Source organism: Schistocerca americana, chromosome 5, assembly GCF_021461395.2.
Source record: "Schistocerca americana isolate TAMUIC-IGC-003095 chromosome 5, iqSchAmer2.1, whole genome shotgun sequence".
Classification (NCBI taxonomy): domain Eukaryota; kingdom Metazoa; phylum Arthropoda; class Insecta; order Orthoptera; family Acrididae; genus Schistocerca; species Schistocerca americana.
Genome location: NC_060123.1, coordinates 631,771,052 through 631,843,140, shown reverse-complemented (window position 1 = coordinate 631,843,140; position 72,089 = coordinate 631,771,052). Strand labels below are relative to the sequence as shown.

The window sequence follows — 72,089 nt, the reverse complement described above, 5'->3', positions numbered from 1 at the left end:
TTCATTGCATTACATTTCTAGAAAGCAAACCAATCGCCACAAAGAATGCTTTTCGCAATAGGAATGAACCGAAGAATCTGCGGACTAAAAATATTACATTAGTTTAATTATTGAATTTATGAAGACGTACGCACCGAAAAAAGTGCAAAATATGCAATACGAGAGCCTGAAGTCTGCTGCTGGTCGCATATGTCAACCATAACAGTAAACAATGACAAATAAGAAGGCAAATGTACACTCTGAATAGACCCATCTGCCCATGCGTGCGTTACTGCCGTCTAGTGAGCATGCCCTCATTCATAGCATTTTCTAACAGCTGTCAGTTTCCGTGCACCGATAATGTCAGCTAATTCTCTTAGTTCCACCCGTCCTACCGCAGGTGACAGCCGCGCTAGATGTTTCGTTTGTGGTCGAAAGCCGGCCGGTGTGGCCGTGCGGTTCTAAGCGCGTCAGTTTGGAACTGCGTGACCGCTACGGTCGCAGGTTCGAATCCTGCCTCGGGCATCGATGTGTGTAATGTCCTTAGGTTAGTTAGGTTTAAGTAGTTCTAAGTTCTAGGGGACTGATGACCTCAGCAGTTAAGTCCCATAGTGCTCAGAGCCATTTGAACCATTTTTTGTGGTCGAAAGTCGAAATGCTGTTATTCTATTTTTCTTAAATAAATATAAAATGTGACTTCCTTTTTGCTACGCCTATTATCCATGTTAGTTTCTTTCGTCATGACTTTTAAGTATTAATTCCTGATGCAACACGTGGACAATGATGATGAAATGGAAAAAAAAAATGTGAAGACCGCTTGGTTCATTGTAAGTAGGGGTAATATAGGCTTGATACTGCCAGGCTAAACAAGTAAAATAATTCATTGACTCTAGTTTCAGAGTGAAATGGCGAAATTTTGATTAAGGATGCTGTTTCGCATCAAAACACAATTTCGAAATGTGAAATTGACATGTATATATAAACATGTGGTCTCCTCTTAAGCTCATAAAAGAGACAACATGCACGCCGTGTTTATCGCAATTAATTACAAATTATAGCTTGTTTGAAGAACCGTGTACACAAAATACGACCTATTTGATACAAAATGGAGAACATTGCTCACCGTTTCTAGATTTTAGGGTATTTACCCATCGTTACAAATTAATGTTGGTCTAATGATTTTATACGCGTAATTAACTCTCTAAAGCAAGGCAGCGAGTTTTCGTGTCAGACAGGGTACGATACGAACCTGGAATTCTCACAAAAAAAAAAGCTAGCTCATAGATATCTTCCATTTTCGTAGTGGAGTATTCACTCGATCTTGTAGCGGTGCCAGTTTATAGTAACAAGGCCATCCACAGAAACAATCACCGTAAAGAATATGCCCTCTCTACACAAAGCCTGAATCGGATTTAGGAAGGCTGTTAACATTTGCTCGTAGATAGTTGCAGTACGATCTGTTTGGTAAAGCAACGTTTCTGGCTGTTTCTTGTGCATTTCCGTCGCCTTGACCAACATATTTTTGTCAATATTATGTGCAGACTTCAGGTGCCCGTTATAAACCATATTGGTGTCATTGATTATAAAGTCAATATATTGTGTTATCTCTAGTATCTGTATCCATACTGATAACAAATCTTTAAAACCGTCGTGTCTGTCGGTCGTTGAACACGCTTTAGCTCATCAGAATCGGATCACGAAAAACAAAAAAAGATAATGCAGTTTCAAATTTTAGTAAAACTTTCATGTCTGTCTGAACACGCTACTCTCCAAAATTAATTGACAGATCTTTATGGGATTCTCCCTGGTAACTTCGTGGTAACGAGGGGCATCGTATAGGTTACATGTCATCAAAATCGCATCACCAAAGAAGTATATACATACGTACTATAAAAATGGATGCATGTATGTACGTGTGTACGTATCACATTTCTTCTGAAACCACTGGACCGATTTCTAATAAAGTTTGTACATGCATCACTTATTGCCTGGAAAGAATCGAAGTGGGGTTAAGAATCACCTAGTTATTAAATGGGGAATGATAGGGGTGAAAAAGATGTGTAGGCCACGACGCGCGAGTATCCGGAATATATTCATCCAATATTTGGGAACGGGAGCACTTACTGACTTGTAACAAACGTTACACGTAATTCCAAACCTTTACGAAAATTTTCTCGTTAACTGACCCCACAGGATGATGAGAGCAAAAACGTTTACTACGGTGTTTTCGCTGTTCGTGCAGTAAATGGTTCAAATGGCTCTGAGCACTATGGGACTCAACTGCTGAGGTCATTAGTCCCCTAGAACTTAGAACTAGTTAAACCTAACTAACCTAAGGACAACACAAACATCCATGCCCGAGGCAGGATTCGAACCTGCGACCGTAGCGGCCTTGCGGTTCCAGACTGCAGCGCCTTTAACCGCACGGCCACTTCGGCCGGCTTCGTGCAGTAAAACTGTCGCATAAGGAATGATATTTTACCTTATCACTTCTCTACTAGTAACTATATTAACGAAAAACTTTGCAGATAGGCTTCACAGATAGCGCTGAATTTCCGTGCAAAATTGTATCATCGTACAGGTCATAGTTCACGAGGTATGTCTTCATAAACATTGAGATGCGTGAAAATCTGTCGCATTGTCCACGGCGTTTGAATTTATTACTACTTTGCTACTGATTCTATTCGCAACACATTTAGCAGACTGTGCCAATATATGCCACTGAATGTGCATACAAAATTTTTTCGTTGCACGGCACCTGACGATGTGTGGCAGAGGGTACCCTGAGGACCTCTATCGGTACTTCCTTCTATTCCAGTCTCGTATTGTTCGTGGAAAGAAAGATGGTCGGTAGTCTCTGTGTGGGCTCTAATCTCTCTGATTTTATCCTCATGGTTTCTTCGCGAGATATACGTAGGAGGGAGCAATATACTGCTTGACTCCTCGGTGAATGTATGTTCTCGAAACTTTAACAAAAGCCAGTACCGAGCTACTGAGCGTCTCTCTTGCAGAGTCTGCGTAACGCTTTCTCGTTTACTAAATGATCCTGTAACGAAGCGCGCGGCTCTCAGTTGGATCTTCTCCATCTCTTCTATCAACCGTACCTTGTACGGATCCTACACAGGTGAGCAGTATTCATGCAGTGGGCGAACATGTGTACTGTAACCTACTTCCTGTGTTTTGGGACTGCAATTCCTCAGAATTCTTCCAATGAATCTGTCTGGCATCTGCTTTACCAATGACTAATTTTATATGGTCATTCCATTTTAAATGACTCCTAATGCCTTCTCCCAGATAATTGATGGAATTAACTGCTTCCAGTTGCTGACCTGCTATATTGTAGCTAAATGAAAAAGGATCTTTCTTTCTATGTATTCGCAGCCCATTACACTTCTCTACAATGAGATTCAGTTGCCATTCGTTGCAGTTCCTCCTGCATTTATATAAAATTTATATATATATATATATATATATATATATATATATATATATATATATATATATATAATTCGTCTGATGGTCCATAAGCTCTTATTTTGTTCATTAAACGACTGTGGGGAACTGTATCAAACGCCTTCTGGAAGGCAAACATGGCATCTACCGGGGAACCCGTGTCTATGGCCCTCTGAGTCTCGTGGACGAATAGCGCGAGCTGGGTTTCACACGATAGTGTTTTTCGAAACCCATGCTTATTCTGCAGAGTAGATTTCTAGTCGCCAGAAAAGTCATTGTACTCGAACATAATACGTGTTCCAAAATTCTACAACTAATCCCGGTTAGGGATATAGGTCTATAGTTCTGCACATCTGTTCGACGTCCTTTCTTGAAAACAGCGATGACCCGTGCCCTTTTCCAATCTTTTGGAACGCTACGTTCTTCTAGAGACCTACGGTACACCGCTGCAAGAAGGGGGCAAGTTCCTTCGCCTTCGCTGTGTAATATCGAACGTGTCCCATCAGGTCCAGCGGCCGTTCCTCTTTTGAGCGATTTTGTTTTTCTGTCCCTCTGTCATCTATTTCGATATCTACTATTTTGTCATCTGTGCGACAATCTAGAGAAGGAACTACAGTGCAGCCTTCCTCTGTGAAACAGCTTTGGAAAAAGACATTTAGTACGGTGATGTCACTTGAAACTCGTTTGTGCTTGTAAGCTACTGTCCGCAGCTCGTGGTCGTGCGGTAGCGTTCTCGCTTCCCACGCCCGGGTTCCCGGGTTCGATTCCCGGCGGGGTCAGGGATTTTCTCTGCCTCGTGATAACTGGGTGTTGTGTGATGTCCTTAGGTTAGTTAGGTTTAAGTAGTTCAAAGTTCTAGGGGACTGATGGCAGTAGATGTTAAGTCACATAATGCTCAGAGCCATTTGAACCACTTGTAAGCTACTGATTCTGCTGTCTACTTATTTAAGCTCCTCAGTGAATTTAATACGTCATTCAAATAAAGTAGTATATCCCAGGACTTCCCAGGCAATACTCAATCTTTCTACGAACTGTCGTTTTGAATGTCGCAGGAGGAATTTTCACCGAATCAGTAGTTCGAAATTCGGGACAATTGAACAAGATGAGTGTACGGGACTGGTCTCAGTGTAGGCCAGCCGGCTGTGTATGGCGGGACGCGGGCTGCCTTCCGTGGCCCGCCGTGGCTCCTTTCACACGCGGCCTCGCCTAGTCGGCACCGCCTGCCCTGCGCTCCACGCCATTTAATTCCGTCAATCCACTTTGGCTCCGCGCGGCGCGGCGCAGCGCCGGCAACTTGCGCCTACTCCGCGGCGGTAGTGTTCGTAAACAGAAATTCGTCGCCGGTCTCAACTTTTAATCAAATTGCGAGCGCCGCTCTCCTTCGCTTGCTCAGTACCCACCCTCTGGGCCCACGTTTTCAGCCGCAGAATGTCCTCCGGGGCAGAAGTAAACTGTTCTTGCTCCGGCGCCTTTGTTTGCATACATTTAATCGGGTGTGTGTCTGCGTCCACCAACTGACGCACCCAGAGACAGAGGTAACGCTTCTGTGACGTGACTGTTACCCTGCAGTCGGGCACCGCTCTCTGTCACATGAATGCTGAAGTAACTTGGTGTGTCTCCCAGGGCACTGTGTTGGAACTCTTCTTGTTCTATGTTACAGCTTTGGAAGGCCATTTTAATAGAATCTCAGACATTCCACCGGTGACGCAATTGTCCAAGAGAAGTATTATGCGAAAAAACATTCAATTACAACTTGATAAAAGATCAACGTGATGAAGAGATCGGCAACTTGTTTTAGATGTATAGAAATGTCGGCTACAATTACGCACTTCGCAAACGCAAAAACTTTAACACCCTGTGACTAAAATACTCTGAAGCGCCAAATAAACTGGTATAAGCATACGTATTCAGATTCAGAGATATGGCCGGCCGGTGTGGCCGTGCGGTTCTAGGCGCTTCAGTCTGGAACCGCGTGACTGCTACGGTCGCAGGCTCGAATCCTGCCTCGGGCATGGATGTGTGTGCTGTCCTTAGGTTAGTTAGGTTTAAGTAGTTCTAAGTTCTAGGGGACTGGTGACCACAGATGTTACGTCCGATAGTGCTCAGAGCCATTTGAACCATTTGAATCAGAGATATGCGAAGAAGCGGAATACGGAGATCCGTTCGGCAACGCCTATATAAGACAAGTGTCTGACGCGGTACTTAGATCAATTTTTGCTGCTACAATGGCAGGTTATCAAGATTTAAGTGAGTTTGAACGTGGTGTTATAGTCGGCGAGCGATCGATGGGTCACAGGACCTCCGAGGTAGCGATGAAGTGGCAATTTTCCCGTACGACAATTTCACGAGTGTATCGTGGATTTTAAGAATCCGGTAAAACATAAAATGTCAGACATCGCTGCGGCCGGAAAAAGATCCTACGAGAACGGGACCAAAGACGATTGAAGAGAATCGTTCAAAGTGACAGTAGTGCAACCCTCCCGCAAATTGCTGCAGATTTCAATGTTGGGCCATTAACAAGAAGTCAATGTGCAAACCTTTCTACGAAACATCATCGATATGGGCTCTCGGAGCCGAAGTGCGGCCGGTCGGAGTGGCCGCCGCTTGTGAAATAGCCGCAAAGCCTGCAGTCTCCCTGCTCGCTGCTATCGATACGCCTTTGTCCATCGATGCTAAAGATACGAGAAAACTCAGTGTCCTCAATTATTTCTTGAATGTGTTCTAATACCTGTCTTACTTTGTAGTATTTGCCAACGGCCTTGCCGCAGTGGTAAAACCGGCTCCCGTGCGATCAGCGAAGTTACGCGCTGTCGGGCTTAGTACTTGGTTGGGTGACCGTCCGCGTTTGTTAGAGCTATTGGGAAGCGATGTGCACTCAGCACTTGCGAGGGCAGTTGAGGAGTTACTTGAGTGAGAAGTAGCGGCTCCGGTCACGAAAACTGACAACGCCCGAGGAGCGCTGTGCTGGCCAGTTGCCCCGCCATGTTCGCATCCAGTGACGCCTGTTGGTTAAGGATGACACGGTGGTCGGTCGGTGCCTTTATGCCTTCCGAGGCCAGTTCTGACGTAGTTTTATGCAGTAAAATCCGTCTACAGCTTCTTGCACTAACATGAAAGCTATTTCCTACTGTTCCATAAAATTTCGGGAGAACTGCCGGATGTCTGTAATGTAACTTCCTAGCAGGAAATTACACCAGTCTCCCTCCCTCTTCTGTAACGTCCTTAGCCGATTCTGTGCAAAGCCACGCCTTTTCTCAAGTTTTGTCATGTTACGGTCAGGACAGCGACATAGCCTCGCAGATGATCAGCTTTCGTGTCCTGCTTTCGGCATAATCGTTGATTTCAAATGTGCTGGTATTTGCGAATGCTCGATGTTGAAGAAATCCAAAATGTAAATACTTACACTTATGTGTCTTACATCTTACTGTACTTTGATTGTAGAAATGAGATTTTTTTCGCGATTATATGGAGGGACAGAACGCAAGGAAAAATGCGGATAGCGCAAAAGTAAACCGACTACCTTGTAGTTCCATCAGAGACGGTGTACGACTTGGAATAGCAGTTTCGCGTAATGGATAATGTCCAGAAAATGTTATAAGAGGAATATCCAACAAACTAAAACAAGGATAATGGAATGCAGTCGATTTAAATCAGGCGATACCAAGGGAAATAAATTACGGAATCAGACACCAAAAGTAAAATAGTTCTGCTACTCACGCAGTGAAGTAACTGATGGTGGAGAAGCAGAGAGGATATAAAAATGTAGACTGTCTGCAGCAAGAAAAGAATTTGTGGAAAATAGCTAGTGTTAACATGTAGTAAAATTGTCTTAGGAAGTCTTATCTGAAGATAATTTGTGTGACGTATAGCCTTGTACTGAAGTGAAACTTGGACGATATGTAATTCATACAAGAAGAGAACAGAAGCTTTCGGTACGCGATGCTACAAAAGTATGATGAAGATTGGATGGATATATTTAGCACGTAATGTGGAAATACTGAATCGAATTGGGATGAGAAGACATTTATGATACAATTTGAATAAAAAAAGGGACAGTAGACAAAAACGCCCTGATTCGGTAATGTAGGAAAGCGTGCCGTGTAAGAACTGTAGTAGTAGACTAAAGCATGAGTACAGTAAGCATATTCAAATAGATGTAGGTTACAGTAGTTATTCGGAAATGAAGAGGTTTGCACAGAATAGAATAGCGTAGAGAGCTGCATCAAACTAGCCTTCGTACGGAAGACCACAACAACGAAAACAGCAGCAGCCTAAAATTAGTACACAAGCCATGCTCATAAAATGTTACAGAGCAGGAGGAGAGCCTTTGCAAGCGGGAATTTTAAGTGCGGCGTGTGTTGACGTGGAGAGCCGTGTTCGGTCGCCGCTGGCCTAATTAACGAGTGAGACGCAGCTCGCCTCGCCTCTCCGTTACGTTAATTAGGCCAGGCTCTGCCGGCTGAGGCGCCGGCCGCAGCAAAAAGGCGGCCGGCCCGCAGCCCTGTGATCCCCCCTGTCCTCCCGTGTCCTGTCCCGTCCCCTAGAACGCACTTCTTTCATCGCACCTTCACGCCTTGCTCTCCTTGTTCGCGGTTCAGACAAAAAACGGACAGGAGAAACGATGGCGCTTAGCATCGCAGCACAACTGCTGTGTTATAGCTCTGTTATAATGACAAGGAGGGGTCCTCAGGGGTAGCATCCACTTTGTGAAAACATTTGTACAACCGTGTAGCTTAGGGTTCGAGGTACGACACCCTATAGGCAGTCACCCAGTTTGGCTCTCGTCTGTGACTAACCAACAAAAAATAATACAGAAATTTCTGTCGCTCTCTAGCGCCTTTCAAGGCAGCTCTGGTGCCAAAAACGATTCGTAAATTTAAAAATAAAGGTTAAGTTACTGGTATGTTGACTTTTGTGGGTTCTAATTCTACATTTTTCCCCACCTTCACCGAAACGACCACGATAATATATATATGACCCGCCATGGTAGCCGAGTGCGCTAACGCGCTACTTCCTGGAGTTGGGTAGGCGCGCCGGCCCCGGATCGAATTCGCCAGGCGGATTAACGACGAGGGCCGGTGTGCCAGCCAGCCTGGATGCCGTTTTTAGGCGGTTTTCCACATCCCGCTAGGTGAGTACCGGGCTGGTCCCCATGTTCCTCCTCAGTTACACGCGTCGCAGACATTTGAAACACCTCCGCGCTCTTTCACGATTTACACTAGACTCAGTGGGAGTACACTGATTCCGTCCTTGGGGGAGGGGGGGGGGGTGGCAGGAAGGGCATCCGGCCATCCCTAACACTAACACTGCCACATCCGTTGTTGTAGCCACGCCGACCCTGCGATCGCTGAAGGACCGTGGCGCAAGCGAAAGAATATATAGGTTCGAATCCTGCCTCGGGCATGGATGTGCGTTATGTTCTTAGGTTCGTTAGGTTTAAGTAGTTCTAAGTTCTAGGGGACTGATGACCTCAGAAGTTGATTCCCATAGTGCTCAGAGCCATTTGAATAGCAATCGATTGGCATTTTGAGTAGCGCACCTTGTGAAAGGTCATTGATCTCAGCGGCACAGTTAGTTGCACTCCTTCAGTTGGCGAAACTATGACACAGGAAGTGGATACTAGATGACTGGGTGAGCATAATTTGACGTGAGTAATCGCCATTTTCTCTGTTCGGAAATCATGTAATATATCGAATCCAGCAACGCCCCAATGAGGCGTTTAGTCCGAATTGTGTGTTAAATGGCTTCTAATATTTTGCCTGGTGACCACCTCTTTCAGTTGCAAGTATGATTGACGCATGCACTGATTCGGTTTGGAAGGGTGTTATAATGTTGTTGTACCATCTTCTGAGGCAGGCTGCCCCACAGTTGTAAGTGGTCCTTCAGTATCGTGGATCGTGACATAGGGAAGAAGTTGATACCCGAGTCGGTGCCACAAATGTTCTACCGGAGACAGATCGGTGGAGCTTGCTGCCTATGGGAATACCTCAACATCACGCAGACATTTCATAGAAAGACGCCCCATGTGAGGACGAGCACTGTCTTGTTGGAAAAGGCTCATAGATTGTTACATGAGAGGTAACACAAGAGGGTGCAGGATGTCCATGACGTGCCTTTGTGATGTCGTTTCTCCCCCAAGCGTGACCTCATGCCATACCCGATGACGAGTTTGCTAGTCCTCACATTCCCATGAAGTCCAACAGCGGGTTACTGTCCCATCTGAGAGTCTCGAAAGTCTGGATGCTGCACGATTCGACGAGCCGGACAATGGGATGTACACGAAAAGAGCCGTTTCAAGCTCAGTTAGCTGCTGAGAGCGCTGTCGCACACGAGTGCATGGCATCTCCCAGCTCTTCGCATAGGTCAGTTAGCATCTACACCTCAAATACTTGCGCGCCAGTGGTGTGTAACGTACGATGTTACACTCACATCGGATCCTGTCTTTTGGATGCTTCATTTTGTTTTGTCTGGCAGCGCAATTTTAAGTCCATGCTACTCCTTTTAAATCATAATTCATTAATGTCGCATCATCATGGGACATTAGAAGCAAAATTTTGTTAATGCAGCCATCCTTCTCTGTACCTCGCCTTCTTTTGTGGTGTGCTGAGGCACACAAGACGAGTTTGCGACAGTTGGTACCAGAAGTACCGTGGAGGTCCGTCCGCAGCAGGAATATCGCTGCGCGCGTACCAATCACTCTGCCCGAGAGAATCACGCCCCCCTGAAGCGGCAGCCCCACCTGGTAGACACACGCGCGCTTTCGTGCATGAACAGAAGTTGCAGGTGCAAGTTGTACGACAGTCATTCTTGCTAAGTAGTTCCTGCAGAACTTTCGCTATGTCTTCGAGTCGTCGAGTGAGACAAACAGTGGCCGATAGGCAAACAATAGATTTCAGCAGAGACAGAGCACTGAATAGAATATTCGTATATGAACAGAGACCGCCTGCCTAGAGATTTAACATAGTACTGTTATTTTGGAACTGTTTTCCGAACAGTATATAAAGACAGGAAATTAGTTTTCTTCCGACTTTAGTTGAAACACACAGTAAACGTACATAAACACAAACCATTTCAAACGAAAAAAGCTCGAGGTTCTACCAAGACCTTCTCACCTGAAATAGGTAGAAACAGGCTATTATCAACCAACAAGCTACTTACACTGTATTACACATCAAAATACAATATATCGCTTCCCTCTACACACTGCAACTTCTCTTCACCACACTTACTGTATTACTTTATCTTTTCTTTGACATTTGTATTTTATAAATTATATTATCCTCAACTCGGCAGAAAGATATTGTATAGAAGCACTTTAACATTTGTCAACATTCAGTTCTCTGTAACTCTGGAGAAATTTTTGTATATTATATTCTTTACATTATTTAAAAAACATTAACAACTATGTACCAATAAAATTGTGAGAATAAGAAGTCCTTGCTGTTTGATTTAGAAGCATCCGACCCACTTAACATTTCAGGGTGGTGGACTACGCAGTACTGTTAATGAAATAAATAAATAAATAGTGAAATTCAGCTGACAGAACATTATTCAGTTTGTGCTCGTGGAACTGTAGTCAACGCAGGACAGATGGGCTAAGCCTGTGTTCTCCGATTGCTGTAACCAGCGTTACCAAAGTTGAGTAATATAAAATACTATTGACACGTCAGTAATATAAATTACTATTGACGCATTTGTGTTACCTTCATTGTGTGTGTAGTGCCCTAGAACCCACGCATCCGTCCTATCAGGAAACCTTTCATAGTTTTTTTCAGTGGCAGCGAGACTTTCATAAAAGTGGACGCCTTCAGTCCACATCTTTGCCTTTTGACGGTAGTTCCTTCGATTCATTCCGCTGTTGCCACTTCGTAGTATGGTTGTTCTCGAACTATCACTTGAATTTTTCATGAAGCTATTGTGTCCCATTAAAACCGAGCGAGGTGGCGCGGTGGTTAGACACTGGACTCGCATTCGGGAGGCCGACGGTTCAATCCCGCGACCGGCCATCCTGATTTAGGTTTTCCGTGATTTCCCTAAATCCCTCCAGGCAAATGCCGGGATGGTTCCTTTCAAAGGGCACGGCCGACATCCTTCACCGTCCTTCCCTAAACCGATGAGACCGATGACCTCGCTGTCTGGTCTCCTTCCCCAAAACAACCCTGAACCCTGTCCCATTGATTTAATTTTCTGCACTTCCCCTCTCGTTTAATTTTTTTTTTTACTATTTGTTTAATAGATCTTCTTTCAGTCCAGGGTGTTGTCGTGGTTGTTCTTCATATCCACATCTGTACCGTTTCAAATTTCTCTCTTTTTTTGTTCCCACAGAGTTCACTCTCCACAGCCACAGCTTATGCTCAAAATAGAAGTCTCGATGAATTTATTTGTTGTTTCTCTATTAATTTGATTGCTTGATAGTAAATTACTCTCATTCCTGAATTACTGTCGGCAAATAGTTAAAGGTAATGACAGGAAGAACAAACGTTACTATACTCATATTCCGCTCCTGATGTTGCTGTGCACGAAGGCGGACAGAACTATCTTACGCGCTGCAAGAGAAATGTGAGACGTTTGTTCCCATCCTGCGTCCCCGGCCTCGCTCCCTATCGTGCACACAGAGAGACGGACGGGAGTAAGCCGTGTAAAAAGCGCAGACGCCGGTCCGCAGCAGGTGGTCCACGGTGCGTCGGCGGCCGCGCGCTGTTTGCCGGGCGTATTTACCTGTCGGCAGCCCCCACCTGCGCCTCTGGCAGCGGCCGTGTTTACGACCGCGGCGCCGCCTCCCTGGAGAAAATAATCCCGCTGAGAGGGCGCACAGCCAGAGGCTGCGGCGAGATTCCGCCAGCAACTCAGCCCCTGTGTAGTAGGCCGCACGCACGGCGCCTCACACAGTAATCTGGCCACTCCAGCCAACAGCTCGTTCACAAATTAATCCGGCCCTCTGCCGCCGGCGCCAGACTTGTCTCGGCGCCTTACGCTGCTCGGTGGTCTTTGGGGTCATGCCGCCTTCCTCTGTTACGAGAGAGAACCTCCCGCTTACTTTCACGTGAATAACACTACACACACACACACACTGCTGGGTACTCACATTCCTTTCGAAAGTGTGAGGGGGTGGTGACAGGAAGTGCATCTGGCCACGCCTTAGACTGGCCATGTCAAAGCCGTTCATGGCCATGCAGACCCTGCGCCGATGCGGGCTGAAGGCAGAGGAAGAAGAACGCGATGTTTCCCGGTGACAAGATTCTTCACTTCTTAGTATGGCGCAAGTGACAACGGTTGATGTACACTATTGGATCAAAAATATCCAGACAACGTTAGTGGACATTAATATGGGGTGACTTCACCCTTCGACTTTGGGCTGCTTGAAATCTGTTACGAACACATTAATGAGGTCTCTGAATGTCTGGCCAGGAAAGGTAGCTCATTTTTTTTTCGTTTTTTTTTTCAAGAGTCAAAAACAGGAAAGGTGATTGTGTGCACTAGGGCGTTCTACGGATCGGAGCGTGGAATGTCAGATCCCTTAATCGAGCAGGTAGGTTAGAAAATTTAAAAAGGGAAATGGATAGGTTGAAGTTAGATATAGTGGGAATTAGTGAAGTTCGGTGGCAGGAGGAACAAGACTTCTGGTCAAGTGACTACAAGGTTATAAACACACAATCAAACTAGGGTAATGCAGGAGTAGGTTTAATAATGAATAGGAAAATAGGTATGCGGGTAAGCTACTACAAACAGCGTAGTGAACGCATTATTGTGGCCAAGATAGATACGAAGCCCACGCCTACTACAGTAGTACAAGTTTATATGCCAACTAGCTCTGCAGATGACGAAGAAATTGAAGAAATGTATGATGAAATAAAAGAAATTATTCAGATAGTGAAGGGTGGCGAAAATTTAATAGTCATGGGTGACTGTATTCCGGTAGTAGGATAAGGGAGAGAAGGAAACGTAGTAGGTGAATACGGATTGGGGCTAAGAAATGAAAGAGGAAGCCGCCTGGTAGAATTTTGCACAGAGCACAACTTAACCATAGCTAACACTTGGTTCAAGAATCATAAAAGGAGGCTGTATACATGGAGGAAGCCTGGAGATACTGACAGGTTTCAGACAGATTATGTAATGATAAGACAGTGATTTAGGAACCAGGTTTTAAATTGTAAGACATTTCCAGGGGCAAAAAAATGGTTCAAATGGCTCTGAGCACTATGGAACTTAACTACTGAGGTCATCAGTCCCCTAGAACTTAGAACTACTTAAACCTAATTAACCTAAGGACATCACACACATCTATGCCCGAGGCAGGATTCGAATCTGCGACCGTAGCGGTCGCACGGTTCCAGACTGTAGCGCCTAGAACCGCTCGGCCACTCTGGCCGGCTTTCCAGGGGCAGATGTGGAATCTGACCACAATCTATTGGTTATGAACTGTAGATCAAAACTGAAGAAACTGCAAAAAGGTGAGAATTTAAGGAGATGGGACCTGGATAAACTGAAAGAACCAGAGGTTGTACAGAGTTTCAGGCAGAGCAGAAGGGAACAATTGACAGGAATGGAGGAAAGAGATACAGTAGAAGAAGAATGGGTAGCCTTGTGGGATGAAGTAGTGAAGGCAGCAGAGGACCAAGTAGGTAAAAAGACGAGGGCTAGTAGAAATCCTTGGGTAACAGAAGAAATATTGAATTTAATTGATGAAAGGAGAAAATATAAAAATGCAGTAAATGAAGCAGGCAAAAAGGAATACAAATGTCTCAAAAGTGAGATCGACAGGAAGTGCAAAATGGCTAAGCAGGGATGGCTAGAGGACAAATGTAAGGATGTAGAGGCTTATCTCACTAGGGGTAAGATAGATACTGCCTAGAGGAAAATTAAAGAGACCTTTGGAGATAAGAGAACCACTTGTATGAACATCAAGAGCTCAGATGGAAACCCAGTTCTAAGCAAAGAGGGGAAAGTAGAAAGGTGGAAGGAGTATACAGAGGGTCTATACAAGGGCGATGTACTTGAGGACAATATTATGGAAATGGAAGAGGACGTAGATGAAGATGAAATGGGAGATACGATACTGCGTGAAGAGTTTGACAGAGCACTGAAAGACCTGAGTCGAAACAAGGCCCCCGGAGTAGACAACATTCCATTGGAGCTACTGACGACCTTCGGAGAGCCAGTCCTGACAAAACTCTACCATCTGGTGAGCAAGATGTATGAAACAGGCGAAATATCCTCAGACTTCAAGAAGAATATAATAATTCCAATCCCAAAGAAAGCAGATGTTGACAGATGTGAAAATTACCGAACTATCAGTTTAATAAGTCACAGCTGCAAAATACTAACGCGAATTCTTTACAGACGAATGGAAAAACTAGTAGAAGCTGACCTCGGGGAAGATCAGTTTGGATTCCGTAGAAATGTTGCAACACGTGAGGCAATACTGACCCAACGACTCATCTTAGAAGCTAGATTAAGGAAGGGCAAACCTACGTTTCTGGCATTTGTAGACTTAGAGAAAGATTTTGACAATGTTGACTGGAATACCCTCTTTCAAATTCTGAAGGTGGCGGGGGTAAAATACAGGGACCGAAAGGCTATTTACAATTTGTACAGAAACCAGTTGGCAGTTATAAGAGTCGAGGGACATGAAAGGGAAGCAGTGGTTGGGAAGGGAGTGAGACAGGGTTGTAGTCTCTCCCCGATGTTATTCAATCTGTATATTGAGCAAGCAGTGAAGGAAACAAAAGAAAAATTCGGAGTAGGTATTAAAATCCATGGAGAAGAAATAAAAACTTTGAGGTTCGCCGATGACATTGTAATTCTGTCAGAGACAGCAAAGGACTTGGAAGAGCAGTTGAACGGAATGGACAGTGTCTTGAAAGGAGGATATAACATGAACATCAACAAAAGCAAAACGAAGATAATGGAATGTAGTCGAATTAAGTCGGGTGATGCTGAGGGAATTAGATTAGGAAATGAGACACTTAAAGTAGTAAAGGAGTTTTGCTATTTGGGGAGCAAAATAACTGATGATGGTCGAAGTAGACAGGATATAAAATGTAGACTGGCAATGGCAAGGAAAGCATTTCTGAAGAAGAGAAATTTGTTAACATCGAGTATAGGAAGTGAAACATGGACGATAAATAGTTTGGACAAGAAGAGAATAGATGCTTTCGAAATGTGGTGCTACAGAAGAATGCTAAAGATTAGATGGGTAGATCACATAACTAATGAGGAAGTATCGAATAGGATTGGGGTGAAGAGAAGTTTGTGGCACAACTTGACCAGAAGAAGGGATCGGTTGGTAGGACATGTTCTGAGGCATCAAGGGACCACCAATTTAGTGTTGGAGGGCAGCGTGGAGGGTAAAAATCGTAGAGGGAGACCGAGAGATGAATACACTAAGCAGATTCAGAAGGATGTAGGTTGCAGTAGGTACTGGGAGATGAAGAAGCTTGCACAGATAGAGTAGCATGGAGAGCTGCATCAAACAAGTCTCGGGACTGAAGACCATAACAACAACAACAACAGGGTGTGGAACGAAGCCGACATTCTAACTCTTCCGAAATACATTCCACTGGGCTTAGGCCGGGGCTCTGGGCAGGTTAGTCCATTTATTGTCCAAAAGCCATGGTCGTGTCCCGTGAGCGAGGTAGGACACCTTACAGATGACAGAGGGTCATACCTTAGTCGACACAATAGACAAGAGACAGCCGGCCTTTGTAACCGAGCGGTTCTAGGCGCTTCTGTCCGGAACCACGCTGCTGCTGCGGTCGCAGGCTCGAATCCTGCCTCGGGCAAGCATGTGTGTGATGTCCTTAGGTAAGTTAGGTTTAAGTAGTTCCAAGTCTGGGGAATGATGACCTCAGATGTTGAGTCCCAGGTCAGAGCCATTTTTGAAGACAAGAGGAACTAGCATGGGTTGCTTGCTGTACTCGGGCATCAGCTTGGCTACAAGCTGAAAGTTATTCAAACTACGAAACTCGGTGTAAATCTCAAGGAACGGCATAGAAATCAAACACAGAATGGATTCATGATGATGGAACTGTATTCCAGGCACTACTCTAAGACCTAAATTAATTCTGTGTCTGAACTCGCGCCGATATAAGTTGGCTGAATATTCCTCAGAATCTATCTCGTTAGCAGCGGTAGCATGTGGAGACTAACTACTACTGTCAGAAACCGGGCGACGAGCAGCGCTGGGGTAGTGTCTCCTTACTACTGCAGACCTGTTATCCTACGGGTCGCGGATGGACGCATATTTATAGTGTTCACAAAGGTCGCTATCTTGGACCATACCACATTAGGAAGTAATCTAAAACAACTCCTCTGACGTCTCTGCCTGGCACTGCTGTAGTCACGTATGTAGTGAGGCCTCCTTTCATTAGTGTACAAGCTGTTTGTCGTTCGTCCCCGGGATGTCGGCAGCCTGGACACCCTTCTTCACACGATGTCGCAACGCTTCAGCTGCTTCTAGGTGTCATCTCCTAGCTCCGGTTTCGGTTCTGATTTTGATTTTTTTTCTCCTATGTGAGTAGGGTTTGCGACGCCATTGCCTCACAAATGCTCCACAGATAGTGCTTTGTCTTGCTGATATAATCAATCATCGTATCTGAACTGTCCCTCTACTGCACACGATGCTGCTAATTGTTTTCATATCCTTGCGCATTTAGAGTTTTTTATTTTTTATTTTACCCACAATATACTCCCATACTGCAACACTACTTCCGCGCTTCACTGTTGGCACTACGCGTGACAGCAGGTAACATTCTCCAGGCCTTCATCAAACCCAAACCCCTCCGTGCCACAAGGTACAGCGTGCTTCATCACTCCAAATCCCTCCTTCCCCGTCATTTACTGTCCAGTGGAGTCTCTCTTCACACCACCTCAATCGCCGCTTACGGTTGTCTACAGAAATGTGTGCCTTATGAGCAGCTGTCAGACCATTACCCCTATTCTTTATACTCCCTATCCGCATGCGTTGTGCTATCTGGACTACTAGTAACACTTTGAAATCGTATAAAATTCGCCAAAGGAATCACTCGTCAGTTACATACAATCACCCTCTGCAACTCTTGACAGTCCCTGTTCGTTAGGACATGAGGTTCGCCTGGTCTTGGTTAAGTTGTGGTTACCCCTCCGCGTTTTCACTGCACAGTCCTGTCACCAACAGTCAATTTGGCAGTCATAGTAGGGTATTTCTTACTCTGACTTCCAATGACTATTCCACGTCCGAGGTCCGAAGGCACTAAGCTCTCACGACCGACCAATTCTGCTATTAGTGCATCTCTATTGACGAAGTAATACACGACCTACTTAGGTAGAGGTCAATTCCGCGTTACATAGGCGTGTCTAGATACTTTTCATCAGAATATGTACATGGGTCGTAACTGAACACATACTGTATAACATGTGCCATGATGTAAATTTGCTTGTATAAAGATATTACGTAGCTATTCTTAGTTGTACGAATTATCACAGCAGTTGAAGCATGTAGGAGTTGAACAATCTTTGGCATATAAACAACTGAGCGAGAAACTGTTGTATAACACAGCAAACAGAATAGTGCGCTTTGACGTAAATTACTCGATAGGGTGTAGAAAAATTTCCGCTACCTGTCACAATAAAAGGTTATTTATTTGTCACACGACCAATTTCGGGCTTCTGCCCATCCTCAGGTGTTTATACATTCGTGAGCATGTTTATATTGTTGGAGATCACGGTATAAATACAAAAAAATTATAAATACAAAAAAATTATTTGTTGGTGACTAAACATATACAAGTGGGACAAATGTAAGTGGCAAGGCAGCATGTGTCGAAAATATTTGTACTTACATAAAGATGAACCATCATTATTATAATTACTCTGTGGTGACAGTTTTCCAGTTCTTTGCACACTTGTAATCTATTTCACGTCCATATTTCAGTTTCATGAAGTTTAGCTGCATGTTTCACCATTACGACGTGCAATCGTGAAATACACTGTGTTTACATACAAACATGTGGGTTATGGTATAAGAGCTTAGACGTAGTAGGTGTAAAGTTGTTGCTCAGACAGAAACATGTAGGCTACGATCAAAGAACTTAGCCATAGGGAGTGCAAGGATGTTGCACATATAGAAACTTAAAACGTTATTATAGACTGTGAAGCTTTTTGATGCACATTACGAAATTTTTTGATCCACATTTTTGTCGGAGAACTTAGATCTAGGAAGTACAATAATGTTACACACAGAAGTTTGAAAGCTATTATTTATTATGAAAATGAAAGTTACGGCTTGTGTTTACAATTGAATTTTACAAATTACAATAATAACACTTGAACTGTTCTATGACTGCTACATCGATTTTCCATAGCATATTAATTTGTTACTATATTAGAGGAAAATGAATGTATAAACACCTGAGAATGGGCACAAGCCCGAAACCTATAAAGGAACAGTCACGGAGCTCAAAAGCATCCACTATGGATAAAATTCAGTAAATTACTCAGGTTAGACAAGGGTAACAATCTTTCGTAACATACATATTCCTAACGTTGTCAGTCTGGGGGCGATCTGCAATGTACGACAGTTGAAGAAAACTTCACAAGCCAAGAATTTTTTCGATGACTGTTTCTGACAGTGCTATGCTGTTCGGAACATCCAGTACGACAAAGCTTTCCTCACTTCACAGAAATGTTTTTATATAACAGTTGATGTATAAGTAACAGTTAGGCACCTGATGATGACAGTATCCTGCCGAAACCCGACTTGACAATAAATATTAGATAGTAAAAGTGCCCGAAAATGAGGAAATGTCTGTTTCTGACTTTGAGAGCAGTCATAGATCTCCATGAAGTCCGTGTGAAATGGACAAACTTAGGAGATGGTGTCCACAATTATTATTATTTAATATTTCTTCGTAAGTGGAAATGTTACTTGTGAACGCACTGAGGAGTTACCCTCCATTCTCACAACGGGAGTTAAGGTTAAAGGTTCCTCAAAGCTGTGACGAGACTTCAATAATCTGCAAATGGTGCAACTTCGTGTAGTAGAACAGCCACGACATGGAAGCAACCCCCATTCAGAATTGAGAATTTTATTACGAAGCCCACATTGTGATGCGTCACAGGAAAGCTCCCTGCTTTTCTATATTATTTTACTTTACAGAAATCCACCCTCTTGTAGTTTATTTGCAGATCTATGGTATATTAGGCCACTGAGTAGGCTGGAACCTGATCAGACCCACGCATTTTAACTGCAAAACTTTGCATACAGCAGAGAAATAATCGGAATAAATATCTCAAAAGGGGGGGGGGGAAATCGGACATTTAATTGAGAAGTAATTAACGAATGGACACTAATTATGTCAGATGGTGTGTGTCCGAAGAATCCGATGCCAACAGCGCCTACATCATGCTGTATAGTGTTGAAATCACAATATAATGGCTTAAATCAATGACGGAGCCGACACAACAGATAAATTTAAGTAACCTTTATCTTTCAAATGTAGTTAAAACTCTGAAACTTAGATCTGCTCAGCCTGAGCTCCAAACGACAAAAGGCGATAAGACAGGAAGCAGATAAAAGAGCAGCGCTACTTCACTTATTCCCAGTGTCTTAGCATGTACCACTTTTACAACTTCTGGAAGTTGTGCTATGTTAAATGCATCTTTCAACATATAGCTAATACGTTTCTCACAAACGTGTGTGTCTCTTTACAAATGATATACAGTTTTGCTACTACAAAAATAAAGCAAAAAAAATAGAGCAAAAAAAGGAAAAAAACATAACACGAAACACTTTAATATTACTGTGCAGGCAATGCACTTGCAATATCTGATGAACTGATCGGAACAGTGATCTACTGCTGAAATTGCTGGTTGATCCACTGCTTGATCAATTGTTTCTCTTCAGTACAGCTAGCGTAAATGAAATTCTCCATATGTATCGTACCTTACTTGCGTAAGAGAAAAGCCTCTGCGTTTGGGAATATGGTATTCTTCTAGACAATGGTTCACAGGCACTTCGGCAGCCAATATTAATCATAAGGCAGGATTATTCTTACATGTACCTTGAATGTCTAGAGGCTATTCTCTAGTTTCAACTAAGCCGCAGACTTCATCCCCTTTCGTGCAATCTGATTATTAATGAGTGAGAATGGCCTACACACCATACTTATCTTAGGCACATTAAACAGCTTTCACGGTGTAACAGAGACGTGACAGGTAGCGCTGGTCGGCCGCGTGACGTACGCTGTGACGCAGGAAGCCGATCTTGCTTTCGCGGCCACTGCCATCTCTGCTCCCGTGGGATTCTCAGCCGCTAATGAGCAGTAATTGAGTTTCTTCGGTTGTAATTAAACGAATACAAAGGAAGATGCCGCCGCAAGCGAAATATGTATCCAATTTCTGAGGCACTAATTACATTTGACGGCTTTCGTTCAAAGGACCATGCAGTCCTGTTTCCTCTTCGCGTGTACTTCCCATCTTTCGCGTTTCTCTGGAAACTTCGAATGAATGACAAGGGAGACGCGGAAATGTATCGGCTTACGCCTTTCCGCGATTTCCGAATTGTTTCATATGAACGTATTACAGGAATTGCATATATATCATCAAAAGCCAGAATTCTGGATACTTCCTGATTACGAACAACGTCCTGCCAGGCCAACTGCAAAACAGTGGAGCTAAAGTTATTGGGTTCCTGCAAAATGATTTTATGCGACGATATTCATTTTTCAGTACCTTTATTTTTGTTGCGTGGTAATCATTTCTTCTTCATAGTGATACTTTCGCTCTAGGCACCTGGATAGCCGTGACTGTTAAAAGTGCCTCTTCCAGGGCGGGTAGATGTGTTGGACCCGGATCGAAACCGCTACGGTCGCAGGTTCGAATCCTGCCTCGGGCATGGATGTGTGTGATGTTCTTAGGTTAGTTAGGTTTAATTAGTTCTAAGTTCTAGGCGACTGATGACTTCAGAAGTTAACTCGCATAGTGCTCAGAGCCATTTGAACCATTTGAACCGGATCGAAACCGACTAGCTGACTGACAACGAGCGTCGGTGTGCCGGCTATCCTAGATGTGTTTTAGGTGGTTTCCCGCATCGCACTACGCGAATATTGGTCTGACACCCAAATACAGCCTCAGTTACGCGATTTCCAAATATTTAAAAAACTTTCGCTATCTTCACATATGGATACGCACACACTTAGGGTACACTTACTAGTTCCCGCGGTAGGGTTCACTTACTTGTTCCCGCGGTCCTGGCTTCGACGAGAGAGAGCCAGCCAGAACGTAGACTCACCTACACGCTTAGCTGCAGGTGCTTCGGACACTGGACACGCATACCCCTTCATGGCAGTGTTTTCTACGAAGTCTACGCGACACCAGGAACTCTGAGGCTAAACACACCGAGCAGATGTTAGTCGGCAGCGGCAAAGTGTTACTGTTCTGTTACGGGTAACAGTTGTGGTTCCCAGACGATAGCTATACCGAGAAACTGTTCCGGAATGACAAAGCAAGGCAGTGGGCAGAAGGGAGCCAAGTGACCAATGTGAGCACACTCAGTGGATATTTATAAGACAACAAATAAAAAAGTAAGGAGACCAAGAATGTGTATCAGAGCTTGAAAAGAGCAGAGTTTGTCAGTATTGTAACGTCCCCTTAGAAAAATTAGTGAACTACTGTGCTGATAAACCTCTTACATTATTTGCTTTTCAAACAGCTGAGCAAAACTGAACGTACTCAGACATTACTCTCTTTACTTATTCTGATCAACACTAAACTGACACACAATTTTTTAGTGCAAGGCAATCTGACTTTTAATAATCCCTACAAAAGAATGGCCCTGACTAACAGTATCCTATACCTTTCATGAAGCACTTACCTCACAAAAATCTTCGTTACTCAAAGTACTGCAATACAGCGACCGCCAATACTGCCAGCTAGATAAAAGAGTCTAACTACTGAAGTGACTAACTACTGATCGGCATATTTAGAAAATGAAAGATTTTGATAAAGAACAAACAATGTATTTACCTTAATAGTGTTCAAAAGTCATAATATACGAGGGCAGTTCAATAAGTAATGCAACACATTTTTTTTCTGAAACAGGGGTTGTTTTATTCAGCATTGAAATACACCAGGTTATTCCCTAATCTTTTAGCTACACAACACTATTTTTCAATGTAATCTCCATTCAATGCTACGGCCTTACGCCAACTTGAAATGAGGGCCTGTATGCCTGCACGGTACCATTCCACTGGTCGATGTCGGGGCCAACGTCGTACTGCATCAATAACTTCTTCATCATCCGCGTAGTGCCTCCCACGGATTGCGTCCTTCATTGGGCCAAACATATGGAAATCCGACGGTGCGAGATCGGGCCTGTAGGGTGCATGAGGAAGAACAGTCCACTGAAGTTTTGTGAGCTCCTCTCGGGTGCGAAGACTTGTGTGAGGTCTTGCGTTGTCATGAAGAAGGAGAAGTTCGTTCAGATTTTTGTGCCTATGAACACGCTGAAGTCGTTTCTTCAATTTCTGAAGAGTAGCACAATACACTTCAGAGTTGATCGTTTGACCATGGAGAAGGACATCGAACAGAATAACCCCTTCAGCGTCCCTGAAGACTGTAACCATGACTTTACCGGCTGAGGGTATGGCTTTAAACTTTTTCTTGGTAGGGGAGTGGGTGTGGCGCCACTCCATTGATTGCCGTTTTGTTTCAGGTTCGAAGTGATGAACCCATGTTTCATCGCCTGTAACAATCTTTGACAAGAAATTGTCACCCTCAGCCACATGACGAGCAAGTAATTCCGCACGGAAGGTTCTCCTTTGCTCTTTATGGTGTTCGGTTAGACAACGAGGGACCCAGCGGGAACAAACCTTTGAATATCCCAACTGGTGAACAATTGTGGCAGCACTACCAACAGAGATGTCAAGTTGAGCACTGAGTTGTTTGATGGTGATCCGTCGATCATCTCTAACGAGTGTGTTCGCACGCTCCGCCATTGCAGGAGTCACAGCTGTGCACGGCCGGCCCACACGCGGGAGATCAGACAGTCTTGCTTGACCTTGCGGCGATGATGACACACGCTTTGCCCAACGACTCACCGTGCTTTTGTCCACTGCCAGATCACCGTAGACATTCTGCAAGCGCCTATGAATATCTGAGATGCCCTGGTTTTCCGCCAAAAGAAACTCGATCACTGCCCCTTGTTTGCAACGCACATCCGTTACAGACGCCATTTTAACAGCTCCGTACAGCGCTGCCACCTGTCGGAAGTCAGTGAAACTATACGAGACGAAGCGGGAATGTTTGAAAATATTCCACAAGAAATTTCCGGTTTTTTCTACCAAAATTGGCCGAGAAAAAAAATGTGTTGCATTACTTATTGAACTGCCCTCGTATATAGCAGTTCATGACATCCAGTATTACAAATGTACTGTCTCAGATGGACACACGTCCAGATCATCCGCTCTCAAAACTCCGCCATCTCTCTACCCATATCCACCACTGCTGGCGGCTCACCTCCAACTGCGCAACGCTACGCGCTGTTAACAGCCAACTGCCCAACACTACAATAGCAAACAACAATGCAAACCAGCCACAGACTGCACACAGCACAGCCAGTGATTTTCATACAAAGCGCTACGTGGCGTTACCAAAAAAAAAAACCTAAACAGCCTACTTACAGTACTAGGCTGGTGCTGGCAGTCCGGTAAGGAATGGCACGTCTGGAATGCGACGAGAGAGATGACGGCAGCAGTGGGTACGATGCACGAAGGGACAGGCTGGGAACTCTACCTGGAGTAGCGGAAAGCGGGGAGACACGGTCTGTGTTACTCAAGACACGGTGCTGAACGAAACACTTTCCAGTTAGTTTGTCGGTGCGAAGTAAAGGGCTGGAGGATCCGTAATTTTCCGTTACTGTGACAAGTTTCGAGGAGAACTTAAGGGTCTTACTCAGACTTCACAAAGTTCTATCAAGTACTTGAGCTAGGACACGAAACCTATAGCGTAAATCTACTTGCGTAACTTTGAATAAAAGAGCTTAATTCTTTAGATGACGTGTACTTGTAAGTAGTTACTCTTCCCTCTAAAGTTTTTCTGGGTATTTTGCATTCTATTGTATCTTGTAATATTTGTGTGCAGCAAATGTAAGTGAACGAGAGACTGAATTCGATTTATTATTATGATTTTTTCGTTATTGATATCCGTTTGAACGGATTCTGTGTCTTTGGAAAATCCACAGTCGCAAGGGGCTGATGAATCACAGTTTCCCTCGTATAATGGGGCCACCATTTTACAGCGAGGCTGGCAGCCTAATTAGTTACAGATATTGGTGTTGGGAGGGTGAGTATTACAGGCAGCCGAATACGATGCCTTGGTGTTAGCTAACAGAGTAAACCAGCTCTGGTGTGTAGGGCGAGCAGTGCAGCTATCCACGGCAGTCGGACCCGCCGCTACCTGCCCCGTCTATTGTTGATGGCGCGCTGAGTGACCGGTGGCCGGTGGCCCCGGGCCGCACCGAATTCAAAGCCGGAAATTGTGTCGGATTGGCCGCTGCGCCCAGGGCAGGCAACCCGAAGCACGGCTGAGTGCTTCGGTCAGCCGTAGCGATCGACCAGCGGGGAAGGCGCAGACCCGATGGTAATTACGAACCCAGTTCCAAGATTTCATTTCACATCGCATCGCGTTACTTTTAAAAAATTGACCGTGATGCGATGAAATCCTATTTACATACAGACTAAGCAGTACAATGTTCTTTTTTTTTTCGTACACCTTTATTAAGAGTTCGCCCCGTTTCTTCTGGTTTGCATCGGACTCCAGACATGGTTGAGTTCAGTACTCACTTCATCGTTAAAGCTTTCCCTAAACTGTTGTCAGTTTTTTGCTATGTCAGCAGGTCTTTCACGTCTCAATTGCTGTAGGTCCATAGCTTCCTTCCGAATGCTGCTGTATGCAGTGCCATCCAGTATATAATTCAGAATATGAAATCTCGCTCTCCCTCCGTTGGCCCCTCTTCCCTTCCACTCTTCCCTCCGAGTTTTTACAAGTCCTGGCTACCAGTTTCTTTTCCTTTCTTGTTATTCCATTCAGTATTGTTCTTCCCTCACTAACTCTCTGCAGTACCGCCACACTTGACTTTCCCTCACCTCCGCGAAGTCCATATCTGCAAAGCCTCCAACTCAACTCCGTCCGAACAGGCCATGAAAGCCCAACGGTACCGACCGGCCGCCGTGCCATCCTCAGCCCTCTGGCTGCACTGGATGCGTACAGAGAGGGGCATGTGGTCAGCACACCGCTCTCCCAGCCGTTTGTCGGTTTACGAGACAGGAGCCGCTACTTCTCAATCAAGTAGCTCCTCAGTGTGCTTCACAAGGACTGAGTGCACCCCGCTTGCTAACACACCGGATGGCCACCCATCCATGTGCTGCCCTACCCAGCCCGACAGCGCTTAACTTCGGTGATCCGAAGGGAACTGGTGTGACCGCAGCGGAAAGGCCATTCAACCCGAAAGATACTGCTTGACAAAAAAAATCAAGCACGCAGAATAGCTGTGTCCGACGGTAACGTAACGTCCTAGATGTACACACCATAGACAGGTATGTAAAAGGGTATAATTGTAATTATCTGTGACTGGAAGAATGGTCACCAGAGCGCTTTAGTATCGTCTGTTTAGTGTTATCTGGCCTGGTGGGGTTGATAAGAAACTTGAACAATGTTGGAAGTTGGGCGGCGGTGCCGCGTATGAGATAGCATTATGAGCAGCTCATAAAGTTTGAAAGGGGCATCATTCTGGCTCCCCATTTGGTCAGCTGGCCGAATCGTGGAAAATACTTTTATGTGGCATTCAAATGTGGCAGTGGCCTGGTGTTGGTCTGAAGGGGAAGCTGTACAAGTCGTCAGCGTTCCGGTCGACCACGTCTGACCACCATAATGGAGGATCGCCGCATTGTACACCAAGCACATCATAACCCCTCAACATCGGCCAGTGCCGTCCGTGAACCAGTAATCGACTCGCTGCAATATTCTGTGTCATGCCACACCACTGGTTGGAGACCGGCAGCAGCCCCACATGCAGGCTGCCTTCCACAGCACAACAAAACGGCTCCGTTAGGTGTGGTGCGCTGACCGAGAAGCCTGGCCTGCTTCCGAATGGCGTCGCAGCGATGAACCGTGGTCCTGCAGTACCTCGGATGACCGTAGTCGGCTAGTATAGCGGAGACCTAGGGAGAGGCTACATACTTCCATTTTTTGTTTTGGAGAAGCACAGTGACATAAACTGTTGGAGTAATCGTGTGGGGAGCCATCGGATATGACTTCAGGACACGGATGGTAGTGATTTGGTGAAATCCGACGACACAGTGGTAGGTAAAGGTCACCCTACGTTCTCGTACGTGTCCTCTCATGCGATGGTGTTGTGGAGCCATTTTTCAACATGACAATGTTCGTCCGCATGGCACGTACCGCTGAGATGTCTGCATGATATTTAGGTGCTCCTGTGCCCATCATTATCCACAGATTTGTTCCCGATATAACATTGGTGGCGCCACTTCGTGCGTCAACTCCGCCTGAATGCCAATATCGAGGATATTAAGGACCAGTTGCAACAGTTGTGGTCCAGCTTGCCTCAGTGGAATATACAACGCCATTGACACCCTTGCATTCGGAAGGACGGCGGTTCAAACACGCATCCGACCATCGTTCAAGCACGCATCCGACCATCCTAAGGTTTTCGTGATTTCCCTAAATTACTTCAGACAAATGCCGGGATGGTTCCTTTGCAAGGGCACAGCCGACTTTCTTCACCATCCTTTCCTCATCCGACGGGACCGATGACCTCGCTGTTTGGTCCCCTCATCCGAATCAACCATGCCTCGGGCATGGATGTGTGTGATGTCCTTAGGTTTGTTAGGTTTAAGTAGTTCTAAGATCTAGGGGACTGATGACCTCAGAAGTTAAGTCCCATAGTGCTCAGAGCCATTTGAACCATTTTGAACCGAATCAACCAACTAATCCAGCCCAATAAGCACTTGGATTCAGGCCAGAGCGGATGCAACGTGATATTGGTTGGTTGGTTGGTTGGGTTGGTTGGTTGGTACTTTTGGGGATGGGTCCAACCAGCGAGGTCGTCGGTCACATAGGATTAGGGAAGGATGGGGAAGAAAGTCGGCTTGCCATTTAACCGTCCTGCCATGTGCCTGAAGCGATTAAGGGAAACCTAAATCACGATGACCGGACGCGGGTTTTAATAGTCGTCCTCCCGAATGCGAGTCCGGAGTGCTAAACACTGCGCCACCTTGCTTGGTACGTCATATTGGTAACCGGCCCTATGCTGTAAATTTGTCTCTATTTTGCAATCTCTGAAATAACACCACATACCGTCTCTACGTCCGAAGTTTCTACTCGTTTCATCCTCTCCTCTTGAGTGTTTCCCTTTATCAGACACTGTATTTGGTATTTACTGCTTTGGATAAAAATAGCATATGCGTTGGATATGGCGCACCCTTTAAGATATCCTCCTCAGTCCTGAGAATTTTTATTTAAATATTTTTATATTTTCTTGCATAATTTGCCTATTAGCAATACTAGAAACACAAATGTTCAAGAAATCATTCATTTCTCCTTGTCCTACAAAGGGATGTCCCCCCGCAGGGGACGTTAGGTATCAAGGTGTAATGAAGTTCCAGAAATCATATTTCATAAGAACATTACTTTTAGTTTTATCAATGCATTATTTATTTAAATTACTACAAAAATACATTTATTGTTACGAATCTGTACGTAGGTATTGAAAGGGTCCTGTAGCCACCTTTCATTAGTCCGGTAGCCCATTTTCATTACCATTTCTCTTTCTTTTCCTCGTTTCTCTATTCTCTTTACTCTCATAGTAGTGTGATTGAATGAATGTGGTTGTGTGTCACGTTGCTAGACGGTGGCGTAGTCTGCTGCAGAAAGTCTGCGACAGTCGTACAGATTCAGCAGCAGTTGTACAGAATAGCCAACTCTCGTAGTGGTCAAGTAGGCAGAGGTTTTCGCTACTTGTGAGAAATCCACCTGCGTTAGGTTGGTGGCGGAAATGGCATCTTTGGGTTTTCCGGGCCATGCAGAGCGTGGAAGAGGCTGGAGGAGCGGAAGGCAATCTGCCGCCGGTACGGGAAGCGTCCACAGCTGTGCTCCAGTCGAAGAAGGGTGAGTTAGACTGACAGCGTGGCGCGTTGTTACTTGGCGAGGGGAGAGCTGTAAGCCTTTGGTCTCGCTTTTCAAATCTGGAAGATTGCTTTGCCTTGTCGCAGCAAGGAATGCAAAACTTTGGCAGATTTTTCTTTTAGCAAATTTCTGTAGCAGACTTGGATCCGCCGGAAGAGCGCCACACAAAGGTGTCGATAAGAAGTGAGCACTCGCTTCTGTATGAATGTCTGTTTGCCTTCAGCTGTGCCTGCATAAGCCTTCACCTTTCTAAATATTTAGAGCCTTGCCTTATCGTAAATTTTCCTTGCTTTGTGTGTCTTTCGTCCGTGGGGAGCCAACCACGTGGTAGAACATTATAGTTGTTGGGCTACCGGCATCACTAACTGTCCGATCGCATGTTTGTTTTAGATAATGTTAACATGATTGTGTGATGTGATATTGTTGTAATTTGGCACTATACCTAGAAATTGTGTCTACACAAACCACGTGTTATCAGGAATCGTGTACATGCCTCACATCCTTATCTTAGGAATAAATGATTTTATCTACAATTTTCTCTTGTGTTCCGAGATTACGTTTTTGCGCCTAAGCCACTCACCTCGTAGCTTTCCCGTTAGCACATCCAATGCGTTTCCTTATGCACAGGTCCAGTGATTAGTCTCCCCTTGTATTTTATAACAAATGCTGTAGATTAAGTCTTATTTTCAGGTGTGTCGCTGGGAGCTGATCTTATGCAGTGTTCATGCATTTTCTATTTTATTTTAAATGTTTGATTGTCGTGAACAGTGCACGGGGAACACTATTAATTACATCGCATCCCATATGAGCGACATAACAACGTATGCATGTTCGTGAGTTTTTGGTCTGTGATCAAATTAATTTATTTTCCGACTCGACCAAATCTTTGATTAGTTGTATGGTTAGAGTCGGTGGCGACCCTATTCTTCTCACGTTGATTTCATAAGCAATAAGTATTTCCATTCCCAAAAATAAGGAATAACCCGTAGTAACCGGTTAGTTACAGTATATCTACTGAACAAAAGAAAAGTAGGTCAGAAAAAAATTTGGAGTACAGTAGGTTTATCATAAGCATTTATTTCTGATGATAAATGTAATTCATTTAGTCTTCACAGCTCATAATAAAGCTTGAAGCAGTTTTGTGTATCTTGCAGGCAGAGAAAAGCTCTGCAGATGGAACATCTTATGTGTGTGCCTTATTATCTGAACACCCTAGAAATCGACAGCAATTTTTGGTAACCGGTTGAGGAAATTCTGGTAGATGTAGAACGTTTTTGGTTCGAAGGGAATCAGGAGGGTGATCATCTCGAGACCTTGAATGCTTTAGTGCTGGATTTTCGAATTCCGGATCATCCTCAGATATCACTTCAGGTTCACGTGCATGCTACAGATATTTCTCATACTTTTCTCTGAACTGAAGGCAGTCTAGAAAGTCATTCTTCAGTATACCCAAGACAGCTTGATCAGGTCTGTATTCCAGCCATGAAGCACAAATAGCGAAATTAATGAAGTGCATAATCACTCCTACTTCTTAATTCTGGCACTTATTCTATTCAGCATCCTCTCTCCACGGTGTCTCCACACTCGAATCCGACCATCGTGGTGCTACAGACAGAAGCGTGCCTCATCAGTAAAGACAACGTCATTCCATTCTGCCGTCCACATCCGTCTGTCATCACACCATTGGCGACGGAGACGTCTGTGGTTCTGCGTCAATGGTAGACGAAGCAATGGACGTCTTGCGGACAGACCACTCTGCTGTAAACGGCGTCGAAGGGTACGCGCAGACACTGGATGATGCGTTACAGACGCAATGTGCTGTGCTATGGTTCGGGATGTCACTGAGCGATCCGTCACTGCCATGCGCACAATTTGCCTATCAGCACGTGCAGTGGCGCACCGAGGTGAATGCGATCGACCACGTCGGTCCGTCGTACCCTCCTGCATCCAACGGTCACATATCCGCATTACAGTTGTTTGGTTTCGTCCAACACGACTAGCGATTTCTCTGTATGATAATCCACAATCTCGGTAAGCCACTATCCTTCCTCTGTCGAACTCGGATACTTGATCAAAAGATGTTCGCTGTTGTCTACGAGGCATAACTGATCGTCTTGTGAAACAACCACAAGGTAAACACACGTGCCGAACGTACACTCGTCGAAATCGCCAAGCCTTAAATGGCGCTATGAAGTGGCGCCACAGGCGCGCGTGATGTGCGTCTGCGCTGAAATTCTAATCAGTTGCATATCTCATCGCTGCAAACTCATAGTGTAAATTTCACTCGATTCGGATGCTTCCTTCAGGGTGTTGCATTTACGGTGGCCAGCAGTGTACCTTTTTCTTTCGTGAACTGATGGCGACATTTATCAACTGGAGTTACTTACTCCTTCTTTGCTGGACATGAAGATAACAGGGCGATTGTGAAACCACTTCACTACACAAACTTTGCCATCACTTCTCACCGACTGATCAATGGACCCCTACCATTTTTCTTCGTATGATTGTCCAATGATAGTTTGGAAGCTTTCGGAATTCTGGAGTTCTGTAATGTTCCAGTAGCTTGACACTCAGCTTCACTGTGCAATTTGTCTAAAAGCGACTACCATGTGAAATAACGGTCCATGTATATGGTCACTTCAGGAAGAAGAGTGGCTGTCAGTTTTGTAACAGTTTTTCCACCTACATCCAAATTTTCATATAGAGTGTCAGTCACTATAGGATCACCTTTCACTTGGTAAAAGAAGAAATCTAAAGAAAGGTCATCAGTTGCAGCCAGTACAAAATTCTATAGTCCACAAGGGTAAGGTTTCGATTTTATGACTTGTCTTGCTGGTCTCTGACCTCAAACTGGAATCATCTATTCACCAACAGAAACGTTAGTGGGCCTGGGGTTCAGTCTGCAACCATTCCGTTTTTCAAGAACAGGTTGCATTTTCCAAAATTTATTATTTTGCTTTACTTCGAGGGAAACATCATCATAATGAAGTTTCAGATGTTTTCTAATTGTAAAATACCTCCCATGCAAATTTCTTTAGCAATACCTTCCACCTTTGTCTTTTTGGCTCTATACATCCTAATCCTAGGATAGCACAAGTATGACATCACTGTTGCGGAGATAAACCTTTTCATTTCATCTACAGTAGATTTCAGCTCCCTCCCAGTACTTTTAATATACCCTCCTGTGTGTATATTCGGTAAGGGTGCTAAAGATACTTTCTGGCAGATATTTACATACATAATCATGAGGTGGTAAGTTCACACTGACTGCCACTAGTTCATGTTTAGCTGCGGTTGGTAAGGGGAAAAAAATCCAAAATCTTCTTGCAAAACATGCTGTCGGTGGTAGATTGACTAGAGCAGAATCTTTCAAATCTGCTATCGTTCCGGTCTTCAACTTCGTTTTCATCTCCATTAGCTATACCTAAGTCCTGTTCATTACTAACATGGTAATCTGAATCTGTACAAGTATCATCACTAACACACCCATCAAATAATTCATTTACAAAATCTTCAGGTGCCTTTGAATCTGAAAAATTTTCGAAATTAGGCCTAAAAATTGTGAAATTGTTCTCCTGTAGACTACAGTTTCGTGTAACATAATTAATATTAATCTAATATTAACCACAGAATGTAAAATGAACAATTAAATTATTATTTCTGTAAGGAAAAAGATGAAATGTATTTTGTTGACAATCATGTTATGCATTACACTAAGTTCTGATGTCCCCTACAGGGTACACTCGAATTTCAATACATTTTACAAATACAATTGTAAAATTATTAAAATTTTTAATAATTATTACCTGACTATTAATTTGCATTATCCCATACAAACTGTATTGATTAAAACACAATAAAGTTGTAACACAATACCTACAAAAAGCCTCTCTGGAAACACGCTTTCTTCTGTCAGCCATTTTCTATTCTCCCTGGCAACAATGTGATTCAACACAGTGATGATAAACTGCTGTTACATGAGGTGCTGCCATCTCTGAACTTCCTTCAAAACACTTTTCGGTGTTGCCAACATGATACGAGCTCCCGGAAAAAATTTCGAATAATGCTGTGTGTTATGTCCCCAATAGGGGGAGGGGGGGCATGGGGGGGATACCAGGATTGAGGAGGATATATTAAAGCGTTCTTTTTGTAGCTTTTAGGCAGTGACGAATTTGCCCATTTCGTTCTTATACTTAAGCAGTTTAAGTAATAATTCTTACCTTCCGCGAACTCCACGCGTACTTTGAGATAACTGAGTGGGGAAAATGCATTTCCCGTTTATGGAGGAAGGCCCACGAGTCTCGCGCGCGTGCACGCACGCAGAACGAGGAGGAGAGTGGCGTTTGGGAAGCTGTTCGGCCTTTGCCTGGGCCGCCTTCCACATCAAAGCGAGAGGCACAATGTCGAGCTAACAGCGCTATAATTGCCTGGAGCGCGCGGGCGCCTGCCTGCCTAGTGCGCCACGGAAGAAAGTGCGCGGGTGGCGGGGGCGGCTGTGGCGGCGGCGGCTGGCACTTTGAGGCGGCGCGTCTTGATGTGGGTGCCGGCGCCAGCCGCTCCTTGGTTTGCGCCATTGTTCGCCTAATGCGCGGGTTAATGCAATAACGCATGCGGGCGCCACCTCGCCGTGTCCGCCGCTCTGCCGCCGGCAGCTACCAGCCGTCGCCGACGACAAGTGACGTTTCTGTCGCTGAGTGAAAGCATCCATTTCCAACTTCTGAGTTTCACAGGCTAGATCTGGTGACCTGTTTTGCTCTAGTTCCATCTTTTAACTTGCTGTCCTATGCCCCATTTTTGGGTTTGTTTTGTAATAGCATCTTCGGAATCGCTGTTTCTTCCATTCGTTGTAGATGTTCCTTTCAATTTTGCTTACATTCTTCTATTTTATCATTTATTGCAAAAATATTCAGTTTTTGTCTAAAGTTTTTATTAGCCTACACATCTCGTTATATCACGATGCGCCGGCCAGGGTGGCCGAGCAGTTCTAGGGGCTACAGTCTGGAGCCGCACGACCGCTGCGGTCGCAGTTTCGAACCCTGCCTCGGACATGGATGTGTGTGATGTCCTTCGGTTAGTTAGGTGTAAGTAGTTTTAAATTCTAGGGGACTGATGACGTCAGCAGTTACGTCCCATAGTGTTCAGAGCCATTTGAACCATATCACGATGCTAGCACCAAGTGAGATTTCTGTTCCGCAATGAAAAAGTCCCTTTTGACCCTTTCATGGTTAAAATTTATCTCAACATATAAACGGCAATGCCCCGACTGCCTGATTCACTCACACATTCACTCGCAGTTCTGTGAATCATTACTGCCCAGTCCAACCGACTAAGGATAAAACCTTCAAATATGCTGAGCGTTTTGACCTTACGCTACGCGGATAGGTTAAGAAGGGATTTCTTGAAATTCCACCCCTAAGGTGGTGAAATTGGGGATGAAAAGTTTTTTGATACGTCGCTATTAATGCAATTTTGAAGCTAGATCTACGACAATTGGTATTTGGTTTCTCAGTCAGAAATAAAGGTGCACATGTTTCAGCATTTTTAGAAATTCAACCACTAAGGGGGTAAAATAGTGGGTGAAAGTTTTTTGAAATTAATCATTAGTAAAGAACCACCAAAGTATTTTCAAAGCTACGTCTATGAAAACTGGAATCTGACTTCTCAGTTATAAATAAAAAATTACATCTTTTAGTGTTATTGGAAATTTTATTGGAAATTCAACACTTCAACGGAGTGAAATAGGGGAGGAAAGGTTTTATTAAATTATTCACTACGAAGTCAATTTCAAAGTTAAATCTATGAAATATTGTATTTGGCATCTCTGTTAGAAATTAAAGAAAAATACGAGTTTCTCTGTTTTTGGAAATTCAAAATAGAAATGTAAAATTTTTTAGAAACTATTTCGTTATATTAAAATAAATAATTCCGTGAAAACTTCGTATGTTAGATATAAAGGAATATGCGTTAAAGCATGAAAGTTTCTGTGGAAATACCATCACAAGAATGCAAAAGCTATGATTAACAAAAACCTTGGACGCCAGGTACCAGAATCAATTTTTGGTCAGTAGCTCATTTTGAAAAGACCATGATTTAGAAGCCTTAATTAACGAGAAAGGCGCCGGCCGCTGTGGCCGAGAGGTTCTAGGATCTTCAGTCCGGAACTGCGCTGCCGCTAAGGTCACAGATTCGAATCCAGTCTCGGGCATGATGTCCTTAGGTTGCTTAGGTTTAAGTAGTTCTAAATTCTAGGGGAATGATGTCCTCAGATGTTAAGTCCCATAGTGCCTGGAGCCATTTGTGCCATTTTTAACGTGAAAAGTTTAGAAGGTATTGGTATTTAGTTTCTCAGACAGAAATAAAGAAGCATATGTTTTAGCATTTTTAGAAATTCAACCACTAGATCAAAGAGAGCTATTTAACAGTCACCACGATAAATTGAGTTCGATCATTAATACATTAATTTTTCAGTAGACCAAATAAATGTCAATAAAATTATTTTTGATACAATTACAACACAAATGCTAGCGACGCCGCACTCGCTAAGCAACTTTGGCATATATTTGAAAAATAAAAGGCCAAAAACTGTCTTCTTTTGTAATAAATGGTACATTTTCGCTACCAAAACATATTTACCCTCCTCACAATGAAAAATATGAGATATATCAAATAGGTGTCCAACAAAACATTTGAAGACGGCTTTGACATACAACATACCGATGTTTTCTATATTCTATGACATTTTCTGGGCCATATACGCTATATGATCAAAAGAATCCGGACGCTCGCAAAGACATATGTTTTTCATGTTAGGTACTATGTCCTGTCACCTACTTCCAGATTCTCAATGTCAGCTACCTCAGTAGTCATTAGTCATAGTGAGAGAGCAAAATGGGGCGCTCCGCAAAATTCACGGACTTCGTCAGGTGATTGGGTGTCACTTGCGTCATACGTCTATACGCAAGGTATCCACACTCCTAAACAACCCTAGGTCCACTGTTTCCGATGTTACAGTGAAGTGGAAACGTGTAGGGATACGTACAGCACAAAAGCGTACAGGCCGACCTCGTCTGTTGACTGACAGAGACCCTCCGACAGCTGAAGAGTGTCGTACCGTGTAATAGGCAGACCTCCATCCAGACCATCACACAGGAATACCAAACTGCACCAGGATCCACTGCAGGTACTATGATAGTTTGGCGGGAGGTGAGGGATCTTGGATTTATTGATCGAGCGGCTGCTCTTAAGCCACACATCACACCGGCAAATGCCAAACGACGCCTCGCTTGGTGTAAGGAGCGTAAATATTGGACTATTGAACAGTTGGAAAACGTTGTGTGGAGTGACGAATCACGATACACAATGTGGCGATCCTATGGCAGGGTGTGAGTATGACGAATGGCCGGTGAACTTTCATCTGCCAGCGGATGTAGTGCCATCAGTAAAATTCGGAGGCGGTAATGCTATGGTGTGGTCGTGATTTCCATGAGGGGCCTTGCACCCCTTGTTGTTTTATGTGGCACTGTCAAAGCACAGGCCTACATTGATGTTTTAAGCACCTTCTTGCTTCCCGCTGATGAAGAGGAATTCGGGAATGGCAATCGTATCATTCAACAGATTAGTTTCCTGTTCATAGCGCACGGCCCGTGGCGAAGTGGTTACTGGACAATAACATACCTCTAATGCACTGGCCTGCATAGAGTCGTGATCTGAATCCTATAAACCACCTATGGGATGTTTTGGAACGCCGACTTCACGCCAGGCCTCACAGACCGACATCGATATCTCTCCTCAGTGCAGCACTCCGTGAAGAATGGACTGCCACTCCCCAAGGAACCGTCCAGCACCTAACTTGGCGTATGCATGCGAAGGTGGAAGCTGTCATCAAGGCTAAGGGTGAGGCAACACCCCATTGAATTCCAGCTTTACCGTTGGAAGGCGCCACTAACTTGTAAGTAATTTTCAGCCAGGTGTCCGGATAGTTTTGATAACATAATGTACGTCACACTAAATACAAATTATGTATATGGCAGCAGAGTTACTAAGTTGTTTAGTCAGGCTTCAAAACAATGACTGCGATGTATAAGAAAATACACTTCGTTACTTCAGACATTTTTGGAACAGAGACGGTGAAGATATGGTTTTCGGGATTGAGATGCAATATGTTACCTATTAAAATACGCCGCCCCATATGGTAACTCACTGCCTATTATTATCCATCCTGTGGTCGACAACATTCTTCTCCCATTTCTGATATCACCTCGATACATGAAAGCATGCAAGCATGGCTTTGTTAAGAACGTTTTCCCAACGATCAGCGTTAGTGTGATCGTCAGTGCCCAGCACTCTTTCCAATACGGTGCAGCCTGCATTAACAGAGCTCGTTGTGCGCGATGAAGGGGTACTGCGTCTGCAATGCTTCCCAATTGTTCCTTCGAAGCAGTGAATACCCGTCTGATATCCCATTGGGTACTATGGGTCTCAGTATGGCCCAAACGGCGGAGTATTGATTAATCTGTTGGTAGTCTCCTGTAAGACTGTTTTTCCCTCTTTTAAAACTGTCAGGTTCAAGTCGACCACTACGGACACTTAATGCGGCTTGTACAACAAATTGTCTAAACGCTCGAACATTGTGGCTTACGAGGATTGATGGTTTCGAAAGGGTGGAGCACCCGTAAGACTAATGAGTAGTGCAAATACAGTACAGCACCTCATGCTTAAGAGGGTGCAGTGAGTCACGGTTGGTTTGAGTCGGCAGCGTTTCTGGCTTGATAGTCAAATACTTACGATATATCAACACACTAATTTCTTTAAACTTGAAAAAGTTCTAGCAATGCTGAAGTTACAAAGTGCTCATGACGATATATCCCACACAAGCAAACTGGCAGCCGCTATTAAGTCAGGTAGGTAATTACCTGGTAGTTACTGAAAATGAGTCCGCAGCTCGTGGTCGTGCTGTAGCGTTCTCGCTTCCCACGCCCGGGTTCGATTCCCGGCGGGGTCAGGGATTTTCTCTGCCTCGTGATGACTGGGCGTTGTGTGATGTCCTTAGGTTAGTTAGGTTTAAGTAGTTCTAAGTTCTAGGGGCCTGATGACTATAGATGTTAAGTCCCATAGTGCTCAGAGCCATTTGAACCATTTTTTACTGAAAATGAATAGAGTAATGATATCGGCGCATAAAGCTGATATCGTTCGACGCATTGGATGATACAAGGTGTGCCTGTCACCACCAGCGAGAACAATGTTTAACGTGCCCAAGGCAACGATTTTATGTAGCTGTTTATTGATGACAACTTCACTAAGTATGGAATGCTGGAATGTGCTACCGAAGTTAGTAGCCGGCCGAGGTGGCCGAGCGTTTCTAGGCGCTACATTCGGGAACCGCGCGACCGCTACGGTCGCAGGTTCGAATCCTGCCTCGGGTATGGATGTGTGTGATGTCCTTAGGTTAGTTAGGTTTAATAATTCTAAGTTCTAGGGGACTGATGAGCTCCGAAGCTAAGTCCCATAGTGCTCAGAGTCATTTGAACCATTTGAAGTTCGTAATTGCTCTCGTAAGTATGCACGAAACAGCTTAGTCAGAAAGAGAACGAAAGGACATTCTTTTGTGCCGAGTACGTGCTGATCACAAGGTCTGCACGGAGGCGGGTGTAGCCCAACACCTGAAGTTGTTTTTGCTGGAACGGTATTGCTCCACCAGCAAACCTATTGTGCGTCGATCGGTTAAGTTCCCGGCGACGTCGAAACCAAATGAAGAATGAATGATGGGCTCCATGTGGTTCCCAAGTCGTGCAGCGACCGTAGACCATAAAATTACCAAACATGCAGCAACCAGTCGCAAATTTACCTATTATTTATTCACTTTTGCAAATAGATTTCAACTGATAAAGTCACTTTATGTTTGATCTCTGTTTAAAACAGTATTACTATTCGGGGCACATATTGGTTGAAAGCATCGACGATGGCTGTTAATCAGTTGAAATCGATTTGCAAAAGTGAATAAATAAAACATGATTTTGCGACTGGTTGCTGCATATTTGGTAATCAAATGAAGAATGTTATGTAGATAATTCATTAAGAATGTTTCATCAAAGTAGACATGTTTAGATCGATAGAATTAGGGTATAAGTGTGTCACAGTGCTACAGCGAATGTAAGAGAGGCAGGAGGCTGGGCGAAGTGTAACAGTTGCTGTTATGATAAAATAGTATTCGTGTACATGTGATTTCGCAGTGCACTGTGTGTGTTGTAGCATAAAATGCTTCGATAAAACACAAAGAGACAAAGCATGTGTTCATTGTAACCTTATCTATAGCGTCTGCCTATTCACGTTTTAGAATCCCGTACGAACAGTTTATCATTACTGATGTACCACTGGCGTCGCCAGTGTATGGGGTACGCGTCTAGTTGCCTAGTTAGGTGAAAAGATCGGCGAGTATTTGGCGTCGTCGGCAATACCTTGAAAGGGTTTCAACAGAGAGAAGAAAGAGTTTTGCCCCCACCGACGTTATCTGGATAATTGTGGCACTTCTAGGGCCGCAGAGGTGGAGCTCGAAAAATAATTACAAACTACTAAGAAAGAAACCATGTAGAAGGGCTCATTGCGTAAAACTTTGTAAATCTTGCGCTTTCGGTCAGAAGAAAGCTAGGAAAGATGTACTGCAGGCTGTGTACTTTCTTGGTATGTTTTCACGTTTTTCCTCCTTAGTTTAATGGGTATTAGTAATTTTTGGCCTGCGTAGTGAGGTAATGAATTAGTAAACCATGGTTTTACATAATGTTGATCGGTGATGAGCGAGGTAACATCACCATCCTTTAGACGAAGGTATGAGGCTGGCCTTCCTCCGGGAGAAGCGAGCCGGTGTGTGGCGATTGGAAATTGTAAGTACTGGGTCAGTCAGGTAAGGGAAGGCGCTCTCTGTCTAAGGCTGCAACGTCCGAAACGAATGGAAGTGTTTCCGCACTACTCCAACGCACTTGCTTACGCAGCAATCCCAGGGAGCAGCGTTCGCAGGTCAGTGGGGAATGTCGTTTTGAGAACACTACTCCGAGTATTTGCGAATCTTTTCCAATCGGAGATCTTCTTTTTCTGCCACGTCCTCTTTTAGCAGGTATATTTTAACGAACAATGATCTGGGGCATTTATAAGAAATGATAATTAAATGGACACCCTAGCTGCAAAGAGGCGTTGATATACTTCATGTGTGCCCCGACCGGGACTCGAACCCGGGATCTCCTGCTTAGATGACAGACGCTCTATCCATCTGAGCCACCGAGGGCACAGAGGATAGTGTAGGGACTTATCCCTTGCACGCTACCCGTGAGACCCATATTCCCAACATGTCCACACCACTACATTCGTAGTGCGCCTAATAGATGTTTGCTCATCATCTGCCACGAGTAATGAGTATGATGGGCAAACATCTATTAGGCGCAATACGAATGTAGTGGTGTGGACATGTTTGGAATGTGGGTCTCACGGGTAGCGTGCAAGGGATAAGTCCCTACACTATCCTCTGTGCCCTCGGTGGCCCAGATGGATAGAGCGTCTGCCATGCAAGCAGGAGATCCCGGGTTCGAGTCCCGGTCGGGGCACACATTTTCAACATGTCCCCAATGAAGTATATCAACGCCTCTTTGCAGCTATGGTGTCCATTTAATTATCATTTCATTTCTAGCAAAGCTGCATGGTCATCAACGGTAACTGTTCTTTCAGCAACGGATACTACTGTCATATGCAGTTATAAGAGGTGGGCATGAAAAGAAATTCGTTGTGTAGATACTTGAAATGCCTCCGATGAGGATAACGGAGTTCCTCCTTTCTAAGGCACTTCGCAGTTCCCTTTCTTTCAGGGAACTTTCTTTATTTTGCTTCCTTGCGGGTCAGAAACCCCTCATATCTTCCGGTATGTCATTAAAGTCGACTGGAAAGAATTTTCGAAAGCCGTAACAGTGCTGGAGATCTCGACCCCTGAGTTGGGCAGGCTTATTTGCAGCGAGTGCGCCGCCGTTCTCCCACTCCGCTGGCACTGGTGCTGCAGTGAGCCCTCCAGACCAATCCTTTCTCCAAGCTGGCAGAGCGCAGCACGTAAGCGGACGATGTTTATGTGGCACGTGCTCCGGATCTGCGCGACGCAGGGGGGGAAAGCGGCAAGGGGGATGGCGACCGGTTACCGCTGCAAAGTGTCCACCCCTCGCGGCCGGGCGGCTTCCTCGAGAACTGCTCGCAGATAAAACGGCTGCAGCCGCGGCGCGGTGACTTGGCACTCGCAGCGGCGCCCCTCATTATGCAACTGTTAATGCTAATAGATTAGGAGCGCTGCCAGCGGGGCTATTTTGCGCGCTCCAGCGCTCGCCGGCCGTTTCCTCCAGAGCGGGCCTCGCCCAAAATTTGCTGCCTCGTCCCTTTCAGGCACAGAAGGGGACGGCGCGGACGATTCCGCGGCACTTACGACGATTGCTTCCCCTCCCCAACTTTGTTGATGATTTAGATAAGCGTCTCCTTTCTTCGTCTTATTTATATTTTCGTCGGCGCCAGTTATTCGGGACAAAGAGGCGACGGCGGCGGCGTTGTGCAAATAGAATGACGAACCCGATAAGCAGTGGACAAAGATGACGCGGAGTGTAATAGTTTTTGTTGGAGTCGTTTGTTACTGGAGGCGAAAATAAGTCATAAAAAAAAGCTCTACCCTTTTCCCATTTAATTTGATTGTATCGCAAACTTGCGTCCATTTATTCCTGAATTAGGTAATGTCTGCCGGGAACTACAGGTAGCGACGCAAAGTGGATTTTACGGCTTCAGTCACGCAACTGTGAAACAGGCCAGCTTACAACGACGTAAAAGCCGCACTCCATATCGGGTGGGTCCGTCCATAGGCAGCAGTCTTGCCAGAGAAGCTTATCGGAAAACTTTAATGAGATGCCATTAAACGATTACGCCTGCCGCTGCTAATACCTTTATGTACTCGCTTCAGATGCCCCGCGGAATAAGACGAAATTGTCTTCGCTATTACTGCCCAATGCGATTATTCACAGTACCTTAATACAGCATAATTTGCCATAATTCTGTATTTTTCAGAATCTGAATCATATGTCGAGTACATACACTAAAGCCAAAAAACGACACACCATGATGCAGAAAATCGGTAGTTGCGATGAGCATGTACATACAAACGTTTACACTTTCAGAAAAACTGTATGAAGATAGCTTCACGAATTAAGCAAGTCTGTAACGCATTGCTCGAACTCTAGCCCTTATGAAAGCAGTTATTCTGCTTCACATTTATCGATACAGTTCTCGGATGTCTTCAGGAGGGATACCGTGCCACATTCGGTCCAGTTGTCGGGTGAGAGCGTCAAAATCTCGATTTGTTTGGCCTGCCTGTAACACTCCAAACGTTCTCAGTTGGGGACCTTACTGACCAAGGTAGGGTTTCACAAGGCTGAAGACAAACGTCTCCGTGTGCAGGCGGGAATTACCTTGCTGAAATGTACGCCTAGGATGGCTTGGCATGAAGGACACAAAACGGTGCGTAGAAAATCGTCCACGTACCGCTGTGCTGCAGGGATACCACGGATGACAAGCGAAGGAGTCGTGCTATGAAAAGAAATGGCATCCAAGACCATCACTCTTGGTTTATCGCGCCATATGGAAGGGTAAAGTCAGGATGGTATTCCACCGCCGGCCGGGGCGTCTCCGCTGCTCATCGCGGCTGGGTTCCAAGCGGAATGCACCACTGAAGACAACTCTACTCCAGTCATATTCCAGGCCGAGTGTGTCCGACTCCACTGCAAATCAGTTTGTTGTACAGATATCAACGTTAGTTCGCGCACTGGGCGCCGTAGGCTCAATGCCCTTTCTGTGAGCCGCCTATTAAAGGTCTTTGGGTCTCACTGAGTGCCTCTCTGTACGGCCCTCACATTCTGTCGTCTCTCTATTGTAGCCTCTAAAGGTGGCCCGCTTCCGTCTTGAGTCTGTGTGCGGCTATGGTTCACTCATTCCTGCCAGAATCGTAAAATAATGGCACCTATTCAAACGTCGAGCGATTCGCCGATTACCCAACCGGCTTCTTTGCGCCCAACTACACAGTCTATCCCAAATGCTGACAACTGCGTACTTCGTTTACGCGTTTTTCTGCGAGGTACAGTTACTGTGCAGACGAGTATACGGTATGAAACCTTACGCCCTGCTGTCGACATGTCTCCTGCTACTACCGTTGCCAGCCGTGCGGTGAAATTGCGCTGCAGCATTATACATCCATCCAGCGGCTGCTACGCAAGAGTACAGTCGTATTCCTCTTTTTAGTGTGTCTAACAGGTCGACGAAGGGCAGTTGCAATAATTACGTGCGCTGATGAACCGCTACTCATCCTTTCAGCGCTGTCATATTTATCTCTTTTGGTCATTCAGCCGGAAATGGTATTGAAAGGTTGATTTCTATAGATGAGTGTTTAGGCCGTCATCCTATTGCGGTACTTAATTATTCTCGGCAGAAGGGTACTGATGCAAGCGCTGTACGGTGCACGAGCCTATCACCACCAGCGGAAATGACTGTAGCTGTGGCGATCTGTACTGTCGCAGTCTGAGTCAGTCCAGGTCGCGGATGTTGACAATGGCGGAACACTCGCTCTTGTGTAAAATAATGTGCATAATCTTTAAAGGCGACCAGTAGCAAATGTACACATTCGAGAGCGTGCAGTTGGTGAGGTGGGCAGCCCCAGGTAAGAAAGTGCGCGTATGAAAGGGTCTTTTTGTGCGAACGGGTGAGCAATGTATTCCTCCATCCCTCCCCGCCCCCCCCCCTCACCCTCATTCTTATATATGGATATGGTGTCTGTACTCTCGGGCACGTCCGAAAGTACAGACACCATATCCATATATAAGTATATAGTTCTGGCAATACCGGCCATTCTTGGTAAGAATGTCTTCCACGAGTAATGAGTGTGATTGGGTGGGACACTACGAATGTAGTGTGTGGACATACGAGGTGAGAATGTGAGTCTCGCGGGAGGCGTGCGTGAGATAATCCCTGCAGTCGCGCTAGGATGGATAGAGCGTCTGCCATGTAAGCAGGAGATCCCGGGTTCGAGTCCCGGTCGGGGCACACATTTTTCACCTGTCCCCTTTGATATATATCAACGCCCGTCACCAGCTGAAGGTATTAATATAATTCTAATTTCATTCACGTCTTTCTTGTTCACAATCGCTGCTCCGTTGTCGGTTCACATCCAGGTCTCTATTTGATGGCGTCAAAAACAGATTATGTGAGTGTAGTGTCCGTCAGTCCCTTGCGATATGGCATTTGAGGGTTGGAACACTTGGGTGGAGTGACGCTTCTGAGAAAGATATTGCTGCAGAGCTTGGGCCTCTTGCTGGGTAGTCTGTTTCCGAGTTAGGGAAGCCAGGAAGTGTTGAGTCCTGGCTGTGGTGACTGACTAATCTGTAGCTTTCCCCGAGGTCTAAGTTTGGTTTGAAGGTGATAGTTTCGATGTGAATTGGTGAACCCAAGGATTCTGAGTGTAAAAATCTATCTGCAGCGTCTTGACTGCGCAAAAAGTCAACACCGTCCACCCCCGCGCAAGTGTCGCTCCACACAAGTATAAATTGGATAAACAAAGGACAACCAGTGAGTACTGTCGGTGATGGCTGCCGTGAACACCACAGCAATCCCAGTGAGTGGGCGGTCGCAGATAACTGACTTTCTGTATTACACGGCATTGCACTGATTACTTTTGTGATGTAGATTTTGCAGTTAAGGTATTACCTCATTCTCTAGTATAAATCACAAAAACATCTTGAAAATATTTGTTAACCGTGGTTAACACTGAGCTGATAAACAGGAAGTTAAGCCTAAAGAAGTGTCACATTATTTAGCCTAAATAATAATGTTTAACAAAGTACATAACCATAGTGAAATTGAGAGCATTGAGTTTTGACCTTTTGTCTAGGTACAACAATAGCTCGTCTTAAGTTTAATAATTCAGTTTTCTTCAATTGTAATGGTATGACTCTGCTCAGCAAGGTGGGGTTGCTATATGGCTGCTGATATATTATGTTCATGTCTTAGTAAAATACAAATACGTGTCTTATTGCTATGCCATCTGTTTCATATGTTTATAACGTACTTATAATTCGGTAACATATACTATAACGTATTGTTCTACGAAGTTACTACCTCTATGAGACAATTATTGTCCAGCAGGTAAGTTGTGTTCGGAAAATATGATCTGCATGTGGCACTCAGTTTGTGTCCCATCTCACGTGACATGGGCCATGTGTCTGACCATTGCAGCCAAAGCATACTGTATTGTTGCACTGAACTATGAGGCTATCAGATGAGGGTGTATATATGTGTCACCGAGCCAGCAATCTCCATCTACGTTTTCTCTCCTCGAAACGCTCCACTTCATTGCCAGTTCGCCACAAACTACCTTCCCTTGTGAACGTGTTCGCCGTCTCCTTAAACCTAGGTATCAGATTCTCCAAAATCATCCTTCGGCAGACTTCCACGACCACCACCGGACTACACAGTCCAGAGGGAGCGTATTTTGGTTGAGGGCATGCGGAATCTCTGTAGACTGACATGGTTGATTCCCAGTAGATTTTCGTAGTTCCAACATGACCACAAGAAGAGCTAAGGTATCACGACAAATATACGTTCCCATTTCATACCACATCCTTGTCACATACATTTGATTACAAGCTTCACGAGCACTCAAGAGCATACGCAGGCTTTGTGACTTTTGAGTGGGGTTGGGGAGGGAGAGAGAGAGAGAGAGAGAGAGAGAGAGAGAGAGAGAGAGAGAGAGACCGCATTTTTGCATTGCGGTGAATTACCGTATAGTTTTGGGATACCACTCAAATGCCTCTCGATATTCTCACTACTGGTAATATCCATTACCTCGTTTCGGTTGTTTTCAGTCGGATACTGAACTAGCACATTTTGCGCCGGAGAGACAACGTTGAAGAAAATCTAAACCAGGCCTACTACTATAATAAAGCGACACGTGCATCGCACATGTCATCTCGTAGGATGCCTACTGCAAACACACACACACACACACACACACACACACACACACACACACACACACACACCCTTTTCACTCACTGATTCGACAAGCTTGCAGACGTGGGGAGAGGCCAGGGGTCCCCACGTTTACACTTCATTTAATTCGTGACGACTGGCTCTTTGCTCTTTCCGCGTCACCGCAGCCGCGCATACAGAAGTACCCAGTATCTATTTCTGATGCACCCTCGGTGCAGACATCTGTTATCAGAGTACGACTCCGAGTGACAGATGTTCAAAAAGCGTTTTGTATGCCTGGTCGTATGCCCGAGGGGAGCTGCTTGCCTCCCAGCGTGTGTTCTGTGTTCCGCAGTCTTCTGCGCATAGTCAGTCACACAGGGTTTATCGGAGCACTCATGCAATCACTTCCGAAAAATTTGGTTTGCAAAGGAGTGGCCACTGCAAGTAGTATGTTGCTGTGAGCGCCGCGGAACCATTTAATGCGACTTGTTCACATATGTATATTCGCAACAGTCATTGTCCCTCCATCGATAAGACACGCCCAAAAACACACTGACGATAACACGCTACTAGTATTTGTTACCGCTATTCAGAATCTCGTCTTTGTTGCTGTAGGGAAGGCAGGACAGGTACAAGAACCCGAGCACAAGAAGTTACCGAGTTGGCTTTTCTAGAATATACGTGCAACTGTGTGCGTTGACAACTACAAATCCCTTACAAGATCGCACTAAGTCTTCTGGAAGCTTACGTTCTCCAAAATTCACAGAGATGAAGTCTTGAAGGATATAAAAAGTGTGGGAGCCATAGACCCAGACAAAGTCAAACCATCAGCGCCCACGGTGGCGTTATTTTAGAACAACTGCTCCATATAGGGCTGTAGCCGAAAACGCTGTAGAAGGCAGGCGCTGAATCACAATAGTCGCCTGTAAACCCCAGAAATGCAAACCCACAAGGAAAACCAGAACTATGACATCTCGCTACATATCTCGTAGCTATGTCGATTACCATAAGGGAAACGGAAACATCTGAATATATTACTATACACAGAGTTCCCCAAGAAATCACGAAATATCCTCCCCACGAGGGAGAGAAAAGGGGGAGATTCACGAACGGTAAATTATTCTTTGGGCTTTTTAGGTGCAGATTGGTTGGTTATTTGACATATTGGACGATATTTTCATTATGACAAAGGCCGTTACCCGCTGGAATCCGCTACTGCTTGCGCATATTCGAAAAGCCCAACCGTTAATGATCCAGCTGCGTGAGGTCAATCTACATGCCACATGACTTCTTTAGTTATTTAATACAAACTCTCTCCTCTTGCTAACAAGTAATTTATTAATTCGACGAATGGTTTTTGGCATTTACATCACACCATTTCTGAAAATTGTGCTGTGGAGAAGCAATGTCAGTCAGTCATTCTAAACATGGAACTCAATTTTCAGATCCACTTTAAAATTGCTTGATGTAAAGGCCAAAACTGGTCGTGGAAACTGCTGAATATCTGGAGGAGCTTTTTTTCATTAACTGAGCATACAGTTGCGCAATCAGAATCTTCAGAACATGCAGAAACTAATAGTTCTTTAGGAGCCTAATCACAGCGGACGAGTGATAGGTGTAACACTATGGCCGTCCTTAAAAAAGCAAGGCAAGCAGTGGAAACATGGATTCATCGCCGTCGAAATAGGCTGAGACCAGAATGTCAATGGATAATTTGATGCTTAGTGATTTTTGAGACTGAAGTGGTGTAGGTTTAACACTTTAACCTCCAACGAGGCAAACTGTCGCTGGGGCATACACCATAAATCTGCACACGAGGTTACGCCGGGCTCCAAGATGACGTGGCGCACTATTTGTTTGTATATGGAGTTGAGCAGGGCGTTGAGCAAGCTTGGGCCGTGTCTTTGTTTCATTAGACAACAATTTACAGCACCAGAGCGCATATGAATACAGAAAACCCTTGCGGCCAACCTATTCTAGTATATTACAGTATAGTTCACGTAATACAGTAATAATATAAGCTAATCTCCAAGGTGGGCAACAATAATATACAGTAAACGTTATCCTAAGATACAAGCATACCCTATGTACATAAAACAATATTGTTTCTACTCGGAAATGACTTTGCAAGAGGGCACCAACTGAAACAGCAGCAAGCAGAGTGGCTCATTAGGAACATCTACAATCCACTACTACCGTCACCTCCACCGCATCCCACACAGGCAACTGACGGGACGACACAGTATACCCAAATACACAATCTACTCTAGAACTTACAAGAAAAATGCACAAACAAAGAAAAGGCACAATGAGTTATTGCTAACACACAATTATCTCGTAACGGTCCTGCCGTATTTTCAAATTAAAAATAATAATTGGGCACTGAGATTGTACCACGGCCATGCCATGCAAATACACTTAACACATTCCTGGCAGAAGTTAATTCACTGCTGCCTCACAATGCTTCTACACAGCAACAAATACGACTTCTTCCCCTTCGTTCGAATGAAGAAACCATTGCGTGGCAGGCGTTTTCAGCATGACAGTGAGGTGATATGAGACGTGGAAGTTTCCTGCACAGCCAAAATGCAGAACTGATGTCTCTACCAAGTCACTGGGAAAAATATGTCGTACTGAAGGGTGAAAATATAGAGTGGGAGTTCAATTAGCTTGAAGTTCATGGTGGCAGATTGAATGTTTTGACGTGATAATTAAATCTTTACGACTGGTCCTCGTACTATGACCACGTTGGCTGCCCAAACAGGAGGAGTGTACAAACTTCATCTCACCGGTTTCATTCATACTGACAAGGCATGAAGGATACGGATAGGACTTCAGTTTACGTCAATAGACTGATGCAGCTGTCAATTGCTTTTTCAGAAGATCGAGTTGGAAAGTTTTAGGCATGATCATACAGAGTGTAACGAGTAAAACTGAAGATACTTTTATATGTGATACTTTAATATCTACACACAGTAAGGTAATGGTTATTTTTCCCTTCATCGAACAGTCTTCCCGCAAGTCACATAATTTACTGCTGATTCTTTCTGTATGGTCGTAACTGCACGACTATGTGGACTATCCCTGTCAATCTAGTCTACTCATTATACATTCTTACGTCCACCATCAACACCTGACCTGCTGGCCAGGAGGAAAATAACTATAAAAAGCTTGCTCTTGCAATATGTTCTTACAGTTATACCCAACCTCAAAATATACGACTTGTAATAGCTATTATTATTGGTCTGCAAATGACTTAAATACTGATGTAATGTTTTTCAGTAAACCATCCTCAGTCGCCAATTGAAATATCTGCACTAGTGCCGACTACACCCTGCATAATTAGTATGGTCAGTAATAATGCAAGGGCTGCAGTCGAGCATGTAAGTGCTCAGTTCCGTAAGCGTGACGTCTCTGCATCGTATCTCGCTGTTCGTAGTCTTCTCTGTCCCACGTTATTGCAACAGCAAATTTTTTACGTCTGTGCTAATTGTCAATGTTCATCATCTGCATGCTGATAAAAGGAGATATAATTTTATTCGGAAGGATATTGGTAATAAGGAGCTACATGAGAAATTTCTTCTACATTAGTAGTGCCATTTTATTTGCGTTATTGTATCTAGATACAAGTATAATGTGGGACCTATGGAGCACTAAGGGTATAAGGATGATACTAAGAGTAGAAACATCACAAATAATAATTATTATGACACGCAGTATATGTAATGAGCTCTGCTTTTTTTTCCATATTCATGGTTTTTCAACGTGTTCGTTGAAAAACCATCTTGGTTTACATTCGGAGTTATCTCACCATTTCGCAGCATATCACACATATCGAAAGATATCACCGAATGTAGGTGCAGACAACTGATAGTACGATTGATTGAATTTTTACACATTCTTCTCTAGAAGCTCAGTCCCTACTCTGTTCGCCGATGTACGCGTAAGTTTGTAATCTTTTATACAGTTCTTCACCTTCCTGTAAAAAGGTACCGGCAGCGAGATTCGAGCCAACGACTTTGCGCTTATTAAGCTAAGCTCTTACTCTATCGGGTGCGGACTCTCTCTTCCAATACTAAGAACTAAAGTACGATACCTCGCCTAAAATCTTCCTTAATGAAGGGCAAAAAAGAAAAAGAAAGAGAGAGAGAGAGAGAGAGAGAGAGAGAGAGAGAGAGAGAGAGAGAAATTCTCGTCGACATTTTAGTGTTGCAGCAAGACTAGATTAACTGCTCGAGGTTGTCGAGTGGATTCTACCGCACACGCACGCAATATTAGGTAACTTTATTATTATGTGAACAATATAAGTTACTTAATTTGGAAACAATACATGTGCATATCTATGACCATCTGTTTTGTTAGTGCCGGTGCACTATGACTATTTTTGCTTGACGCATACAGAATGATAGTCACATCTCAAGATAAAATTAAATTAAAAGTTTATATACAGTGTGAGTAATTGTTCTGTAAGATCACAGCTGTATCTGATGACCTAACGCGATGATTACGACTGGAGATGAGCGGCACTGCACTCTTACCTTAGCAACCTTCCAGTAATGGCGGCATATGTAACTTCTTGAGCGATTTTATATGGTGACGTCTCCCATTCGTCACTGTGTTGGGTGGCGACTGAACTTACTCTTGGTTCTGTCGTGAAGTACCAACTTTAACATTGGACTTCGTTCTTTGGACGACACCGTGGTAATGGGTATTGATACAACGCCACAGCTGTCAGTGTTGGCAACGGAACTGCGAGTTTCCGCCAGACGCCGATAGCGGTCGAGTGAATCCCTTTGGACCCAATGGTGCGTTCCTGCTGCGCCACACCTCCAGCGTCTCTATACTAAGAGTGCTCTCTGCCGCCACAATATAGGACGGCCAGTGGCAGCCACTCAGCCTACTTGAACATAGAGCTTCTTTGCTACGACACCATCGTTTGTCCTTAGTACAGTGACCCACTTCCTTGTTGACATTCAGAGCTAGACTTAATTTACACTCCTGGAAATGGAAAAAAGAACACATTGACACCGGTGTGTCAGACCCACCATACTTGCTCCGGACACTGCGAGAGGGCTGTACAAGCAATGATCACACGCACGGCACAGCGGACACACCAGGAACCGCGGTGTTGGCCGTCGAATGGCGCTAGCTGCGCAGCATTTGTGCACCGCCGCCGTCAGTGTCAGCCAGTTTGCCGTGGCATACGGAGCTCCATCGCAGTCTTTAACACTGGTAGCATGCCGCGACAGCGTGGACGTGAACCGTATGTGCAGTTGACGGACTTTGAGCGAGGGCGTATAGTGGGCATGCGGGAGGCCGGGTGGACGTACCGCCGAATTGCTCAACACGTGGGGCGTGAGGCCTCCACAGTACATCGATGTTGTCGCCAGTGGTCGGCGGAAGGTGCACGTGGCCGTCGACCTGGGACCGGACCGCAGCGACGCACGGATGCACGCCAAGACCGTAGGATCCTACGCAGTGCCGTAGGGGACCGCACCGCCACTTCCCAGCAAATTAGGGACACTGTTGCTCCTGGGGTATCGGCGAGGACCATTCGCAACCGTCTCCATGAAGCTGGGCTACGGTCCCGCACACCGTTAGGCCGTCTTCCGCTCACGCCCCAACATCGTGCAGCCCGCCTCCAGTGGTGTCGCGACAGGCGTGAATGGAGGGACGAATGGAGACGTGTCGTCTTCAGCGATGAGAGTCGCTTCTGCCTTGGTGCCAATGATGGTCGTATGCGTGTTTGGCGCCGTGCAGGTGAGCGCCACAATCGGGACTGCATACGACCGAGGCACACAGGGCCAACACCCGGCATCATGGTGTGGGGAGCGATCTCCTACACTGGCCGTACACCACTGGTGATCGTCGAGGGGACACTGAATAGTGCACGGTACATCCAAACCGTCATCGAACCCATCGTTCTACCATTCCTAGACCGGCAAGGGAACTTGCTGTTCCAACAGGACAATGCACGTCCGCATGTATCCCGTGCCACCCAACGTGCTCTAGAAGGTGTAAGTCAACTACCCTGGCCAGCAAGATCTCCGGATCTGTCCCCCATTGAGCATGTTTGGGACTGGATGAAGCGTCGTCTCACGCGGTCTGCACGTCCAGCACGAACGCTGGTCCAACTGAGGCGCCAGGTGGAAATGGCATGGCAAGCCGTTCCACAGGACTACATCCAGCGTCTCTACGATCGTCTCCATGGGAGAATAGCAGCCTGCATTGCTGCGAAAGGTGGATATACACTGTACTAGTGCCGACATTGTGCATGCTCTGTTGCCTGTGTCTATGTGCCTGTGGTTCTGTCAGTGTGATCATGTGATGTATCTGACCCCAGGAATGTATCAATAAAGTTTCCCCTTCCTGGGACAATGAATTCACGGTGTTCTTATTTCAATTTCCAGGAGTGTATTGCTGCATTATTCGAAATGACTCTTTGTATGCTTGGAGAAATACAAGTTGAAGAAATCTTCTGTTTACTGTTTTAACCTATTCGCTAATCATTTACGCTCCTGTGCAGCTCTCCTACGACGACAGCTGCTGCACCACACTATAGCCTACCTCTACTGTGATAAACAACAAACACCACATTTTCAAACTCGATTTCTTGTAAACGATTGACAGTTGTGTCTTCCTGTTAACATATGTTGAAGTCCAACTCGTGCACTGTGTATATGAATGATATGAGGAAATCTGCACAGTCCTCTTGATGGTACAAGTAAAACCATTGTCAAATGGTTCAAATGGCTCTGAGCACTATGGGACTCAACTGCTGAGGTCATTACTCCCCTAGAACTTAGAACTAGTTAAACCTAACTAACCTAAGGACATCACAAACATGCATGCCCGAAGCAGGATTCGAACCTGCGACCGTAGCGGTCTTGCGGTTCCAGACTGCAGCGCCTTTAACCGCACGGCCACTTCTGCCGGCTAAAACCATTGTCGAATAAAAATCTGGATACTCGCATAACGACTGCTGCAGGAATTGTCCGAGGCTGTGCAGTCCGCTGTTATAGCAGGTTTGCAGGTGTGGTTGCAGAAGCGGTGGCCATGGGCAGTGCCCAGAGCCAGATGAAGCAGGAGCGGAGTCTGTGCCCCCCTAGCAGAGCAGCAGCAGCAGCGGCGGCTGGCCGGATTTACGGGCCGGAACTGCGCCCGCCGCCGGAGACACTCGCTGCAGACGCGGCGTAATGGGCTATATAATGAAGAACAGGCCCCCAGCGGCACCGCGGCCAGAGTGCTAACCCGGCAGGGCCCAGGGGGCGTCTGGGATGGATGTCCAGCACACCTGCCCCCACAGGTGGGCAGGCGCAGTGGTGGCTCAAGCGGCCAACCGCGACGGACGCGAGTCGGCGAATTAGTGTTCGTCTGCGTCATGGCTGTCGGGGTGGTTTTAAAGCCTATTCAGCTGCCCACTGCTCATTTCCGGATTAAGACTATAAGCTCACGCGACAAAGTAATTGTTTGATCCTGCAAAGCTGTCGAATATATGAGGTGTCTAAGAAATCTGCTTCTCTGATCGTTAGACAACAATTCAAACAAATCGTATTAAAGAGTTGGATTACGAAATGCATCAATAACAATCTCTAACATTGACAATAACACAGAAGTGTCGCAAGAAAAGGGTTCTTATTTGCAAGAACTCGATTCAGTATATACAGTTTCCAAGTCGCTGGTCTTTTTCTATTCTTTATTATATTTCGATCCCCCTCCCCCCCCCCCCCCCCGGAGGGTGGGGACGGGCTGGCAAAAGTGTAATAAACCGCTCTGCAGCCTACAGATAAAGTTAAAAAACATAATGAGGAGATATAACAATAAAAAGAGGTAATAAAATGGTGACTGTTTAAAGCTAGTACATGGCGAAAAAGTTTTGAAGAAAACATAAAAAAACAAAGGGGTCAGTGATGCTGATTAAAAACACTTAGGAAATAGACGGGCACAATTAAAAGACACAGCGACAGTCTGGTTTCTGTTCGCAACACTTCAAAGAGGGGACACGGAAAACACTGCACTATAGAGTACGAAGGCATATAGGCTGGGGAGGGGGAGGAGGGAGGACCCAGATAGATGAGGGGGGCAAAAGGGGAGGAAAGGGTAAGCAAGAAAAGGGGGGAGCCGATGGAGGGAGAGGGCACAGAAAAGGGGGGAGCAGGGCAGACGCGAGAAAAGGAGTGGGGAAGACAGAGTGGAAAGAAAAAATACTCGGGGGGGGAATGGAGTCAAGGAGTGGCTAGGTGTAGAAAAAACAAAATGGAAGGGGGAAGGGAGCCTGGGAAAAGGACAGGGAGGGAGGGAGGGTGGGAGGGAGGGGGGAGGTGAGGATCATAGTTGATAGGAGGGATAAATGGAGGGAGGGGGAGTTGATGGAAAAGGAGATGAGGGATTTAGAGGTGGAGGGTAGGGGGGACACAACAGTGAAGGCATGGCAGTGGGCAGGGGCTGGAGAGGAGCAACCAGGGAACCAGGTGATGAGGGGGATCAAGTCAGTGGCAGGTGTAGAGGATGAAGACATGTTCAAGGAAAAGGAACAGATTGGGGGAGTGGAGTCGTCATAGAGGATCCGTGTGGGGGATGGGGGTGTATACTGAAGGCAAGGTGGAGTACATGGCACTCGAGGATCTGTAACGACTTACAGAATTTGGGGGAGGGGCGGGTTGATAGCCAGGCGGGACTGGCATAACAGAGGAGGATGATAGAGGGGTTCAACCTCCATGTCCAGCCAGAGAGAAGTTCAAGGAGATGGAGGTGGTTGTGGGCTTTGGATTGGATGAGCGGAGATGAGGGATCCAGGTGAGGTGATGGTCAATGGTGAGTCAAAGGTAGGTGAGGGTGGGGGAGAGGCGTACAGATCGAGCACAGATGGTAAGGGAAAAATCAAGGAGCTGGAGGGGCGAATGGTATAGCATATGATGATTGCCTGGTTCTTGGAAGGATTGATTTTGAGGAGCCACTGGTTAAACCAGGTGGCAAAAAGGTCAAGGTGATTCTGGAGAAGGTGTTGGGACTGTTGAAGGGTAGGACCGACGGCAAGGAAGGCGGTGTCAAGGGGCATACTGCAGGACATGGGGAGTGGAGGGGGAGGTAGGGGCCCATCTGCCATGTAGAGGAGGTGTTGCTGGTCTCCAAGTGTCCGAGCTTGATGCTGCTGTGGGAATGAGCTGCGACCAGTCAGTGCGGTGCTTATGTCCTCTTCACATAGAGGATGCTACAGTCGCGTTGTCGTCCTGGAGAGGGGTCGGTGAGCGTGCAATTGGCTGACATAAACTTCACAGCCCTACCTGCTCTCTCGTTCCGGACTAGAGTGCCGGCGCTTGACTTCACGCCATAATAATAATAAATACTCAACCAAAAGAAAACACGACCTCTTTTGACCGCTATACGTACTGTACTTCCGGTAGCAGGTGGTCATGTGACACTCCTCCGCACCTCTCTCCATCCTTCCGACGTATCTGGTATGGTTAGTGGTTTGTTTGTTTGTTTGGAATTTGTGTAAGTAGTGTGGAGTGACACTTGTGCGGCTCCCGAGGCACTTCACGTAAGGTTTTGTTTTAACATTTGTTGGCTTCGCCAACTCGCAACCAAACTGTCACACTCCAATCTAAACCAGGCCGTAGGCTAAGGTACTTATCAGTCTGTCACCACAGTCAGAACTTTGGTTTTCACATTTCTTGTCTTCGGCAACTCATAAACAAGTTGTCAAATTGTAATCTGTGGCTACGCTACAGCTCAGTCAGTCATCCCAAACAGATTGTCTGCTTTTACATTCGTTAATTTGGCCAAGTTACCTTCCACCCCATCCTAGACGTCGATTTAAACTGCAGATGAGTCTGTCACCACAACTAGATTTTTTTTCTTCGATATACCTCGGTCTCGCCAAATCTTAACCAAATTGTCACATTCCGACATAACGCACACCGTGTATGAAGATAGACAAACCAGCCTAAAACAGTTGTAAGTTACATAAATTATCATAAGAAATGGACTGGTCGCAATTTTTCGAACTCCCGACGTAAATTGCAACTAATTCCCAGTATCTCGTACACTGCTACAGGGGAATCAAATTCTTAGCGCACTAAATGTATTCGCAGTTGCGAATAGGGGCAACCATCAAGTGTAGAATGGAATGACAATGAAAACATGTGCCGGACCGGGACTCGAACCCAAAGTTCCTGCTTATCGCGAGCGGTCGCCTTACCATTTGGCTATCCGAGCACGCCTCACAGCCGTACCGAAAGTTCCATAAACCGTCAACCATGTGCCTACAACCTGTACTCGTGCATCCATTATGTGTATTCCGGTACTTGAAAGCTGCATGCCCGGTGTCGGCGGATAAATAAGATATTGCAGTGCCTGTGTTCTCCTGAATTACGATGGAAAGTTCCTTTGAATATGCATGCATGTCCAAAGAACTTTGCGTAGTAATTCAAAGTAACACAGCCACGGCAATATTGTATAAATTCTTAGCGTGCCTGAATGTTAGCTCTGAAAAACCACTTATCTCAGCAAGGTACCCAGGACCTACAATTTGTCTTTTCACTGAAGTGTCACTTGCAAGAAGTCTTCCGAACCCTTGTGTTACTGCCATTAGGTTGTGTGCAGTTAGCACAGTAGTATGGGAAAGCTGCGGGGTCTCGGCCGTCTTGTCACGCTCCGCGCGGCTTCATCCGTCGGAGGTTCGAGTCCTCCCTCGGTCATAGGTGAGTGTGTGTTGTCCTTAGCGTAAGTTAGGTTAAGTTAGATTAAGTAGTGCATAAGCTTAGGGATCGATGACTTTAGCAGTTTGGTCCCATAAGATCTTACCACAAAATTTCCAAGATGGGAAGGTGAGTAAACGTGCCGGAATAGAAGGAAAGAGCTGTCGTGTTCGGTCATGCCCGTGGCCACACAGAGTTTAAGTTGCCCGATTTGTTGGTGCATCAAAGCGAACTGGGAAACGTGTCTACAAGGAATGGTAACAACTCGTAGCCATGTAAGAAGGCATAAGAACAGTGGTCGAATATAGACCATAACAGACAGGGACCAGGGACGAAGACTACGCCATGAATGACATTCATCGGTTTTCCGAGGGAAAATTTTGAAAGCAAGTGAGCCGAGCCCACAGCTTTACATAAAGCTGCACGTCTTCAGTGCAGCAGACAACACACAGTAGGTGCCTTTAGACGTGAGGTGGCAGTCCACGGTTTTCTGTGTTTGCAAATGATGCAACTTTTCGGGTATAGAGCTTGTGGCTAAGCCTGGAGGTGCTTCTGTGATGTTTCCCGTATCGTAACCTGGAGCCTTCCGTTCAGTTTACCCTGAACGTGAATCACGATGTGTAACCGAGAAGGTTAGCGTGTGTTGCCTTTTCTTGTACATCTTCATGACGAGTGTATTGTGGGAACCTGAATCTTCCTAATTAACAGCCCTGTACGTAGAACTGAACTCATACCTCCCGTGTTTCAACAACACGTAGCCATCCTATCGTGCCTATCGTACCTCGACTGACCCGGTAAATCACGCAATTATCAACTCGTAGAAAATCTCTGGGACTATCTGGAACAAAAGGTGAAACACATCACACATCATATTCGCAGTCCAGTAGTTCTATGGCATCTAAATATCAATGTGTGACTTCAGCCATACAGCTACACTATGTGATCAAAAGTATACGGATACCTGGCTGAAAAGACTTAAAAGTTCGTGGTGCCCTCCATCGGTAATGCTGGAATTCAATATGGTGTGGCCCACCCTTAGCCTTGATGACACCTTCCACTCTCGTAGGCATACGATCAATCACGTGCTGGAAGGTTTCTTGGGGAATGGCAGCCCATTTTTCACGGAGGAAAGGTATCGATGTCAGTCGGTGAGGCCTGGCTCGAAGACGGCTTTCCAAAACATCCCAAAAGTGTCCTATAGGATTCAGGTCAGGATTCTGTGCAGGCCACTCTCATTACAGGGATATTATTGTAGTGTAACCACTCCGCCACAGGCGACGCATTATGAGCGGGCGCAATCGCCATCCCCGAACTGCTCTTCAACAGTGGGAAGAAAGAAGGTACTTAAAACATCAATCAAGCCTGTGTTGTGATAGTGCCACGCAAAACAACGAGGGGTGCAAGCCCGCTCCATGAAAAACACGACCACACCATAACACCACCGCCTCCGAATTTTACTGTTGGCACTACACACGCTGGCAGATGACGTTTTCCGGGCATCCGGAATACCCACACCCAGCCATCGGATCGTTACATTGTGTACCGTGATTCGTCACTCCACACAATGTTTTCGCTCCTTACACCAAGCGAGGCATCGTTTGGCATTTACTGGCGTGATGTGTGGCTTATGGGCAGCCGCTCGACCATGAAATCAAAGATTCCTCACCTCCCGCCTATCATACTACCTGCAGTGGATCCTGAAGCACTTTGGTATTCGTGTGTGATGGTCTAGATATATGTCTGCCTATTAGTACACATTACGACACTCTTCAACTGTCGGTGGTCTCTGCAGTCAACAGACGAGGTTGACCTGTACGCTTTTGTGCTGTACGTGTCGCTTCACGTTTCCACTTCACTATCATGTCGGAATCAGTGGCGCTAGGGATGTTTAGGAGTGTGGAAATGTCACGAACAGACGTATGACGCAAGTGACACCCAGTCATCTGACCACGTTCGAAGTTCGTGAGTTCCACGGAGCGCCCCATTCTGCTCTCTCACGATGAGTACTAAGGTCGCTGACACGGAATACCTGGCAGTAGATGGCAGCACAATGCACCTAATATGAAAAACGTATGGTTTTGGGCGTGTCCAGGTACTTCTGATAACATAGTGTATGTACACTGAGATACTAGAGACAGAATTGATTAGAATGTATGAGGACCTAGGGAACGAAAGATTAATGTTTCAACAAGACTATGCATCTAAGAATGTTTCCACTACAACCAGAAATGGTTTGAAGATAAAGATATCGATCTATTGCCCTAGCATGTACATAATCCGGATATGAAACCCGTTGAAAACCGTTGGGAATGCTTGCAAGGCGTGTTTTCCGCAATGGAGGGCAATCTGAGGCCAAACGTAAGGTGAAAAGTGCGATACGAGAAGACTGGGCGCCAATTTCACTGCAAGAACTACAAACCCTAACACAATCAATGCCGAAGAGAATTTCTGAGGTATTTAGGAAGAATGGAGCTTGGACGAAGTATTAACAATGCAATATCACAACAGCACAGTGAATGTCCTTAACCCAACTTCCACCCAGGAAATGCAAACGCCTTATTTCGTTACACGTGTTATGAAAGAAACTACTTTATATAAACTCCTGGAAATGGAAAAAAGAACACATTGACACCGGTGTGTCAGACCCACCATACTTGCTCCTGACACTGCGAGAGGGCTGTACAAGCAATGATCACACGCACGGCACAGCGGACACATCAGGAACCGCGGTGTTGGCCGTCGAATGGCGCTAGCTGCGCAGCATTTGTGCACCGCCGCCGTCAGTGTCAGCCAGTTTGCCGTGGCATACGGAGCCCCATCGAAGTCTTTAACACTGGTAGCATGCCGCGACAGCGTGGACGTGAACCGTATGTGCAGTTCACGGACTTTGAGCGAGGGCGTATAGTGGGCATGCGGGAGGCCGGGTGGACGTACCGCCGAATTGCTCAACACGTGGGGCGTGAGGTCTCCACAGTACATCGATGTTGTCGCCAGTGGTCGGCGGCATGTGCACGTGCCCGTCGACCTGGGACCGGACCGCAGCGACGCACGGATGCACGCCAAGACCGTAGGATCCTACGCAGTGCCGTAGGGGACCGCACCGCCACTTCCCAGCAAATTAGTGACACTGTTGCTCCTGCGGTATCGGCGAGGACCATTTGCAACCGTCTCCATGAAGCTGGGCTACGGTCCCGCACACCGTTAGGCCGTCTTCCGCTCACGCCCCAACATCGTGCAGCCCGCCTCCAGTGGTGTCGCGACAGGCGTGAATGGAGGGACGAATGGAGACGTGTCGTCTTCAGCGATGAGAGTCGCTTCTGCCTTGGTGCCAATGATGGTCGTACGCGTGTTCGGCGCCGTGCAGGTGAGCGCCACAATCAGGACTGCATACGACCGAGGCACACAGGGCCAACACCCGGCATCATGGTGTGGGGAGCGATCTCCTACACTGGCCGTACACCACTGGTGATCGTCGAGGGGACACTGAATAGTGCACGGTACATCCAAACCGTCATCGAACCCATCGTTCTACCATTCCTAGACCGGCAAGGGAACTTGCTGTTCCAACAGGACAATGCACGTCCGCATGTATCCCGTGCCACCCAACGTGCTCTAGAAGGTGTAGGTCAACTACCCTGGCCAGCAAGATCTCCGGATCTGTCCCCCATTGAGCATGTTTGGGACTGGATGAAGCGTCGTCTCACGCGGTCTGCACGTCCAGCACGAACGCTGGTCCAACTGAGGCGCCAGGTGGAAATGGCATGGCAAGCCGTTCCACAGGACTACATCCAGCATCTCTACGATCGTCTCCATGGAAGAATAGCAGCCTGCATTGCTGCGAAAGGTGGATATACACTGTACTAGTGCCGACATTGTGCATGCTCTGTTGCCTGTGTCTATGTGCCTGTGGTTCTGTCAGTGTGATCATGTGATGTATCTGACCCCAGGAATGTGTCAATAAAGTTTCCCCTTCTTGGGACAATGAATTCACGGTGTTCTTATTTCAATTTCCAGGAGTGTAATTCCGTCATGATAGTTCGTGTCTCCTATATATCTATTACCTTCATAATAAATTCAACACAGTATGCTACAGACATTATACTATTAATTTCGTAGGATCCTTGCCTCTATACCAATTTCTACTATTGTACCCGCCATACCCTCTACGTGGCATACCTAACGAAACTTGTGAATTCCCTCACTCGGCGTTTTGAGGACGTTGTCACGGCTGTAGGCGTGATTGTACGATATTATCTACATGTCTCTTGGGGATGCTGGGAAAGTATTGCTTTCTAATTGTGTTTTTAAACCATAACTGAAATGAACAAGCTGTGCCCCAAAGAATTTTATGTAAATAAAACAATTATAAATTGCTCTGCTTGCATCCCTACACCTAATCCCTTCATTTATGGTTAATCCAACTGTTGCATTATATTGCAGTTAATATCTTCAATTAATAACTGTAATCAAACTGAATCACCTATCCAAATTGGGGCTTAAATAATTACACCACTACGTGACCCTTCCTTATCAAATGGATAACTGCCTCCGCCGCAAATCGATACGTTTTCAGTCATTCGGTTCTAACCTAAATACGCACTACTTTAAGTTTCCCGACAATTATAGGCACTCGACGACCACCATTTAGGCTGAAGTCCTTCCTGTTTGCGTGTCATCTTCGATTGAGGGACGACACTTCTGCACCGACAGAACCGTTCGTCACTTGGTATTTCACCCTTCTCCCTACGTACCCCTTAAAAGTTCGAATGTTTCCGAAAATATGTCCTAAATTTCCAAGCAAAATTTCACATTTAATCCCTGCTCCTGAAAACGGGACACTTCGAAACTCTTCACGATCTCTGTAACAACTTCCAGTGAAATAGCAATAGCTCAGGGTCCAAAGGAAATATCAGCAACGTGAAACTAAGTAATTAATCGGGTGTTTGTGACGTACGCTTTTCTGTGTACTTCTCGTCGCTAGGACTGTTCTTTGGCGCGAATAAAACGATATTTTGCCAGAACCTTCAGATGCACACCCTCCTGTGCTCTTGCAGTTGCCTGGATGACGTGTCGTTGTCGTGCATCTAGAACGGTGTAAGTGCGATCAATGTTTTCTTTTATTTTACTATATATGGAATGTTTTTGTGGATTATCTCGTATGACCGACTACGAAATTCAGAAATATTAGATGAAATTTCACTAACTTCACAAGTAGAACTTGAATACGCCAGCTCTCTTCCTGGAACTAGATGTGTGTGTTATACCCATCACTATTATCATAAAGATGTCGAACATGAAGTTTGTCAAAAGCAGAAGTGATGAAGAATTTGCCAGACAATGTAAGGATCGAGTGGGATAGTTCATCTTTGTAATGAGTCGTACGAAACAAGAGAATGACCAGAAGATACTCCTACAAAAGTAATTATACCAACTGAGAAAAAGGAGACTAGCATAAAGTATGAAGAACGTCAGAATATCAGATTAACTCTTCGTGCAGCCAAAATGTTATTGACAGTGCTGAACAGATTATTATATGGAAAGTTGCGATGGAATATTCAACGAAAATTTGGATTTAGAACTGGCAAAGGAACAAGAGATGCAGTTGGAAAACTAAGAAGAGATGGTGAGATATGTTAATAGTGTATTTGTTGACTTAGAAACAGGCTGTGGGAACAGATCGATTTGTGTAGATGATTCGTTCACGTGAGGTACCTTAGGATATCGTACACTAGATTGTATGGCATTTTGACCAGCAGTTTTCTGACAGATTTGTCTCGAATTGGTGCCCAAGTAACGGAGCCCACTTGGTTTTCTGTTGATTGTTGTAGTTTGTGACGTGGACACTGTTCTAGCAGCTGTAATTACACGAGATGGGTAGAAATAAAACTGTCCCGGAAAATATTTCATGCACCTTAAGACATACAATCTAACATCTGCTCCGCTTGCAGATAACGTGAGTTGAGCTGCCTATCTTAAAGTACATCAAATATTTTCCAGGCGTTTTATTTTGGTCACTATGTACATTTGTATCTGCCTGAAGCTGAATAACACTCGTAACTGCATTCGTAATAAATAAAAATAAAATAATGTTTGGCACCATATGGGAATGATTATGTTTAGCGATTTCACAAGTTTTTTTACCCATCCCACACAAGACTATTATCTGACAGATTACTTGTTTCGCTCATCAGACGCGAAGGGGCTTAAAGCTGCACTCGGAATCATTGTCTGTTGACGTTCGTACTGGACAGAGCTTCAAACCTTTAATGTGTTGCCATGAGAGCAATCAAAATCTAAAGATGCTCCCGTCTGATGAGCGAAACAAGTAATAAATCAAATGGTGCGCGAAGCGTGGCAGTTTATCTGTTTAAAGCTCGCATGCGATGCTTGCATTTGCCAACATCAGTATACGTCAGCGCATGCGCAGGCTCAGCGCCGTCCTGGAGTGACAGGTGCGAGGCAGGTTCCCCGCGGGACCGCAGCGCGGCGCCACAGGCGGCCGCCGGTATCAGCGGCTGCGTGAGCCGAGCCGAGCTGCCGGCCGTCGGCCCTGGGGACGCCGACGTGGACGCCGCGACAGGCCCTGAATCCTGATGTGGCGCCATGATTTATCTCGGCGCGCCACGCGGCGTGCTTAGGCCCGTAACGTATGTGCGGCGAGCGCTCGCGACTGGGACAAATGTACCACGTCGTGGCGCCTTCCTCTGCAACCACCTGCCGGGGCCTCCTCGGCCGCCGCTTACGCAACTCACTGGGGTTTAGCACACGCCTGTCCGGCTCATCCCCACACACACCTGCGCGGTACTGTCTTTCGCTAGATCTCAACGCTCTATCTCCCACGCACTTAAACTGCGTGAGTCTGAGATAGACACCTACATGCACAAGCGGGCGATACGCGAACAATAAAATACGCTACATTTAGACTACATACACTACCGGCCATTAATATTGCTGTACCAAGAAGAAATGCAGATGATAAACGGGTATTCATTGGACAAATATATTATACTAGAATATGTGATTACATTTTCACGCAATTTGGGCGCATAGATAATGAGAAATCAGTACACACAACAACCACCTCTGGCCGTAGTAACGGCCTTGATACGCCTGGGCATTAAGTCAAACAGAGCTTGGATGGCGTGTACAGGTACAGCTGCCCATGCAGCTTCAACACGATACCGCAGTTCATCAAGAGTAGTGACTGGCGTATTGTGACGAGCCAGTTGCTCGGCCACCATTGACCAGACGTTTTCAATTGGTGAGAGAAGTGGAGAATGTGCTGGCCAGGGCAGCATTCAAACATTTTCTGTATCCAGAAAGGCCCTTATAGGACCTGCAAATGCGGTGTGCATTATCCTGGTGAAATGTAGAGTTTCACAGGGATCGAATGAAGGATTGAGCCACGGGTCGTGACACACTCGAAATGTAACGTCCACTGTTCAAAATGCCGTCAATGCGAACAAGACGTGACCGAGACGTGTAAACAATGGCACCCAATACCATCACGCCGGGTGAGATGCCAGTATAGCGATGACGAATACACGCTTCCAATGTGCGTTCTCCGCGATGTCGCGAAACACGGATGCGACCATCATGATGCTGTAAACAGAACCTGGATTCATCCAAAAAAATGACGTTTTCCCATTCGTGCAACCAGGTTCGTCGTCGAGTACACCATCGCAGGCGCTATTGTCTGTGATGCAGCGTCAAGGGTAAGCGCAGCCATGGTCTCCGAGCTGATAGTTAATGCTGCTGCAAAAGTCGTCGAACTGTTCGTGCAGATGGTTGTTGTCTTGCAAACGTCCCCATCTGTTGACTCAGGGATCGAGACGTGGCTTCACGATCCGTTACAGCCTTGCGGATAAATGTCTGTCATCTCGACTGCTAGTGATACGAGGCCGTTTGGATCCAGCACGGCGTTCCGTATTACCGTCCTGAACCCACCGATTCCATATTCTAACAGCCATTGGATCTAGACCATCGCGAGCAGCAATGTCGCGATACGGTAAACCGCAATCGCGATAGGCTACAATCCAACCTTCATCAAAGTCGGAAACGTGATGGTACGCATTTCTCCTCTTTACACGAGGCATCACAACAACGTTTCACCAGGCAACGCCGGTCAATCTGCTGCCTGTGTATGAGAAATCGTTTGGAAACTTTCCTCATGTCACCACGTTGTAGGTGTCGCCACTGGCGCCAACCTTGTGTGAATGCTCTGAAAAGCTAATCATTTGCATGTCACAGAACCTTCTTCCTGTCGGTTAAATTTCGCGTCTGTAGCACGTCATCTTCGTGGCGTAGCAATTTTAATGGCCAGTAGTGTATAAACAGAAATACATACACTGACGGGAATATAGTTACACCAAAAAGTAATTACGTGGAATGACTAAACTCCAGGAATACATATGTCTAGTCAACATATTTAAGTGTTTAACTTTGCAAGATTACAGGTCAATGTAAGTGTAATATAAGCCATTGCAAATGTGAAATGTGGTACATAAGTAACCGGTGTAACCGCCAGAATGTTGAATGCAAGCATGCAAACGTGTATCCGTTGTGCCCTACAGGTGCCATATACTTTTGTGGGACGGAATTCCATGTCTGTAGCACTTGATCGGTCAACATAGGGATGGTTAATGCTGGTTGCGGATGACGTCGGAGTTGCTGTCCAACGATGTCCCATTTATGATCGACTGGAGACAGATCTGGTTATCGAACAGCCCAAGGCAACATGTCGACGCTCTGTAGAGTATACTGGGCTACAAGAGTGGTATGTGGGCTACCGTTATCCTACTGGAAAGCGCCCCGTGGAATGCTGTTCATGAACGGCAGCGCAACTGGTCGAATCACCAGACTGATGTGCAAATTTGCAGTCAGGGTGTGTGAGATAACCGCTGCTGTCAGTTCGTTATGTCACTGTGGTGCCAGCTGCTGCCGGAATTACTGCTGCAGATGCAGCACCATGCGACAGAAGAACACACGAAACACGATGGTCTTCCCTCTCAGCAGACCCACGTGGCTGTCCGGAGCATGGTCTTCTTGCGACCGCATATTCTACCGCTGCCAGAAATCATGTGCAGTGGCTACATTCCTGAGAAGCCTTTCTGCATTATGGCAGAAGGAACATCTACCTGCTCTTATCCCTGTTACACCACATCGTTCAAAGATCATAATGGCTTCTTTGTCGCCTTAAAGGATTCTTGACTAAAGTGCGCGTCATTTATGTTGGCGGCCGAGTTTAGGTTCGTTCTGCGCATCTGACGTCACAAAACACAGTCAGCTAATGAACAGAGAACGACGTTGCCACATCTCGACTGCAGTGCAGAGCATGGACGAGTGGCTTCAGTTTTAGAAACGTTCAGTCATAAATAAAGTAATAGAACAAAAGCAATGTCTTGATAGCAGACATTCTTTTATAGAAAGTTTGGAAAAAGCATTCTTTATACCAATTGCTTCATATTCTGTTAATTCATTAAACCAAACAAGCAATAAGAATCCTAATTCAGGCGATAGCAAGGAAAGGTGTTTGTATCACTCTCACGAACCGCTTGTTCGCAATAAAGAACAGCGGTAATTGTTTATTTCCTATTGTACTTCGACGAAGCGTGAGTAATTCGTAGTCATACCAACAATGTTTGTCAATATTTTGGGTGACGTGTTCAGTCCTCATTGCGTTATATACTCACTCATGGAGTTATGTCGTCAGGCGAGGTGAGTTAGCATAACGGTTAAGGTGTTGGGCTGCTAAGCGAAAGGTTTTGAGTTCAAACCTTGTGTGGTGCTTAATATTTTCATTACTTAAAAACAATATCGAAGTGCCTTACTTCACATATTATATTCGTCTGAATGCAATTTTTTGAAATTTCTAGTGCTTTGTCTCCTTATTAACCCTTTCGCTGCTGCAGACACGTGCTCCCCGCATTCCGCGCTGTGCGCGATTTTGTCATCACTGCACCGCTCGCCTGTGCAGACACATGGTGTTCCCACTGCTTTGACACACTTATCATTCGATTTCACAAAAACTATTTGGCCCAAAAATTTGATTTTTACACGTCTTCTTGACTGATACCTTCCCCCCATAAATGACTTAATTTTGTTTCGATGTTCAACGCAGTTATTATGCAGCATTAAATATAGTAAACCATTGCACGAAATTTTGAAGAGTTTGCAGATGTAGAAGTCCATAGCGTATACTTTCCGTATGGTCGATTTTAGTTGCCACAATGTTGAGAATGAAATGTGGACAAGATACCTAAATTTCATATAAAATTTACTGTATACTCTATGGACTTTTACCTCTGCAAACTCTTCAAAATTTCGTGCAATGGTTTACTATATTTAATGCTGCATAATAACTGCGTTGAACATCGAAACAAAATTACGTCATTTATGGTGGGAAGGTATCAGTCAAGATGATGTGTAAAAATCTAATTTTTGGGCCAAATTGTTTTTGTGGAATCGATTGATAAGAGTGTCAAAGCAGTCGGAACACGATGTGTCTGCACAGGCGAGCAGTGGAGTGACAAAATCACGCACAGCGCGGAATGCAGGGAGCACGTCTTTGTAGTAGCGAAAGGGTTAACGCGGCCGTGGTAGCTTTACTTCATGAACTGCGCGCTCCCCCCTAAACGCGAGCTTGCGAACTATGCTATACTATGGCGCTGCTTCTATTGGCGCGTGCGTCGTGTGCATCTGGCAACGCAGCAATCTCCCGCGTCTGGGCGAGCATGCGCCAGCCGCCAAGATAAAAGAATTGAACTATAACACCAACCCACTACGTCTAATCTCAAAGGTAACTAACATCTCAGAGGTAACCAACAATTTAAAGGAAACTTGATTTGCGTCTCCATAGTGGCGGTGCTAGCACCACTCTCATGCGGCTGGTGCCGAGTTTGAGTGGGGATAATCTTCCAGATGTGGAAACGCGCCTACCAACTTTCGTTAATGCAGTTTTTCCCGTCAGTTTATATGCTCTGCAATAAAAGATCAAGAACAACGGTCACAATTAAATGCGTTAACAGACAGTACTTCGAAATCAACATGCGAACAGTACCTGGGGACAAGACATAACAGAAATACGATTAAGCAACGTAACAACCACCTCCAGAGGATGGACAGCGACACTCTGTGACAGTATAACAGTGACACTGAAGAAGTTGAGGAGGAAGATATGTAACAGTAAATAAGACAACTATAATTATGAATCAGACTTAACGTGCCAAAACGCACTTAAAATTGTCCGTAACAGTCAAATAATAGTTAGGAATAGCAAATACTAGAGTGAATGTAGTGTAAGATGCTGGAAATCTAACCAAGAAAACACGAGATGTTGTACGTGGATAAAAGCCGATGTTAATGCTTAAGGTTAGGCAAAACTATTTCTCTTCCCCTACCGACTACACCTATAAATTTGAAGCGGACGGTTTATGTCACATGCATGCTGTCAGTAACAACATGCGAGCTTACCAATGACACAACAAGCAGTGAAAAATTGATTCCGGATCTGTTAATCGGCTATAGAGAGAGCATTGTTTGGAGTGAATCGGACAGGTTGAAAAAGGAAGACATTAGAAGAAGAAATGGGGGTCTGTAATGCTGATGAGTGGACGGCGAGACTAAAGTGGCGTTGGACAGCACAGGTGGCCAGGAACAGTTTCAAATGGTCCGAAACAATGATAGACTGGCGTCCGAGGGATCAAAGAGAAGTGACGGACGCCATCTGGCGAGATGGAGAGACGATACCAAACGATATGGTGGGACAAAAATGGGTCCAGATTGCCCACTAAAGATCGACCCAGAAATCTTTGAAAGAGACCAAGAGTGGATCTCTAGAGCGTGAAGAAGGTACCACAGACCATTCAAACAACAAACCATGCCCAGTGGTTGGAAGAAAGCACAGGTGACACCGGTTTATCAAGAAATGTAGCAGAAGCGATTCTGGTACTATCGTACAATGTCTTAGACCTCCATCTGTTGCATAAATAACGCATTACAAGTGACTGTAGGCTTTCCCGGCATAAACTATTGATGAAGGTTTCTCGGGTCTCCAGCCGGGTGGTAGCGTTGATATCTCGCGACGTTTCTGGAAGTTTCATACTACCCATCTTCTGTCGAAGTGTCGAGATTCGCGGAGAGCGGGCTATTTATATGCGCGGTCACCCCCCTCCACTGGACCTCGGGTGGCTGCGGTGGACCAGCAGTGTGCGCGCGGTGGTGGGGATGGCGGCCGGCCCCGGCGGCTGCGTTCGGTTCTCGGTGTGAGCATTCTGTCTGCGTCCGTGGCGGAGGACGTTGACGGACGCGCTCCCGATGGATTGCCGCTATCGCAGGGTCCCATGCTGAGCTGAGTTGGTATCCCTCGCCTCTGTTGACCAGATTGTCGTGAATCCTTATTTCTATGGATTCTTTAATAACGCTTTCCCAGAAGCCAGATACTCGGCACAGTACCTCCGTGTTTTCGAAGCTGAAGGTGTGTTCTCCATTTATGCTGTGTTCTGCTATGGCTGATTTTTCTGTGTGACCTAGTCGCACACATCTGATATGTTCTTCGCAGCGTTTAGATATGCAGCGCTCTGTTTGACCAATGTATTGTTTTCCGCATTCGCATGGTATGCTGTATACTCCTGGTGTGTTAATGTTCAGCTCGTCTTTGGCAGAACCTAGGAGCTCCCTCGTCTTCGGTGATGGTCGGAGAACGGTTTGGATATTGTATTTTCCCAGAAGTCGTGCAATTTTGGCCGAGAGCGGACCCACGTACGAAAGAAACGCGAATCGTTTTTCTTCTTCTTCTTCTCCTTCTCCTCCTTCTTCTTCATCTTCTTCTGGGAGTCTCACTGCTTCCTTTTTCCTTGGACAAGGTGCCTCAGTGCAGACTATTAACGAAGGCACGAGCACATGGAATAGGTTCCTAGACATGGGGATATCTCAAAGACTTCTTAAGTAATAGTACACAGCACGTTGTGCTCGAAGCCAGAGGTTCATCAGAGCAAAGGGTACCCTCAGGAGTGCCTCAGGGAGGTGTGACAGGACCGCCGTTGTTTTCTATAGACATAAACGAGCAGGGAGAGAAGCAGTTTGAGGCTGTCTGCTGATGACGCTATGGTGTGCGGAAAGATGTCGTCGTTAAGTGACCGTAGGAGGACACAGAATGAGATGGACAAAATTTCTGTTTGATGTGATGAGTGGCAGCTTGCCGAAATGTATAAAAATGTAAATTAATGCAAATGAGTATCAAAAACAATCCTATAATGTTCGAGTAAATCGTTAGTAATGTACTGCTTCAGATTAGGCATAACGTTGCAAAGTCATGAAAATGGAACAAGCATGTAAGGATTGTAACATTGAAAGCGATTGGCTGACTTCAGTTTATGGGGAGAGTTTTAGGAAACTATGGCTGATCTGCAAAGGATGCCGCATGTAGAACGCCAGAGCGACTCATTCGTGAATAATGTTAGTGTTGCGACCCCACCAGGTCAGATTACAGGGAAACATGGGTGTGATTCAGAGGCGTGCTGCTAGATTTGTTAACGGTAGGTTCTATCAGCACTGAAGTATTACGCGGATGCTTCGTGAACTCAACTGGGATGCCCTCGAGGGAAGACTATTGAGAAAATTCAGAGAACCATCGGAAGGTGGCTGCAGAACTATTCTGCTGCCGCAAACGTACATTTCGCGTACGGATCGCGAAGGTAACAGAAATTGGAGCTCGTACGGAGCCATGTAGATAGCAGTTTTTCCCTCAGTGTATTTGAGTGGAACAGGAAAAAGGACATGTGTTTGTGCAAGGTGCCCTCCGCCACGCACCATATAGTGGCTTGCAGAGTATGTATATACACGTAGATCTAAAAGAGCCTTGCACAGCATAGATTAAAACTAAGAGCTGCATAGAAGAGAACACTAACAACGACAGATACAACAAAGCATTGTGGCAGCCGTGTGTTCAGTAAAATTGTTCAAATGGTTCTGAGCACTATGGGACTTCACTGCTGTGGTCATCAGTTCCATAGAACGTAGAATTACTTAAACCTAACTAACTTAAGGACATCACACACATCAGTGCCCGAGGCAGGATTCGAACCTGCGACCGTAGCAGTCACTCGGTTCCAGACTGCAGCGCCTAGAACCGCACGGCCACTCCGGCCGGCTGTGTTCAGTAGACAGCATAAATGCGAATGAGGAACACTACATTCAGGTGATGAAAGCAATGGGATACCTCCTAATATCGTTTCGGAGCACCATTTGTCCGGCGTAGTGTGGCAACTCGATGTGACATGGACTCAAAAAGTCGCTGAAAGCCCTCTGCAGAAATATTGAACCGTGCTGCCTCGATAGCCGTCCATAACTGAGAAAGTATTACCAGTGCAGGGTTTTGTGCACTAACTGACCTCTCAATTATGTCCCAAACGAGTTCGATGGGATTCATGAAGAGCAGTCTCGATGGTCCAATCATTCGCTATAATGTCTTCTGGTGACGTGGCTCATAGTCATCCATAAAAATTTCATCGTTGTTTGGGAACACGAAGTCCATGAATGGCTACAAATGGTCTCAAAGTAGCCGAACGTAGCCATTTCCAGTCAATTATTGGTTCAGTGACCAGAGGACCCAGTCCATTCCATGCAAAAACAGCCCACACCAGAATAAATTCACGATCAGCTTGCACAGTTCACTCTAACAAGTTATTAAAACAGTGTAGAGCAATTACAGCTGATGTTTTGAGTCACATATGTAATGCATCACTGACTCAGGGTATTTTTCCACACAGGTTAAAATATGCCATTGTCAGGTCACTCTACAGAAAGGGGGAAACGACAAATGTGAATAATTACCGGCCAGTATCCTTGCTTACAGCATTTTCAAAAATCTTTGAGAAAGTAGTGTACTCAAGAGTGGTTAGCCATCTCCACAGTAATGGGATACTTAGTAAATCACAGTTCGGATTTCAGAAATGCTGTTCCACTGTGACAGCAATATACCATTTCACTGTCCACATAATACTCTTTAAATAGTAAAATGTCACCAGTAGGAATATTCTGTTACTTATCCAAAGCATTTGATTGTATGAACCTTGACATTATGTCAGAGAAATTACAATTCTATGGTATAAATGGAACAGCATATGAGTGGTTTACGTCATATCTACAGAACAGGAAGCAAAAAGTTTATATGCTTCAAGTGATTCAAAGGAGTTTGCCACTTCATCTAATTGGGGTGAAATTACATTAGGTGTTCCACAAGGTTCGATCATGGGGCCCCTCCTGTTCTTGATATATGTGAATGACCTCCCTTCTTACGTGAAACAAGATGCTGACACTGTTTGCTCATGATAGAAGCATAATTATTAATCCAGTAAGAGAAAGCCCGATAGAAAATGATACAAATAAGGTCTTTGGAGAAGTTATTAATTGGTTTTCTGCGAATGGGCTTGCTCTGAACTATGAAAAAACACAGTACATCCACTTTTCTGCTGCAGAAAGTAGAATTCCTTCAATAAACAAACACATCAAAAGAAGTCGGTAGCCAGGGTAAAGCATACCAAGTTGTTAGGTGTACATATAGATGAGAATCTCAATTGGAAAATTCATGTTTTGGTTCTCCTAAAGCGACTAGGTTCAGCAACTTTTGCAATCAGAATAATTGCCAATTTTGAGGATGTAGAAATTAGTGAGCTAACATACTTTGCATACTTCCACTCTCTGATGTCACACGGAATAATATATTCTGGGGCAACTCAACACTTAGGCAAAACG

At 45.3% G+C, this 72,089-nt stretch overlaps 2 non-coding genes across 2 annotated transcripts; one reads left to right on the top strand and one right to left on the bottom strand.

Moving 5' to 3' along the window:
- Positions 1–39,812: 39,812 nt before the first annotated feature.
- Positions 39,813–39,887, bottom strand: Trnar-ucu. The gene has a single exon. It is a non-coding gene; the product is annotated as a tRNA-Arg (tRNA).
- A 240-nt stretch (positions 39,888–40,127) lies between these two features.
- Trnaa-ugc lies at positions 40,128–40,202 on the top strand. Its single transcript has one exon. It is a non-coding gene; the product is annotated as a tRNA-Ala (tRNA).
- The last annotated feature ends 31,887 nt before the right edge of the window (positions 40,203–72,089 follow it).